The sequence below is a fragment of the Oncorhynchus mykiss genome, unplaced genomic scaffold (assembly GCF_013265735.2).
Source record: "Oncorhynchus mykiss isolate Arlee unplaced genomic scaffold, USDA_OmykA_1.1 un_scaffold_335, whole genome shotgun sequence".
Classification (NCBI taxonomy): Eukaryota; Metazoa; Chordata; class Actinopteri; order Salmoniformes; family Salmonidae; genus Oncorhynchus; species Oncorhynchus mykiss.
In genome coordinates, this window is record NW_023493783.1 from 1 (window position 1) to 72,089 (window position 72,089).

At 43.9% G+C, this 72,089-nt stretch overlaps 2 protein-coding genes, 1 long non-coding RNA gene and 1 pseudogene across 7 annotated transcripts; 2 read left to right on the top strand and 2 right to left on the bottom strand.

The window, feature by feature from the left end:
* Positions 1-5,237: 5,237 nt before the first annotated feature.
* LOC118936351 (phospholipase A2 inhibitor subunit gamma B-like) lies at positions 5,238-18,915 on the top strand. 4 transcript variants are annotated; one of them, XM_036973849.1, is made up of 6 exons: positions 5,238-5,482; positions 6,236-6,368; positions 6,570-6,623; positions 6,821-6,985; positions 12,034-12,156; positions 18,399-18,915. In XM_036973849.1, the coding sequence occupies exons 2-6, from the start codon at positions 6,320-6,322 to the stop codon at positions 18,623-18,625; spliced, it is 618 nt and encodes a 205-aa protein (XP_036829744.1). In that variant the 5' UTR covers positions 5,238-5,482; positions 6,236-6,319; the 3' UTR covers positions 18,626-18,915. The 4 variants fall into 4 exon arrangements, with proteins under 4 accessions (XP_036829744.1, XP_036829743.1, XP_036829741.1 ...); XM_036973848.1 differs by having other exon boundaries at positions 5,241-5,482; positions 6,217-6,368; XM_036973846.1 differs by having other exon boundaries at positions 5,342-5,482; positions 6,217-6,368; positions 6,513-6,623.
* A 3,831-nt stretch (positions 18,916-22,746) lies between these two features.
* LOC118951904 lies at positions 22,747-27,584 on the bottom strand (annotated as a pseudogene).
* A 3,737-nt stretch (positions 27,585-31,321) lies between these two features.
* LOC110491927 (interferon-induced protein 44) lies at positions 31,322-34,776 on the bottom strand. 2 transcript variants are annotated; one of them, XM_021565838.2, is made up of 8 exons: positions 34,648-34,776; positions 34,351-34,529; positions 33,519-33,588; positions 33,204-33,405; positions 32,862-33,014; positions 32,274-32,445; positions 32,073-32,173; positions 31,322-31,672 (listed from the first exon to the last, which is right to left on the bottom strand). In XM_021565838.2, the coding sequence occupies exons 2-8, from the start codon at positions 34,526-34,528 to the stop codon at positions 31,484-31,486; spliced, it is 1,065 nt and encodes a 354-aa protein (XP_021421513.1). In that variant the 5' UTR covers position 34,529; positions 34,648-34,776; the 3' UTR covers positions 31,322-31,483. The 2 variants fall into 2 exon arrangements, with proteins under 2 accessions (XP_021421513.1, XP_021421596.1); XM_021565921.2 differs by having other exon boundaries at positions 33,210-33,405; positions 34,648-34,775.
* Positions 34,777-38,548: 3,772 nt separating this feature from the next.
* LOC110508987 lies at positions 38,549-54,548 on the top strand. The gene is made up of 3 exons (XR_002471413.2): positions 38,549-38,881; positions 38,979-39,049; positions 54,024-54,548. It is a non-coding gene; the product is annotated as an uncharacterized LOC110508987 (long non-coding RNA).
* Positions 54,549-72,089: the final 17,541 nt, after the last annotated feature.

Consider the following 72,089-nt stretch of genomic DNA (forward strand, 5'->3'; position numbering starts at 1 on the left):
GAATTAACATGGTAAAATGATGAGACAGAGAAATGGTAGTAGTGTTTCAGTAGTAGGCATTCTCCAAGATTCATTAAAATATTGTTGTCTTTTGTAAAAAAAAAAAACATTTTTTGTTGTCAATCAATTATCCATTACAAACTCTGTTGTAGTATAAATCTTCACATTTCATATTCCAGCTCAAAAGAAAATAAAAGGTCTCAGGTTAAAAAAACTATAACCATACACCTGCTGTACACATTCACATTATATATATATATGTATACTGTATAACACAAAAGTGAGTACACCCCTCACATCTTTGTAAACATTTGGAGTATATCTTTTCATGTGACAACACTGAAGAAATGACACTTTGCTACAATGTAAAGTATTGAGTGTACAGCTTGAGTGTACGCTGTATAACAGTGTAAATTTGCTGTCCCCTCAAAATAACTCAACACACAGCCATTAATGTCTAAACAGCTGGCAACAAAAGTGAGTACACCCCTAAGTGAAAATGTCCAAATTGGGCCCAATTAGCCATTTTCCCTCCCCGGTGTCATGTGACTCGTTAGTGTTACAATAGGTCTCAGGTGTGAATGGGAAGCAGGTGTGTTAAAGTTGGTGCCATCGCTCTCACACTTCCTCATACTGACTGGTCACTGGAAGTTCAACATGGCACCTCATGGCAAAGAACTCTCTGAGGATCTGAAAAAAAGAATTGTTGCTCTACATAAAGATGGCCTGGGCTATAAGAAGATTGCCAAGACCCTGAAACTGAGCTGCAGCCCGGTGGCCAAAGACCATACAGCGGTTTAACTGGACAGGTTCCACTCAGAACAGGCCTCGCCATGGTCGACCAAAGAGCAGTTGAGTGCACGTGCTCAGCGTCATATCCAGAGGTTGTCTTTGGGGAAATAGACGTATGAGTGCTGCCAGCATTGCTGCAGAGGTTGAAGGGGTGGGGTGTGAGCCTGTCAGTGCTCAGACCATACATGCTCAGACCATCTGCATGGCTATCGTCCCAGAAGGAAGCCTCTTCTAAATATGATACACAAGAAAGCCCGGAAACAGTTGAACAGCTGAAGACAAGCAGACTAAAGACAGGGATTACTGGAACCCATTTCCTGTGGTCTGATGAGACCAAGATAAACTTATTTGATTCTGATCGTGTCAAGCGTGTGTGGCGGCAACCAGGTGAGGAGTACAAAAGACAAGTGTGTCTTGCATACAGTCAAGCATGGTGGTGGGGTGTCATGGTCTGAGGCTGCATGAGTGCTACCGGCACTGGGGAGCTACAGTTCATTGAGGGAACCATGAATGCCACATGTACTGTGACATAGTGAAGCAGAACATGATCCCCTCCTCTTCGGAGACTGGGCCACAGGGCAGTATTCCAACATGATAACAACCCCAAACACACCTCCAAGATGGACCACTGCCTTGCTAAAGAAGCTGAGGGTAAAAAGGTGATGGACTTGGCCAAGCATGTCTCCAGACCTAAACCCTATTGAGCATCTGTGGGGCATCCTCAACGGAAGGTGGAGGAGTGCAAGGTCTCTAACATCCACCAGTTCCGTGATGTCGTCATGGTGGAGTGGAAGAGGACTCCTGTGAAGCTCTGGTGAACTCCATGCCCAAGAGAGTTAAGGCAGTGCTGGAAAATGATGGGGGCCACACAAAATATTGACACTTTGGGCCCAATTTGGACATTTTCACTTAGGGGTGTACTCACTTTTGTTGCCAGCGGTTTAGACATTAATGGCTGTGTGTTGAATTATTTTGAAATTTACACTGTTATACAAGCTGTACACTCACTACTTTATATTGTAGCAAAGTGTAATTTCTTCAGTGTTGTCACATGAAAGAGATTACTCAAATATTTACAAAAATGTGAGGGGTGTAACTCACTTTTGTGATATACTGGTGCAAAAGTGCAATATGTGATTTACTGATATACTGTGTATATATATATTTCTAAAGGTATACATTTTTTTCACCTTTATTTAACCAGGTAGGCAGTTGAGAACAAGTTCTCATTTACAACTGGGACCTGGTCAAGATAAAGCAAAGCAGTGTGGCAAAAAACAACAACACAGAGTTACACGTGGGATAAACAAACGTACAGTCAATAACACAATAGAAAAATCTATATACAATGTGTGCAAATGGAGTAAGGAGGAAAGGCAATAAATAGGCCATAGTAATTACAATTCAGCAAATTAACACTGGATTGATAGATGTGCAGATGATGATGTGCAAGTAGAAATACGGGTGTGCAAAAGAGAAAAAATAAATTAAATAAAAACAATATGGGGATGAGGTAGGTAATATGATGGGCTATTTAAAGATGAGCTGTGTACAGCTGCAGCGATCGGTAAACTGCTTAGATAGCTGACACTTTAAGTTAGTGAGGGAGATATAAGTCTCCAACTTCAGCAATTTTTGCAATTCGTCCAATCATTGGCAACAGAGAACTGGAAGGAAAGGCGGCCAAAGGAGGTGTTGGCTTTGGGGATGACCTGTGGGATATACCTGCTGGAGTGCGTGCTACGGATGGGTGTTGCTATGGTGACCAGTGAGCTGAGATAAGCTGGAGATTTACCTAGCAAAGACTTATAGCTGACCTGGAGCCAGTGGGTTTGGCGACGAATATGTAGCGAGGGCCAGCAGACGAGAGCATACAGGTCGCAGTGGTGGGTGGTATATGGGGCTTTGGTGACAAAACGGATAGCACTGTGATAGACTGCATCCAGTTTGCTGAGTAGAGTGTTGGAGGCTATTTTGTAAATGACATCGCCAAAGTCGAGGATTGGTAGGATAGTCAGTTGTACGAGGGCATGTTTACTGGAGGCCTGTGCTAAACAAACATTATAAATCACTAACATTTAAGCTAACATTGACTGAAACCAACTAGCCTGGAGCTAGCCGCTTAGCCAAGCTAAATTTTGTTAGCATCAAGCTGGCTAACTGTTAAATGCTATTGTCCGTACAAACATTTTCACTTCAACACATTTTATTGTGACATCACGTTTTTTAAATATATTAACTGAACTAAACTGAACCTTTGTTTATAGACAATAAAACAAAGAGGAACTAAAAACTTTGTACAAGAAGTATAAAAAGTTCTGACACTATCTTAATCCCTTCTCTTACATGTAAACCATTAGCAAATTAGCCAACCTCCATTACTTACAATGGGGGAAATACCAACCAGTTTGTCACTCCGTTAAAACTCAAATCAATTGCCTTCAAACATCAACTCATGGACTATGTAGTTAACCATGTTACCTCAATATTTTGAGAGTCATATTGCACATTTGCACATTACATACCTGAATTAACAGGGTAAAATGATGACACAGAGAAACATTAGTAGTGTAGGAATTCTCCTAGATTGAAGAAGAAACCTCCAAGACCTGATGATCTCACTTACTCTCTCCACTGACGTCACAGCTCCGCCTAGCCGCAATAATCATATACATTACTTTAAATGTAAATACCTAGGAGGCCTAGAAAAGGATACAAGGGACTGCCCCGTAAAATAACCAACAAAATAAAACATCAAAATTATGACCATACATATTTGTGTGTGTCACAAATACATTTGCATTAACCAGCATATCCCAAACTCGGTTCTCGGACCCCAAGGGGGTGCATGTTTAGTTTTTTTGCCGTACACAACAGATTCAATTGAGCAAAGCTTGATGAATAGTTGATGACTTGAATTGGCTGTGTAGTGCTAGGGCAAATAACTAAACGTGCACCCCTTGGGGCCCCGAGGACCGAGTTTGGGAAACCCTTGCATAAACGCTCCAGGCTACAATGGGAAGTATTTGGATTTGGCACGGCTCTTGAAGCTACAAACACCAAACCAAGGTTGACATATGCAGACTGACTCAATGCATATTTCATTTCAAAAGATTGTTGATACTATCTGTTCTTCTTGAACTATAATCTTTTAAAATGCGCTGTTTGTGTTTGAAGATGGAGAGAGAAAAGGCATACAATGATAATTTGCTCAACGGAACAGAAGGAAATGTGTTACATATAGATTTTTTTCATTTATCTGAAGTTACCTCACCCTTCAGTCAAAGGTATTGCAGCCTCGGGTACAGTTCACATCTAGCCTGGGCCCAGATCTGTTTTAGGCTGTGTGGTTGACAATGACCACAGAAGTTGGGTGAGACAGCACGAACAGATCTGAGACCAGGCTAGTTCACATCAGGCTCATCACATGATTATTAATGTACCTAATTACCTATTCACTGAAATACTACTCCCCATGTTCTGTGTGTGGTTGTGAAAAGGGCATACTCTGAGAAAAGGGCTTCGTTGGAATGTGACAAAGTCTTTGGAAATAATAACTTAATTAAATTCTGCATTACAAATGGACTACCAAGGCCTCCCACAACATAATCACTCAAATTAAATTAAAATACATTTTAGTGGTTATAGATAGACCACAAAGTGCAGCTGTTAGTAGGTTTTAAGCATATGGATAAATTCTGTATCTATCTCTATGGTTACACAGTCGTTTCTGGTGTTGTGTTTGTACAAGCCAGTGGAGCACATAACAGGATGTGGTCTAAGGCTGAAAGCGGATCTGATCTCTCTTTTAACCTTCCTGTGTTCAACCACTCACTTCCTGCCTCTGGAGTCTGCATTGTCTGTCAGCTGAGTGGTTTTGCATTGGTTTAACTCTTACCACACATGAACTGTAAAATAAAGAATTGGATTTGTCAGTCTGTATAAAACAAAATGGGAACTTGTTGCTATGACCTGGTGATATAACTGATATGTTATTTTTTTCTAGCTGCTTTTCTAAGAGTTGGTGTTTATTAGCAGAATCACTAGGTCCAGTTAGGTTCATCCACTCTATGGATTAATTAAACCCCTATGCATCTATCTTTTACCTTTGAAGGTACGGTATGTTCATAGGTGGGTTGAGTGTTCCTTTACAGACTTCAATTCACCATGGTTGTACAGTACGATAGATTATTGGAGCATTTTTGTTATTGCAGAGCATTTTAACTTGTAATGCAGCCAAACCACGTGTACTGTAGCTAACCTGCACACCAGCTGTCACACCTTGAAACTGTCTTACATGAAAGTACACGCCCCTCCAACTGCAAATTACTAATGGGATCTCTCTGAGATCCGCCTTCTCCCACATGCTGAAATCTAGCATCACAGCTTTTCTGGCACCTAAATGCAACAAAACATCATTTATAAACACAATCTATTAATATGGTTTTTGAACACTATTATTTGTTTACGGGCATGATAACTGTACTTTTAGTTTATGGTAGACACAGCTTGTTCGCACATTTTCCAATTTTACCACTAGTTATGAACGCAACATGAGTTTCTACATCCCCCTCTCTTGTTAAATAAAAGTGCCACCACTGAAATACGCCTGTTACTTCCTGCCTCGTTGGGTGTTTGTCTGTCTTTTTCGAAACCATCATAGAGCATTTTCATTTAATGCAAGATATTGGTGAGTTGTATTTAATGTTTAAAATCTATTGATCATAAATCATAACATTTCCCTTCTTTAGCATTTTTTTGTGGTTCTGTTAGAATTGCTTTCCATCTTTCTGGCATTCTCTCATGTCCTCTTTCCACTATCTGCATGTCCATCCTTCAGCCAGTGGTGTAAGAATACTTGAAAGAACTAGTTACGCAGTTCTTTGGGGTATCTGTATGTACTTTACTATTTATATTGTTGACAACTTTAACTTTTACTCCACTACATTCCTAAGCAAAATATGTACGTTTTACTCCCATATGTTTTCCTTGACACCTAAAAGTAGTCAGGTGTTAGAATACAAATGCTCACTCAAGACAACAATATGGTATGATTAATGTACTGTATCAAAGTAACACGTTGCCATTCTTACTGGGTTTTTAAATTATGTCTGAGTTGGAGTGTGTCCCTGTCTGTTAAATGTTTTTTTTTTTTATATAATTCCGTCTAGTTTGCTTAAATTAAGGAATTTTATATATTTTACATTTTTATATGTTTCAGCATTTACTTTTTACTTTCAAGTATGACAATTGAATACTTTGTCCACCACTTAAGTATATTTTAAAACAGATACTTTTAGACTTTTACTCAAGTAGTATTTTACTGGGTGACTCACTTTTACTTCATTTTCTATTAAGATACTTTTACTTCACATTCCTCCCAATCTCTGTCTCCACATTTCCTCCTCCTCACTGGTTTATAAGGACCTGTTTCCCAACCCAGAGTACCACTGCACACCTGCCTGTCTACCAGCCCAGATCAGCCCACAGTACCACTGCTGTTCACCTGCTTGTCTATCTGTCCACGATGAAGCTCATCTTGACTCTCTCTCTCATCTGCATTCACTTCTGCTCAGGTAACACCACTGACCTCTCACAATTAGAGGTGTCTACCAAGATAAATGGTTTCTTAACTGCATCACTCCCAAATGCCTGTGTAAATATTCATCATAGCTAAATGGCCTTTACAGTACATTTGTTTAAATGTTCTTGTTTTTCAGTTGAGATGCTGCAGTGTTTCAACTGTACTGATGCAGCATGTACAAACTCTTCTTTAGTTACCTGTCCATCCTCAAATGAAAGATGTCTCACTGCAACCAGAACCATACAAGGTGTGTTTAGAGTTTGTTGTCCACTACATGCTAACGCTTCAAGACAAATTAAATTATGCTGTTAGCTTCCTCATGAAGGATGCTTTTGAACACTCCTGTAAGATTACAGTGTAATTGACTCATTGCTCTATGATATTATTTCTTTATATTCTAAATTGATCTATTCTTCTCTGGTTTTGGATCTGTTACTGGTGAAGGTCCCGATAATACCACCGTGGTACTCAAAATGTGTTCACCATCCTCCATCTGTGTAACTCCTCTTAACACTGAAGTCACAGTGTCAGGGAACTTGGGCATCATAAGGGCTGCCTCTAACCAGCTCTGCTGTAACACCAATGGGTGCAACAAGGAAACTCTGTCTGGTAAGAGACTTGTGTCCTTTACTTAAATTAAATGTGGTTTTCAACAATGTATTTGATGTCCTGATTTCAATTGTCATAGTTTGAAGAAATATATGATCCGAGTGTGTTTCTTACATATCTGGACAGCATCCATGCCCATCTTCAGAAAATGTCTGAAACCCTACCTCTTTAGAGCATCTTAACTAAATCCCATAGCGCCCCCCCCCCCCCCCCCCCCCTCCCTCCAAGTGATCATGCTGTTTGTATGTGGCTAATATGAAAGTGAACTGTGTTTGCGTATGATCAGGGATGTATTCATTCTGCCGATTCTGTTGAAAAAAAAATCTTCAACGGAAGCAAACTAAATTCAGATACCTGAATTTGTCCAATAGAACCTCTTGTTTACAAATGTTGGACTAATGATTTCACCCTAGATCAGCTAGATGCAGGCAAGGGTGTGCAAGGCAGTATTGAATGTGTCACTGTCTGTCACCTTGATTACTCAAATGTTTCTCTCGACCTGTGGACCTACGTTGTAAACTTTCATTTATTGGCTAGGTTGTAACAACCTCATGATGGATACAGGGAAAATGCAAGTGTCATATAGTAGCCTAAACCTATTGATGTTACATTGAGCTGGTAGAATGGAATATGAATGACCGTCATCCAAAATGCTGTAATAGAAATAAGGCCACGCTCATAAAAAGATTATTGTCCTCCCTAATCTTAAACGGACCGACCACCACTGAATGGAACCCAGATCTATATGTGACCACTTGGTTACTGCGACAACGTTCTCCCAAGGACACACAAACCAGAGTGGCCCCTGCAAAGCCCAAGAGCCTGACCCTCTCTGGAAGTTGCTGTAGCCCTGCTTGGGATATTTAGCCTACATTGACTATTGGTTGAGACACAGGTCCCAGTCTACCATGGTATGGGGGATTGAAAATGGGAATTAGGCCAAGTTGGAGGTAATAATGCATTTTGATGATATTTTATTAAGATGCCTAAATACACCACGCTAAAAGATTGATTGTATGGCTGTTTTAAAATGAATTTCCTGCTATTCTTCTTAGTAATTATTTATGTTCACTACTTGGTCAAATGATTTGATGACAAAATCTATGCAAATAAATTATATTAATTGATAGTTCACCTCTCGGTCTTCTTTTATTCTGTAATAGGGTATATTGTAACCATGTGTCCAAGCTGATCAAATCAAAGTTTATTTTTTTGTCCTTGTAGAACCTACGCCTTATAGACCTACTCATCACGTATTATTATTATTACAAATAGAAGATTACCACTTCTCACAATGGTGCTTGTTAAGTAAAGTTAGATCAAAGCTGAATCACTGTCTCGCAAGATCATATATTGATTACTCTGAACAAAAATTTATACGCAACATGTCAAGTGCTGGTCCCACGTTTCATGATTTCTCTAAAATGTTGTGAGCAAATTTGTTTACATCCCTGTTAATGAGCATTTCTTCTTTACCAAGATAATCCATTAACCTGACAGGTGTGGCATATCAAGAAGCTGATTAAACAGCATGATCATTACACAGGTGCACCTTGTGCTGGGGACATTAAAAGGCCACTCTAAAATGTTTTGTCACACAACACAATGCCACAAATGTCTTCAGTTTTGAGGGAGCGTGCAATTGGCATGCTGACTGCAGGAATTTCTGCCAGAGCTGTTGCCAAATAATTCAATGTTCATTTCCCTAACGTTTTAGAGAATTTGTCAGTACGTCCAACCGGTCTCATAACCGCAGACCATGTGTAACCAAGCCAGCCCAGGACCTCCACATCCTGTTTCTTCACCTGTGGGATTGTCTGAGACCAGCCACCCAAACAGCTGATGAAACTGTGTTTGTACAACTAAATCATTTCTGTACAAACTGTCAGAAACCGTCTCAAGAAAGCCTATCTGCATGCTCGTTGTCCTCTCCAGGGTCTTGACCTGACTGCAGTTTGGCGTCGTAAGCAACTTCAGTGGGCAAAGGCTCACCTTCGATGGCCACTGGCATGCTGGAGAAGTGTGCTGTTCACGGATGAATCGCGGTTTCAACTGTACTGAGCAGATGGCATACAGCGTGTATGGCATTGTGTGGCAAGCGGTTTGCTGATGTCAATGTTGTGGACAGAGTGCCCCACGGTGGCAGTGGGGTTATGGTATGGGCAGGCATAAGCTACGGGCAACGAACACCATTGCATTTTATCGATGGCAATTTGAATGCACAGAGATACCGTGACGAGATCCATAGACCCACTGTAGTGACATTCATCCGCCACCATCACCTCATGTTTCAGCGTGATAATGCACGGCCCAATGCAGCAAGGATCTGTACATGATTCCTGGAAACTAAAAATGTCCCAGTTCTTCCATGGCCTGCATACTCAACAAACATGTCACCATTGAGCATGTTTGGGATACTCTGGATCGACGCGTACGACAGCATGTTCCAGTTCCCGCCAATATCCAGCAACTTCACAAAGCCATTGAATAGGAGTGGGACAACATTCCACTGGCAACAATCAGCAGCCTGATCAACTCTATGCGAATGAGATGAGGCAAATGCGCTGCATGCGCTGAATGGGGCAAATGGTGGTCACACCAGATACTGAGTGGTTTTCGAATCCAATCCCCTATTATTGACAAAGCAACAGTGGTAAATAATGCATTGTTATTTTGGAGTGACTTTTTTTACAAATAATAATTGAATATGTTTCTAAACTCTTCTACATTAACTACCATGATTACAGATAATCCTGAATGAATCCCGAGTGGTGCAGCGGTCTAAGGCACTGCATCTCAGTGCTAGAGGCATCACTACAGACCCTGGTTTGGTCCCTGGCTGTATCACAACCGGCCGTGATCAGAAGTCCCTAGGGCGGCGCACAATTGACCCAGCGTCGTACGGGTTAGGGGATGGTTTGGCCGGAGTAGGCCGTCATTGTAAAATAAGAATTTGTTCTTAACTGACTTGCCTAGTGAAATAAAGGTCAAATAAATTAAAAGATCTTGCCGCCAAGACATTCTAAACTTTCCATTACCAATAACAGAGGGGTATGATATTTCACCCTCTAACTTTCTCACTCAGCATTATTCAAGGTTCATTCAGCATTAGCCGTAATCATGGTAGCATCGACATGAATGTAGAAGTGTTCAGAAACATATTCTATTCTTATTTACAATAAAAGTGACACCAAAATGACACAATACATTACAATAATCTGAAACACAAACAAAGAACTGCAAAGGCATTCAGTCACAAGCTTGATGTTGTCATTGTGTGCTAGGTATACGGGACCAAATACTACACTTTTGACTACTTTATTTACAGTGGGGCAAAAAAGTATTTAGTCAGCCACCAATTGTGCAAGTTCTCCCACTTAAAAAGATGAGAGAGACCTGTAATTTCCATCATAGGCACACTTCAACTATGACAGACAAAATGAGTAGAAGAAAATCCAGAAAATCACATTGTAGGATTTTTAATGAATTTATTTGCAAATTATGGTGGAAAATAAGTATTTGATCATCTACAAACAAGTAACATTTCTGGCTCTCACAGACCTGTAACTTCTTCTTTAAGAGGCTCCTCTGTCCTCCACTCGTTACCTGTATTAATGGCACCTGTTTGAACTTGTTATCAGTATAAAAGACACCTGTCCCAGAACCACACGGGGAGACCTAGTGAATGACCTGCAGAGAGCTGGGACCAAAGTAACAAAGTCTACCATCAGTAACACACTACACCGCCAGGGACTCAAATCCTGCAGTGCCAGACGTGTCCCCCTGCTTAAGCCAGTACATGTCCAGGCACGTCTGAAGTTTGCTAGAGAGCATTTGGATGATCCAGAAGAAGATTGGGAGAAAGTCATATGGTCAGATGAAACCAAAATATAACTTTTTGGTAAAAACTCAAATCATCATGTTTGGAGGACAAAGAATGCTGAGTTGCATCCAAAGAACACCATACCTACTGTGAAGCATGGGGGTGGAAACATCATGCTTTGGGGCTGTTTTTCTGCAAAGAGACCAGGACGACTGATCCGTGTAAAGGAAAGAATGAATGGGGCCATGTATCGTGAGATTTTGAGTGAAAACCTCCTTCCATCAGCAAGGGCATTGAAGATGAAACGTGGTTGGGTCTTTCAGCATGACAATGATCCCAAACACACCGCCCGGGCAACGAATGAGTGGCTTCGTAAGAAGCATTTCAAGGTCCTGGAGTGGCCTAGCCAGTCTCCAGATCTCAACCCCATAGAAAATCTTTGGAGGGAGTTGAAAGTCTGTGTTGCCCAGCAACAGCCCCAAAACATCACTGCTCTAGAGGAGATCTGCATGGAGGAATGGGCCAAAATACCAGCAACAGTGTGTGAAAACCTTGTGAAGACTTACAGAAAACGTTTGACCTCTATCATTGCCAACAAAGGGTATATAACAAAGTATTGAGATAAACTTTTGTTATTGACCAAATACATATTTTCCACCATACTGTGCAATTAAATTCATTAAAAATCCTACAATGTAATTTTCTGGATTTTTTTCTATTCATTTTGTCTGTCATAGTTGAAGTGTACCTATGATGAAAATTACAGGCCTCTCTCATCTTTTTAAGTGGGAGAACTTGCACAATTGGTGGCTGACTAAATACTTTTTTGCCCCACTGTATATGAATTTTTAGGGGTGTCAATTTCACCCCTACCTTTTTGAGAAAGAACCTATTACTTGTTAAACAGTCTCTTTCGCTGAGCAGTTTTATTAGTATAAAATCATATGTCCCTAGTTTTATTGCATACAAAATATTTATTTAAATGATTTATTTCATTCAGTCATTATTACTTATCTGTATCAAGGGTGTCAACAATGTCAGACCCCACTGTACTGTGTCATTGGCTCAATTCCGCTATCTGAACCAGGACAATATGCTTCCTGAATGTGTTTCCATTGCATTACCAATGAAAATAGTTATTTTTAGATCCTGGAGCTAGCTATGTCCACTGAATGTACTGTAGAATGCATATCCACTGATATACATTTCCGTTCTCTTCCTACAGCCCCGAGTTCACTGGCTAACGGAAGACAATGTACCTCTTACAGCAGCTTCCAAGGCGTTGTGCATAACAGCACTGTGGCCTGCCTGGGGGTGGAGGACCAGTGCTTGAGCTTCAGCGGCAATGGTGACTTGTTTTGTTGTTCATGATACAAAAACTCATCACATTTGTGCAACTATAGATCAGGTGTTCCCCCCCAAAAAAATGTAAAATGCTATGTGAGATAGCCTATATCAATCAAATGTACACTGCTAAAAAAAATAAAGGGAACACAAAAATAACACATCTTAGATCTGAATGAATGAAATATTCTTATTAAATACTTTTTACATAGTTGAATGTGCTGACAACAAAATCACACAAAAATTAACAATGGAAATCAAATTTATCCACCCATGGAGGTCTGGATTTGGAGTCACACTCAAAATTAAAGTGGAAAACCACACTACAGGCTGATCCAACTTTGATGTAATGTCCTTAAAACAAGTCAAAATGAGGCTCAGTAGTGTGTGTGGCCTCCACGTGCCTGTATGACCTCCCTACAACACCTGGGCATGCTCCTGATGAGGTGGCGGATGGTCTCCTGAGGGATCTCCTCCCAGACCTGGACTAAAGCATCCGCCAACTCCTGGACAGTCTGTGGTGCAACGTGGCGTTGGTGGATGGAGCGAGACATGATGTCCCAGATGTGCTCAATTGGATTCAGGTCTGGGGAACAGGCGGGCCAGTCCATAGCATCAATGCCTTCCTCTTGCAGGAACTGCTGACAAACTCCAGCCACATGAGGTCTAGCATTGTCTTGCATTAGGAGGAACCCAGGGCCAACCACACCAGCATATAGTCTCACAAGGGGTCTGAGGATCTGATCTCGGTACCTAATGGCAGTCAGGCTACCTCTGGCGAGCACATGGAGGGCTGTGCGGCCCCCCAAAGACTGACCCACCGCCAAACCGGTCATGCTGGAGGATGTTGCAGGCAGCAGAACGTTCTCCACGGCGTCTCCAGACTGTCACGTCTGTCACGTGCTCAGTGTGAACCTGCTTTCATCTGTGAAGAGCACGGGGTGCCAGTGGCGAATTTGCCAATCTTGGTGTTCTCTGGCAAATGCCAAACGTCCTGCACGGTGTTGGGCTGTAAGCACAACCCCCACCTGTGGACGTTGGGCCCTCATACCACCCTCATGGAGTCTGTTTCTGACCGTTTGAGCAGACACATGCACATTTGTGGCCTGCTGGAGGTCATTTTGCAGGGCTCTGGCAGTGCTCCTCCTGCTCCTCCTTGCACAAAGGCGGAGGTAGCGGTCCTGCTGCTGGGTTGTTGCCCTCCTACGGCCTCCTCCACATCTCCTTATGTACTGGCCTGTCTCCAGGTAGCGCCTCCATGCTCTGGAGACTACGCTGACAGACACAGCAAACCTTCTTGCCACATCTCGCATTGATGTGCCATCCTGGATGAGCTGTTCTACCTGAGCCACTTGTGTGGGTTGTAGACTCCGTCTCATGCTACCACTAGCGTGAAAGCACCGCCAGCATTCAAAAGTGACCAAAACATCAGCCAGGAAGCATAGGAACTGAGAAGTGGTCTGTGGTCCCCACCTGCAGAACCACTCCTTTATTGGGGGTGTCTTGCTAAATGCCTATAATTTCCACCTGTTGTCTATTCTATTTGCACAGCATGTGAAATGTATTGTCAATCAGTGTTGCTTTCTAATTGGACAGTTTGATTTCACAGAAGTGTGATTGACTTGGAGTTACATTGGGAATTTTAAGTGTTCCCTTTATTTTTTTGAGCAGTGTATTTATAAAGCCCTTTTTACGTCAGCCGATGTCACAACGTGCTGTACAGAAACCCAGCCTAATACCCCGAACAGCAAGCAATGCAGATGTAGAAGCATGGTGGTTAGGAAAAACTCCCTAGAAAGGCAGGAACCTAGGAAGAAACCTAGAGAGGAACAAGGCTCTGAGGGGTGGCCAGTCCTTTTCTGGCTGTGCCGGGTGGAGATTATAACAGTACATGGCCAAGATGTTCAAACATTCATAGATGACCAGCAGGGTCAAATAATAATAATCACAGTGGTTGTAGAGGGTGGAACAGGTCAGCACCTCAGTAGTAAATGTCAGTTGGCTTTTCATAGCTGATCATTCAGAGTTAGAGACAGCAGGTGTGGTAGAGAGAGAAAGTCGAAAAGAGCAGGTCCGGGACAAGGTAGCACATCCGGTGAACAGGTCAGTGTTCCATTGCCGCAGGCAGAACAGTTGAAACTGGTGCAGCAGCATGACCAGGTGGACTGTGGACAGCAAGGAGTCATCAGGCCAGGTCGTCCTGAGGCATGGTCCTCCGAGAGAAGAGAGAGTGAGAATTAGAGGTAGCATACTTAAATTCACACAGGACACCAGATAAGAAAATAGAAATACACCAGATTTAACAGACTGACCCTAGCCCCCCAACACAAACTATTGCAGCATAAATACTGGAGGTTGAGACAGGAGGCATCGGGAGACACTGTGGCCCCGTCCGACTATACCCCCGGACAGGGCCAACCAGGCAGGATATAACCCCACCCACTTTGCCAAATTACAGCCCCCACCCCACTAGAGGGATATCTTCAACCACCAACTTACCATCCTGAAACAAGGCCGAGTATACAGTAGCCCATGAAGATCTCCCCCACGGCACGAACCCGAGGGGAGCGCCAACCCGGACAGGAAGATCACGTCAGACTCAACCCTCTCAAGTGACGCACCCCTCCTAGGGACGGCATGGAAGAGCACCAGTAAGCCAGTGTAATAGGGTTAGAGGCAGAGAATCCCAGTGGAGAGAGGGGAACCGGCCAGGCAGAGACAGCAAGGGTGTTTTGACGCTCCAGTGCCTTTCCGTTCACATTCACACACCTGGGCCAGACTACACTCAATCATAGGACCTACTGGAGAGAGGAGTCTTCAATAAAGACTTAAAGGTCGAGACCGAGTCTGCGTCTCTCACATGGATAGGGAGACCATAACATAAAAATTGAGCTCTATAGGAGAAAGCCCTGCCTCCAGCTCTTTGCTTAGAAATTGTAGGGACAATAAGGAGGCCTGCGTCTTGTGACTGTAGCATACATGTAGGTATGTACGGCAGGACCAAAACGGAAAGATAGATGGGAGCAAGCCCATGTAATGCTTTGTAGGCTAGCAATAGAACCTTGAAATCAGCCTTAGCCTTAACAGGAAGCCAGTGTAGAGAGGCTAGCGCTGAAGTAATATGATCACATTTATTGGTTCTAGTCAAGATTCTAGCAGCCGTGTTTAGCACTAACTGAAGTTTATTTAGTGCTTTATCCGGGTAGCCGGATAGTAGAGCTTTGCAGTAGTCTAATTTAGAAGTGACATGGATTCATTTTTCTGAATCATCAGGGTCCAGAGTAACGCCGAGGTCCTTTACAGTTTTATTTGAGATGACTGTACAACCATCAAGATTAATTGTCAGATCCAACATAAGATCTCTTTGTTTCTTGGGACCTAGAACTAGCATCTCTGTTTTGTCTGAGTTTAAAAGTAAAACATTTGCCACCATCCACTTCTTTATGTCTGAAACACAGGCTTCCAGGGAGGGCAATTTTGGGGCTTCACCATGTATCATCGAAATGTACAGCTGTGTATCGTCCACATAGCAGAGAAATTTAAGATTATGTTTCTGAATGGCATCACCAAGAGGTAAAATATATAGGGAAAACAATAGAGGTCCTAAAACGGAACCTTGAGGAACACCAACATTTTCAGCTGATTTGTCAGAGGACAAACCATCCACAGAGACAAACTGATAACTTTCTGACATATAATATCTAAACCAGGCCAGAACTTGTCCGTGTAGACCAACTTGGGTTCCCAATCTCACCCAATCGATGGTATCAAAAGCAGCACTAAGGTCTAGGAGCACGAGGACAGATGCAGAACTTTGGCCTGATGCCATTAAAAGGTAATTTACCACCTTCAAGAGTGCAGTCTCAGTGCTATGATGGGGTCTAAAACCAGACTGAAGCGTTTCGTATACATTGTTAGTCTTCAGGAAGACAGTGAGTTGCTGGGAAACAGCTTTTTCTACAATTATAGAGGAATGGGATGTTTGATATAGGCCAATGGTTTTTAATATTTTCTGGGAGATGGGCTTTTACTGCTGCCACTTTTAGTGAGTATGGTACACATCCGGTGGATAGGGAGCCGTTTATTATGTTCAACATAGGTTGGCCAAGCACAGGAAGCAGCTCTTTCAGTAGTTTAGTCGGAATAGGGTCCAGTATGTAGCTTGAAGGTTTTGACTATTTTCATGAATGTGTCAAGAGAAATACGATTTGAAAAGCTTGAGTGTCTCCCTTGATCCTAGGTCCTGGCAGTGTTGTGCAGACTCAGGACAACTGTGCTTTGGAGAAATAAATAGATTTAAAGTGGAGTCCGTAATTTGCTTTCTAATGATCATGATGTTTTCGTCAAAGAAGTTCATGAATTTATCACCGCTGAAGTGAAAGCCATCCTCTCTTGGGGAATGCCGCTTTTTAGCTAGCTTTGCGACAGTATAAAAAATAATTGTAGGATTGTTCTTATTCTCCTCAAATAAATTGGAAAAATAGGATGATCGATCAGCAGTGAGGGCTCTTCAATTCTGCACGGTACTGTCTTTTCAAGCTAATCGGAAGACTTCCAGTTTGGTGTATTTCCGTTCCAATTTTCTGGAAGCTTGCTTCAAGGCTCGGGTATTTTCTATATACCACAGAGCTAGTTGAATAGGTCCGGAGACATGTTGGACAAAACCCACTGAGTCGACGATGGCTCCAAATGCCTTTTGGAGTGGGTCTGTGGACTTTTCCATGTGAATATTAAAGTCACCAAAGATGTGGATATTATCTGCCATGACTACAAGGTCCAATAGGAATTCAGCAAACTCAGTGAGGAACACTGTATACGGCCCAGGAGGCCTGTAAATAATAGCTATAAAAAGTGATTGAATTGGCTGCATAGATTTCATGGCTAGAAGCTCAAAAGATGAAAACGCAGTCATTTTTTTATTTTTTTTATTGAAATTTGGTATCGTAAATGTTAGCAACACCTCCACCTTTGCAGGATGCGTGGGGGATATGGTCACTAGTGTAACCAGGAGGAGAGGCCTCATTTATCACAATCAATTCATCAGGCTTAAGCCATGTTTCAGTCAGGCCAGTCACATCAAAAATATGATCAGTGATTAGTTCATTGACTATAACTTCCTTGGAAGTGAAGGATCTAACATTAAGTATCCCTATTTTGAGATGAGATATCACAATCTCTTTCTATAATGACAGGAATGGAGGAGGTCTTTATTCCATTGAGATTGCTAAGGCGAACACCACCATGTTTAGTTTTGCCCAACCTAGATCGAGGCACAGACACAGTCTCAATGGGGATAGCTGAAATGACTAAACTGACTGTACTAGTGGCAGACTCCACCCGATTAATTTAGTTTAATCTGAGGGAATTAGGAAAATGTTGTTTGTTGTTTTGAAGCTCATTCATCTTTGAGTTAGGCTTTTTAATGATAATATTATGAATAATAATACAAATTAAGTCTAGACCCGATTTCCCCAAATTGTATTATTATGTTTTATTATGAACCCTCAATTTATATTGTACATATTCTATTTGACAAAAAGTGATTAGATCAATTGATAGGAACAGAGTCAAACATTGTATAAGATTTACTTCCTAACCCAAATCCAATTTCTTTGACTCCTCAAATTTAGAAGGTCGAAGCTCAGCTTCTGAATGTCATGGCGACAAACCAAAGATATTCCCATATGCATCAGAGTCGTGTCTTCACTCATAATTATTCATGATTCATTCATGTATTAACCATATTCATGGTAGCCTCCACATTAATGTAGAAGTGTTTAGAAACATATTCTATTATTACTTCTTTTTTTTTAAGTTACTCCAAAATGACACAATACATTATTTACCATTCATTTCTATTAGGCACAAAATCATTTGAAACACAATCAAAACAAACAGTAAATGCATCCAACAAGTTTGTAGAGTAACAAGCTTGATGTAATCATTGTGTGCTAGGAATATGGGGCCAAATACTAAACTTTTGACAACTGTAATACACATATTTTCTAAAACAGTTCACCCGATATGGATGAAAATATCATCAAATTAAAGCCAACAGTTTGCGCTTTAACCTCAAGTCATTGTATAATTTCAAAGTACTGGAGTACAGAGCCAAAACAGCAAATGTGTCACTGTCCCAATACTGTTGGAGCTCATGGTATTATTGTTGATTCAAAATAATTAGATTTTAGTTGTTCTATGAGAGAAAGATGTTCGGAAAATTAAATATGTTGTTCTCTTTGACAGTACTTGGCTCAATCAATTATATGGTGAACATCCAGGGCTGTACATCTACCAACGTGTGCAACTATATTGATCAACTGCTGCCCTCAAGTTACATCAACTTTGTGCAATTCACCTGTAACACAGCCCCTTTACCTGTAACTGTAACCAAAGCCCATAACACAGCCTGGTCCATTAGACTGAGCCTAGTCCCTCTGCTGCTGGGCCTCACTATCAGCAAACTCATCTGATATAAACAGAGATGAACATATCGGGACTCATCTGACAACATAATGCATTGATTACAAAACAACAGAATGTACAATGATTTTTATGTATTGTGAAATACGTACTATAATTGAAAATCTGTTGTTTATATGGAATTTGCCAGATGATGCCCTGTGACATTATATATGCTTGCTTGAGGAAATACTTTCTTATATATTATTCTGTATATTTGATAAAGTGGGATTGCTTGTAAGTTTAAAACAAATAATCTGTCAATGCCAATAAAGTTTCTATCACTTTACCAAAATGGAAATAAAGTGTTATCTTATTGTGAACGTAAACCAATCACACAATATTTTTTATTTTATTAGGAATTAATGCTTATTTGATTTTTTAACAGATAGGGATAATAGCTAATTAACACTCTTAAATCCAAATAATAACAGAGTGTATAGGAGAACCTAATCATACAGAATGCTACCGTCCAAACAGAAAATAAACTTAGACAGTCTTTTTTATTTGACTTAGTGGATTCAGTTTCTCTCTACACTTCTTCTACAGAGGAGAGGAAAACCTGCCGGGGAACAGGATGTGTCTATAAAGGAGAGGAAGGTGTGGTCTGCCGTGAAGCGTTCCACTTGGATCATACAGAATGGCACCATGCCAGCAGTGGCAGCCGCTGCCTTATTCCCCTCCATGTTTACCTCCACAAAGGCCTTATGTGTCACGTGTATAATTGATTGATTGGAGACAGGCGCAGGAATACGTAATAGGGGGTTTAAAATCGTGCAACATTTCAACGTCCTGCTACTCATGGCAGGAATATATTATATGCATATTATTAGTATGTGTGGATAGAAAACACTCTGAAGTCTCTAAAACTGGTTAAATCATGTCTGTGGCTTTAACAGAACGTGTTTAGGAGTAAAAATCCAGAGGAAAACTGTTCACAAAAACCACAAAAAAAAAGTCATCCGCCAGTCTATGTATTGTCTACGGCGAAAATAGATAGAGACCCGTTTCCTGGATCAGACGGGCTTCATAAATCAACATTTTGGGTATACTTTGACGGATTTAATCGGGAAAAAGACCCAATTGAGATGTTTATGGGACATATAGGAGTGCCAACAAACAATACACAGCACGAGAGCCGTAAACATTACACAGCACAAGACCCGTAAACAATACACAGCACGAGACCCGTAAACAATACACAGCACGAGACCTGTAAACAATACACAGCACGAGACCCGTAAACAATACACAGCACGAGACCCGTAAACAATACACAGCACGAGACCTGTAAACAATGCACAGCACGAGACCCGTAAACAATGCACGGGACGAGACAAGTAAACAATGCACGGCACGAGACCTGTAAACAATGCACGGCACGAGACCCGTAAACAATGCACGGCACGATACCCATAAAAAATACACGGGACGAGACCTGTAAACAATGCACGGGACGAGACCTGTAAACAATGCACAGCACGAGACCTGGAAACAATGCACGGCACGAGACCTGTAAACAATGCACGGCACGAGACCCGTAAACAATGCACGGCACGAGGCCCGTAAACAATACACAGCACGAGACCCGTAAACAATACACAGCACGAGACCTGTAAACAATGCACAGCACGAGACCCGTAAACAATGCACGGGACGAGACAAGTAAACAATGCACGGCACGAGACCCGTAAACAATGCACGGCACGAGGCCTGTAAACAATGCACGGCACGAGGCCCGTAAACAATGCACGGCACGAGGCCCGTAAACAATGCACGGCACAAGGCCCGTAAACAATGCACGGCACGAGACCCGTAAACAATGCACAGCACGAGGCCTGTAAACAATACACGGCACGAGACCTGTAAACAATACACGGCACGAGACCTGTAAACAATACACGGCACGAGACCTGTAAACAATGCACGGGATGAGACCCGTAAACAATGCACGGCACGAGACCTGTAAACAATGCACGGCACGAGACCCGTAAACAATGCACGGGACGAGACCCGTAATAACAATTGCACAGTACTACACAGGATGAGACCCGTAATAACAATTGCACAGTACTTCACGGGATGAGACCCGTAAAAACAATTGCACAGTACTACACGGGATGAGACCCGTAATAACAATTGCACAGTACTACAGGGGATGAGACCCGTAATAACAATTGCACAGTACTACACGGGATGAGACCCGTAATAACGTGTACACAATACACGCAGCACGAAAGCCGAAACAACAAAGCACAGGTACTCACAAGACCAACGGACATGTGAACAATAAGTGACAAGACAATGGTGAACAGAGGGCACGTTTGAAAATTACTAATCAGGGGAATTGGAATCAGGTGTGCGTAATGAGACAGTTCAGTGACGCCTAGAGGCTGGTGATATAGAACTCCAGAACTGGTGCACGGAATAAGCAGCAGTACTGGGGGAATCTGTGGCATTATGGGCCACTGTAGACAGGAAGAGCCCACCTCCTCCTGTTCATCCAAGACAAGTTGGCCCTGCCTCTGTTGAATATGCCCCTCACCTGTGCTAAGCTAACACTTCCTTGGCCACTTTGTACCTATATCCACATGTAGCCAGTGGCCCATAACCCCATGTGAAAGTGCCCCTATTATACAAAACAGGTTAAAACATCCCTAGACAGGCAACATGTACACAGGTCAAAATGGCTCTTACACATTCATTTTACTCAAAGCAAGACTTCTGTGAATGACGATTCATTGTAACCAATCTTACCGCAGCAAAACAAGCTGAAATTCACTACTTTCATTTATCTGCTTGCTCTGCCCTTGTTTTCTTTTCAGGACAACCAGGGCCACAAGTAGAACACAAAACATATAACATAAACAGTTGCACTGAGACTCAAGAAGTTAATTAACATGTTAACAATAGTGAAAACAAGTTTTTTTTAAACATGGTAAGCACATGTAATACATATTTCTATTACACTGCATTTCACAGCCTTGTTAAAGACCTTTTATCTTGGTTTGCATTTTGACTCAGAAAGTGATCTTGACTCAAAAGGTTGGTGAGCACTGGTTTAGGCTCTGTTGCTGCATTGTTCTGGGAGTGGAGATCCACATATTGCAGGATGTGGTACACAGCACTGAGCAGAAGGATGTTTTCTCTTTTTTATGTTTATTTTTTTTGGGGGGGGGGTAGATCAGCTTTAATATTGTAGATAGATTGAAGCTTCCATCAATGTATTGTCTGCATCATTTCCAATCTCCCAAATATTGTTTTGTAAATAAATATATATGTCTGTGTTCTCATCAACATCCAGCTCAGATGAGTAGTTCTTCACAGGCACGATGTAGCAGGTGGACATGCCAAGCAGAGCCCTAGCCTTGGTCATCTACTCACACACACACACACACAAACATTTGTTTTACTATCCTTGTGGGGACCAACCAATTGATCCCCATTTCTAAGTCCTATTTTTCCAAACCCTAAACTAACCTTACCCTAACCTTAACCCCAAACTCATAACCCTAATTATAACCTTAATTCTAACCCTAACCCAAACCTAACCCCTAAGCCTAAAATATACTTTTTCATTGTGGGGACCAGCAAAATGTCCCCACTTGTCTGAATGTTCATTAGTTTACTATCCTTGTGAGGACTTCTGGTCCCTCCAGACATTATTCCCAAAATGTCTTAATGATGAAATGCCCATTATTGTTATGTTGTAAGTGTGAACATCAATTAATGCCTCCACTTCAGATTTCTCTACATTTGTTCTTGCTCTGTACCCAATGATTTATGAAAGCTTACTTGATAGGTCGATGTCCTCATTATGGTTTTACAGACGTGTTTAATATGTTTTATGTACATACTTTATTAGAATACATATATTTCGTAACACTTGCTTATTTTCCCTCGACTCCAACCTCATTCGATGCATTGAACGGATGTGGGTGGAGCAATGTCTACAATAGGGTGCAAATTACAAAAGCTCTGACGAAGGTCTTGAGGCCGATACGTGAAGCTTAATAAAGAGCAGTGTGCATATGTATTATTTTTTCCCCACCAAGATAGTAAAACCAAACACACACACACTCAAGTCAGACAATGATGCTCACAGGAGACCTACATACAGGGTGCTTACATTTCAGATGTTCCAATTGCTGACTAACACATCAATAAGGGAAATTATTGAGAGTAATGTCTGCTGAACAACCCGGCTTTTCTACACCTGGGTGATGTCACAGTCGGTTTCCTGACACACCTTGTCCAGTTGCGTCAGCAATGCCACTTGATGCACACCTACAAAACACATTTGTTTCACACACTGTCGACTGACAGAATTGACCACAGTTCCTACAACCATTACTGCCGTTGCTAAAACACTTCCTCCTATGCTCACCCATGTCACTGATGTCTCCGATCTCACAGGCTGCTCAGGACTGAACTGTAAAAGATTAATGGGAACATTAGATTGCATATTCAAACCAACCAGCTGAGAGAATATTGGAATATTCACTAAAAACAGAGACATTTATTTCAGGGGTGAGCACTATCTCACCTGATTCATAAATTTTTTATAAATTGAAGACTGTGATTAGTTCAATCAGGTGTGTTAAAGCTAAACTGGAACAAAAACCGGCAAACACTGCGGCCCCTGTTGCTCAACTCTGAGATATACGAAACTCGACTCCCAATACTTGCTCTCTGTCTTACACACACCGGTGGCACTTGTGTCCGTTCTCCCTCATGTACCTTGTGTCCCTCGGGTGCATGGCCTTTGATGATAGCCAGAGTGTCATGGAGGGTTAGTCCAGCGGTCTCCCCATCTCCCAGACCCATGACATCACACAGGACCAGCGCAGTAGGCTGCTCTGGACTCTGCCCACGGATGTTGAACAACTGGAGCTGAGATAGAGGACATAGAAAGAATTATACAGTGCCTTCGGAAAGTATTCAGACCCCTTGACCTTTTCAACATTTTGTTATGTTACCGCCTTATTCTAAAATGTATTAAATAAAAAAGCAATTTATACACGATACCCCATAATGACAAAGTGAAAACAAGTTTTTAGAAATGTTTGCAAATCTATAAAAAATAAAGCTCAGGTGCATCCTGTTTCCATTACTCATCCTTGAGATGTTTCTACAACTTGATTGGAGTCCACCTGTGGTAAATTCAATTGATTGGACATGATTTGGAAAGACACACCTGTCTATATAAGGTCCCACATTTGACACTGCATGTCAGAGCCAAAACCAAGGAATTGTCCTTAGAGCTCCGAGACAGGATTGTGTCGAGGCACAGATCTGGGGAAGTGTACCAAAACATTTCTGCAGCATTGAAGGTCCCCAAGAACACAGTGGCCTTCATCACTCTTAAATGGAATAAGTTTGGAACACCCAGGACTCTTCATAGAGCTGGCTGCCTGGCCAAACTGAGAACTCCAGAATTCCTCTGTGGAGATGGGTGAACCTTTCAGAAGTACAACCATCTCTGTATCACTCCACCAATCAGGCCTTTATGGTAGAGGGGCCAGAAGGAAGCAGCTCCTCAGTAAAAGGCACATAACAGCCAGCTTGGAGTTTGCCAAAAGTCACCAAAAGACTTTCAGGCAATGAGAAGCAATATTCTCTGGTCTGATGAAACCATGATTGAACTCTTTGGCTTGAATGCCAAGCGTCACGTCTGGATGAAACCTTGCACCATCACTATCGTGAAGCATGGGGCTGGCAGCATCATGCTGTGGGGATGTTTTTCAGTGGCAGGGACTGGGAGACGAGACAGGATCAGAGGCAAAACTGAATAGAGAAAAGTACAGAGAGATCCTTGATGAAAACCTGCTAAGGACCTCAGACTGAGGCAAAGGTTCACCTTCCAACAGGACAACGACCCTAGGCACACAGCCAAGACAATGCAGGAGTGGCTTCAGGACAAGTCTCTGAATGTCCTTGAGTGGCCTAGCCAGAGCCCCGACTTCAACCTGATCGAAAATCTCTAGAGGGGTCTGAAAAGCTGTGCAGCAACGTTCCCCATTCAACCTAATAGAGCTTATGAGGATCTGCAGAGAAGATTGGGAGAAACTCCCCAAATACAGACGTGCCAAGTTTGTAGCATTATACCCAAGAAGACTCGAGCCTGTAATTGCTGCCAAAGGTGCTTCAACAAAGTACAGAGTAAATGGTCTGAATACTTAGCTAAATGTGATATTTCAGTTTTTTTTGTTAAATAATGTGTGAGGATAGACTATGCGGTTTAAAATATGGTTAATAGTTTTTGCAACTTAACAAAATATTTTCAACCGGTCAAGCATCTTTATTTTGCATGTAAGCCCCAAAATTCCCAGTTTCTCACAAACTCAAATACTTTTTATGTTTTTTTACCTCTACCTTTTTGGTGAAGTTGGCAGGGGAAGAGCCAACCATGGCCCGTGCATGTGCATGCCGTCACCTACTGAGCAGGATGGAAACAATATGCCCAAAACAGTTAGTGAATCTTCCTGTGAAGACTGACTGAACAGAGCTGATGAAGCTGGACTTGCCGACTCCAACAGTCCCCAGCAGCAGAACCCGAGCCTCAGACAAAGCCTCACAATCAGGCTTATAGGAACTGATAGACTCCATCAGGGTCTCCCTGTGACTGGATACACATGGGTCATTTTAAATTCATTTTGATCACACCAGACGTAGTCTCGCGTAGCCGTACCTCCACATCACATTGTTATTACTAACAGTAATATTGAGAAAGGTGTCCCCCAACCAAAAACTGGTGCAGGAATCTCAGTTAGGCCTACCTTAACAGGTTGCCTGAAGCTGCCGAAAGACATGCTGTCAATGTAATAACATGTTCAATCATTTATCACAACTTTCAAGTATTTAGTGCCAATGGCTGTCATCATAAAATCAGATAGTGTTCAAAGAAGAACATAATTTACTTCGCTACTTACTTACTTAAAGTAGCCTATATAATGCAAAACAGTAGAGAGAAGATTGAGAGTTCAGTTGAACCTGTATCTGTTTCTCAGTAGATGTGTCTGTTGTGAGGAAACCAAAAGAGTTTTGATATGGGGAAGAAGACAAAAAATCATACAAACCACAAATAAAATATTACTAAATCAGGGCAATCTGTTGATGCGTTGTCAAGGAGGGTGGTCACTTGTGTTGTGAAGTAGAGGATCACAAGTTTGAGCCCAGTATGGCTACAGGGACAGTGTTTCATACCAGTAGAGCTGTGTTCAGCAGAAGCATAGCCTACTCAACATAGGCTTAGGCTATAGAATAATTATAATAAGTGTATATCCGAGTTTCAGTGTAGGATATTTGTGTAGTAATTAGAACAGTGTTTGAACTGGCAATCTTTCTCTTTTCGGGGAAATCTGTGCCATTCAGTTCCACACCTCACACGTCCATCAAAAGCATTAGAATATGAGACTAGAGGAGGATTATCCCACCATTGCTACCAGTGTATTAATTGAAGGGAAAGTGGGCAAACTGCACCAACTTGCGACAGTTCTGTTGGGCTCCCGAGTTGTGCAGCGGTCTAAGGCACTGCATCTCAGTGTAAGAGTTGTTACTACAGTCCCTGGTTTGAATCCAGGCTGTATCAAATCCTACCGTGATTAGGAGTCCCGTATGGTGGTGCACAATTGGCCCAGTGTCGTCCGGGTGTGACCGGGGTAGGCCGTCATTGTAAATAAGAATTTGTTCTTAACTGACTTGCCTAGATAAATAAAGGTTAAAAAAATACATATATATTCTGTTACAGGGAAAGCTCACTACTGCCCATGCTTCATAAGTCCAGACCTCTTGGAAGAGGTTGTACACTGACATACTGAGGATACACTTACGCCTATTGCATGAAATACTAAACTGATGCAACACATTTTCAGCAAGACACCAATTGCTGGGCCTCACCATCAGCAAAATAATCTGATGGGAACATAGATGATATCGGGACTATCTGAAAACATAGTGCATTGATTAGAACACAACAGGATGTTCAATGATTTTCATGTATTGTGAAAGACGTACTATGAGTGAAATTATGTTATTGATATGGAATTTGCCAGATGATGGCCTGTTACATTATTATAGTGTGTTTGCTTGATTGAATATGTTCATATTACTCTGTATATTCCAGCTATCAAGTGTGCTTACTTAAGCATGTAAATTTAAAACAAATAATGTTTTTCAATGTCAATATAACACTCTGTTTAGAGGGTTCGGAGAGTGGAACGTCAACTGTACGAAATTTAAGACTAGACCGGAGCTTTACAAAACATTTACTTATTCTCTTTATTCTCTTTATTCTCTACAAGCAACCACCATCTCAATCATTTCACTTGACAGACAGGAATTTATAGACACAGGCCAGGCATTACTAATGTCACGACTTCTGACAAAGTTGCAGTCTCTCCTTGTTCAGGCGGTGCTCAGCGGTCGACATCACCGATCTTCTAGCCATCATTGATCCATTTTTTTCCCATTGTTTTTGTCTTGTCTTCCTACACACCTGGTTTCAATCCCATTCATTACCTGTCTTTGTCGGAGATTGTTTTATGTTCAGTATTCGTGTTTTGTATTATGATTTTGGAGTTATGTTTTTTAAGTTATTAAACTACTCCATTCCGCCAAGTTTGGATTCTCCTGTTCCCTTCCCTTTCTCCTCAAACTAAGCCTGTACCTGGCCACGGTCCACCCAGCTCCATCGGACCGTGAGAAGAGTTTTGCCCTCGTTTCGTGCCTCACCGGGAAAGCCCTGGAGTGGCCAGCTCTGTGTGTGGAGGGGGAGATGCGGAGTTGGACGATTTTGAGGAGTTCACCTGCTGTTTCCGGACAGTATTCGACCACCCACCCGAGGGCAGAGCGGCGGGTGAGCACCTCTACCATCTGAGGCCGGAGATGAGGAGTGCCCAGGAGTTTGCACTGTAGTTTAGGACCCTGGCTGCCTGCGCTGGATGGAGCAACAAGGCCCTGATCGATCATTACCACTGTAGTCTACGTGAGGACGTCCGTCGGGAGCTGGCCTGCAGAGACACCACCCTCACCTTCGACCAGCTGGTGGACATGTCCATCGGGGTCTGGTTGTTTCATCCTCCCGCATACCCTCTCCGATACCCATGAAACTGGGAGGTGCGGTGCGCAGGGAGACCGGAGGGGGTTCCCGCTTGTGCACCATATGTGGCCACAGAGGTCACACTGCTGGTCGGTGCGGGGTTGTTTCCTCTGAGAATTGAGGTAGCAGGCAGGGCACTCTGGCGTCACCCCAGGTGAGTAGGCACCATTCTCATCCAGAGCCCTCTGTTGCACATATGTTTGTCTCTGTTACTTTTCCTGAATTTTCCCCACGTTCACAGCATAAGGCTCTAGTAGATTCAGGCGCGGCTGGGAATTTCATTAATAAAGGATTAGCTCATAGTTCAGGGATCCCCATTGTTCCTGTGGGTATGCCTTTCCCCGTTCATGCCTTAGATAGTCACCATTAGGGTCAGGGTTTATCAGGGAGGCCACCACTCCTTTGAGAATGGTAACGCAGGGGGGTTACAGTGAAAATATTAGTATTTTTCTTATTGATTATCCTGTGTATTCCATGGTGCTGGGCCTACCCTGGTTAGCTTGTCATAACCCCACTGTTTCTTGGCCACAGAGGTCTCTCACGGGGTGGTCGTGAGAGTGCTCAGGTAGGTGTTTAGGTGTTTCCGTTGGTGATACTACGGTGAAAAGTTCAGACCAGGTCTCCACTGTGCGCATTCCCCCAGAATATGCCGCATTGGCTCTCGCCTTCTGTAAAAATAAGGTGACTCAATTACCACCCCATCGACGGGGGGGATTGTGAAACAGATCTGCTGGCAGACGCTGCACTTCCCAGGAGTCACGTGTATCCCCTGTCACAAGCGGAGACGGTGGCTATGGAGACATATGTCTCCGAATCCCTGCGTCAGGGGTACATTCAGCCCTCCATTTTACCTGAAGGATGGAGGTTTGCGCTCTCGCATTGAATATCGAGGTCTCAATAAAATCCTGGTGAGGTATAGTTGCTACCTCTTATCGCTATGGCGATTGAGTCAATGCACGGGGTGCGCTTCTTCACTAAACTGGATCTCAGGAGTGAGTACAATCTGGTGCGTATTTGGAAGGGAGACGAGTGGAAGACGGCATTTAGTACCACCTCAGGGCATTATGAGTACCTCTTCATGCTGTATGGGTAGAAGACTCTATTAGTCATCCAATCATTTGTAGACAAGATTTTCAGAGACCTGCACGGGCAGGGTGTAGTGGTGTATATCGATGACATTCTGATATACTCCGCTACACGTGCCGAGCATGTGTCCCTGGTGCGCAAAGTGCTTGGTCGCCTGTTGGAGCATGACCTGTACGTCAAGGCTGAGAAATGCCTGTTCTTCCAACAGTCCGTCTCCTTCCTAGGGCATCGGATTTCCACGTCAGGAGTGGAGATGAAGAGTTACCGCATTGCAGCCGTGCGTAATTGGCCGACTCCCACCACGATAAAGGAGGTGCAGTGATTCTTAGGGTTTTCCAACTACTACCGGAGGTTTATCTGGGGTTTTGGTCAGGTTGCTGCTCCCATTACGGCTCTGTTTACCTCGGTTCCTGTGTTGGCCCATCCGGATCCCTCTTTGCCGTTCATAGTGGAGGTGGACGCATCCGAAGCTTGGATAGGAGCAGTGCTCTCTCAGCGCTCGGGTACGCCACTGAAGCTCCGCCCCTGTGTCTTCTTTTCGAAGAAACTCAGCCCGGCGGAGCAAAACTATGATGTGGGGGACCGGGAGTTGTTGGCTGTCGTCAAGGCTTTGAAGGCGTGGAGACATTGGCTTGAGGGTGCTAAACACCCTTTTCTCATCTGGACTGATCATCACAATCTGGAGTACATGCGGGAGGCGAGTAGACTGAATCCTCGTCAGGCAAGGTGGGACATGTTTTTCACCCGTTTTGTGTTTACCCTCTCTTACAGACCAGGCTCCCAGAACGTGAAGGCAGACGCACTGTCCCGGCTGTATGACACAGAGGAGCGGTCCACGGATCCCACTCCCATACTCCCAGCCTCTTGTTTGGTGGCGCCGGTAGTGTGGGAGTTGGAAGCGGACATTGAGCGGGCGTCACGTGCAGAGTCCTCTCCCCCTCAGTGTCCAGCTGGGTGTCTGTACATTCAGTCTGCTGTCCGCGACCGACTGATCTATTGGGCCCACACCTCACCCTCCTCTGTTCATCCTGGGATTGGTCGGACAGTGCGTTGTCTTGTTGGGAGGTACTGGTGGCCCACTTTAGCTAAGGACGTGAGGATTTATGTTTCCTCCTGCTCAGTGTGCGCCCAGTGCAAGGATCCTAGACACCTGCCCAGAGGTAAGTTACAACCCTTACCCGTTCCACAACGGCCATGGTCGCACCTGTAGGTGGATTTCTTAACTGATCTTCCACCTTCACAGGGTAACACCACGATCCTGGTCGTTGTGGACCGTTTTTCGAAGTTGTCTCCTCCCTTTGCCCGGGTCTCCCTACGGCCTTACAAACTGCGGAGGCCCTGTTAACACACGTCTTCCGGCACTATGGGGTGCCTGAGGATATAGTGTCTGATCGGGGTCCCCAGTTCACGTCAAGGGTCTGGAAGGCCCGTCTGGGGGTCTCGGTCAGCCTTACCTCAGGTTTTCACCCCGAGAGTGATGGGCAGGTGGAGAGAGTTAACCAGTATGTGGGTAGGTTTCTGCAGTCTTATTGCCAGGACCGGCCGGAGGAGTGGGCGAAGTTTGTGCCCTGGGCAGAGATGGCCAGAACTCGCTCCGCCACTTCTCCACTAACCTTTCTCCCTTTCAATGTGTATTAGGGTATCAGCCGGTTCGGGCCCACCTTCAGGGCGCCATACTGCGCCAGAAAGTTGGCGCAGACCGTCACCGCAGTGAGGCCCCGGTGTTCGCACCAGGGGACAGGGTATGGCTCTCGACCCGAAACCTTCCCCTCCGCCTGCCCTGCCGGAAGCTTGGTCAGCGGTTTGTGGGGCCGTTTAAAGTCCTGAGGAGAGTGAACGAGGTATGTTGTAGGTTAAAGGTACCCACTAATTACCGTATTAACCCCTCGTTCCATTTGTCTCTCCTCAGGCCGGTGGTGGCTGGCCCGCTTCAGGAGGCTGAAGTGCGGGATGTTCCTCCGCCCCCTCTGGACATTTAGGGTGTCCCGGCGTACTCCGTTCGATCCATCTTGGATTCGAGGCGTCGGGCGAGGGGCCTTCAGTACCCCGTGGACTTGGAGGAGTACGGTCCGGAGGAGAGATTCTGGGTTCTGGTGGAGACGTGTTAGATCCTTCCATGCTGCGAGAATTCCCCCGTCTCCATCCGGATTGCACTGCGCCTCGTCCTCCGGGTCGGGGGGGGGGGGGGGGTACTGTCACGACTACTTATTTTCCACCATAATTAGCAAATAAATTCATTAAAAATCCTACAATGTGATTTTCTGGATTTTTATTTCTCATTTTGTCTGTCATAGTTGAAGTGTACCTATGATGACAATTACAGGCCTCTCTCATCTTTTTAAGTGGGAGAACTTGCACAATTGGTGTCTGACTAAATACTTTTTTGCCCCACTGTACTTGCTCACCTATGCTGAGCTAACACATTGTACCTATATACATGTGGCCAGTGACCCATAATCCCTTGTGAGAGTGCCCCTATTGTACAAAACAGCTTAAAACATTCCTAGACAGACAACATGTACACCGTTCAAAATGGCTTTTACTTATTTGTCTTAGTCAAAGCAAGACTTATGTAAAGGACAAATTAAATCAAATCAAATTAAAAAGTTAACAATAGTGCAAGCAAGTCAAAAAACATTATAAACATATGTAATGCATTTTTAAATAACATTTCACAGTCTTTTTAAAGAGACAGTTTAGGGTATGTTGCTGCACAGTCCTGGAAATGCAGATCCACGTATTGCAGGATGTGGTCCACAGCACTGAGCAGAAGGATGTCTGTGTTCTCATCGACGTCCAGCTCAGATGAGTAGTTCTTCACCGGAACGATGTAGGAGGTGGACATGCCAAGCAGAGCCCCAGCGTTGGTCATCTACGCACATGCACACACACACACATTTGTTTTACTATCCTTGTGGGGACCAAACAATTGATTCCCATTCAAAATCCTATTTTCCCTAACATCTAACCCTTATCCTAACCCTAACCTTGATACTAATCCTAACCCGTAACCCTAGCCCTGAACCTACCCCTAACCCTGATTCTAACCTTAACCCAAAGTGAAACCCTACACCTAACCCCTAAGCTTAAAATAGTATTTTTTTCCTTGTTTTACTATCCTTGTGAGGATTTCTTGTCCCCACCATGACAGTAAAACCAAATACACAAGTCAGTCAAGGATGTTCATACAGGGTGGTTAAATGTCAGATGTTCCGATAGCTGATGTTCCAATAGCTAACTAAAACGTCAATAAAGGGTATTATTGAGAATACCGTCTGCTGAACGATCCGACTGTTGTACACCTGGGTGATGTCACGGGCAGTTTCCTGACACACCTGGTCCACGTGTGTCAGCAGTGCCACTTGATGCACACCTACAAAACACATTTGTTTCACACACTGTCAACTGACAGAATTGACCACAGTCCCTACAACCATTACTTCCATTGCGAAAAAGCTTCTTGTATTGCTCACCCAGGTCACTGATGTGTTCTCTGAGCTGTTGGAAGGTGGTGCCCAGACCTTTGGTGTAGCTGGACACTTTAGAAGCATCCACCACAAAGACGACACAGTGGACCTTGTCTTTAAGGGACGGCTTCTTTACATACCCCACAGTCTCTGATCTCACAGGCTGCTCAGGACTGAACTGTAGAGGATGGATGAGAACATTAGCTTGGTTGTTCAAACCAACCAGCTGAGAGAGTATTTATAATATTCTCTACTGAACAGAGAAATTTATATCAGGGGTGAGCAACTCCTATCTTGTGAGGCTGCCTGCATGAGTATGTTCCAACCCAGCACTAACTCACCTGAATCATAATAGTGGTCTAAATTGCAGACTGTGATTAGTTGAATCAGGTGTGTTAGAACTAAACTGGAACAAAAATCGGCACACACTGTGTGTTAGAGCAGACCTGGAACACACTGTGGCCGCTGTTGCTCAACTCCGAGTTATATGAATGTTACACACACTGTGCCCCTGTAATTTTAACGTCGACATCCAATACTTGCATTCTTTCTTACACACAACGGTGGCACCTGTGTCCTTTCTCCCTCACGTACCTTGTGTCCCTCGGGTGCATGGCCTTTGATGATAGCCAGAGTGTCATGGAGGGTTAGTCCAGTGGTCTCCCCATCTCCCAGACCCATGACATCACACAGGACCAGCGCAGTAGGCTGCTCTGGACTCCGCCCACGGATGTTGAACAACTGGAGCTGAGATAGAGAACACAGACAGAATTATACGTGTAAGGATATACAATGTGGTTTACAACATGGAGTGATTAACAATAATAGTTGTTGTAACTTAACTAAATCTTTATTTACGCATGTAATTGATCTATATCATCCAGCCCCAAAACTCCCAGTTTCTAACAAACTCAAATACTTTCTATGTTTTTTTACCTCTACCTTTTTGGTGAAGCTGGCAGAGGAAGAGCCAACCATGGCCCGGTTAGTGAATCTTCCTGTGAAGACTGACTGAACAGAGCTGATGAAGCTGGACTTGCCGGCTCCGACAGGACCCAGCAGCAGAACCCGAGCCTCAGACAAAGCCTCAAAACCAGGCTTATAGGAACTGATAGACTCCATCAGGGTCTCCCTGCGACTGGGCAAACATTGGTCATTAACAATTAAATATAATTACATGGTGGATTGTTTAGTAGGCCTAGTTGGTGTACATAGGTAAGTGTGAGTGTATTGTTGTGATACCCTACTCACTCCTCAGTCCATGCCACCTCCCTCCATGGGGACTCCATCTTACTTTTCCACTGTTCTGCCCCTAGCAGGCCTAGAGTTGAGAGAGTATAGTGTAAGAGCAAACTAATGAAAATCATGAATTATCAGGTAAGTGTAGTCTACTGGAAAGTGGCAATGAGTCTCACAACACACAATAGGTGATTAAAGGTCTGGTGCAGCCAGTGTAGATTTCCCTGTTAGACTATTAAAGGCCCAGTGTAGATTTCCCTGTTAGACTATTAAAGGCCCAGTGCAGATTTCCCTGTTAGACTATTAAAGGCCCAGTGTAGATTTCCCTGTTAGACTATTAAAGGCCCAGTGCAGATTTCCCTGTTAGACTATTAAAGGCCCAGTGCAGATTTCCCTGTGTTTTATATATATTTCCACACTATAAGGTTGGAATAGTACTGTGAAATTGTGAAAATTATTATAATGCCCTTTTAGTGTACGAGCTGTTTGAAAAGACCACCTGAAATTGAGTGGAGTGGAATGGAGTTTTGGCCTGCCTAGTGACATCAGGCGGTAAATTAGTTAAAATACTAATAAGAAAGAGAGTTCTAAGCCTCTCTGCCAATAACAGCTAGTTTTCAGTTTTCCCTTCCATACTCCCAGACAGTCCCAGCAAAGTTATTGCTTGAGAAATTGCTCTTTGCTAAGCTATTTTTGTTTATTTTTGACCATTTTAATTGGAAACACTCACTCTAAGGTACTTAATTGTTACACAGAAATGATTTTATATTGAGATAAAAACGGCTGCATTGGACCTTTAAGAAATGTACTCCAACATCATGATAGTCAACACCTATTTGCTTACCTGCAAACACCCCAGGTGCATTTATCACATTCCCCTTGCTGACTTTACTCGAGTCGGGTCTGCCGTCCCCTCCCAACAGGTTTGTTGCCAAAGTTATTGATGAGGGTTTCTCACCATGCAAAACTGGTGCAGAAAAATTAGGACAACTTCCAGGTACCATCCCGAAGTTGAAGGACATGCTGTCAATGTAATAACATATTCATATACCATCATGCAACATTGAATTCTTAAAGCCAATGACCGTAATAAAATGAACATGGTTCAAAGAGTAACATAAAGTAAACTAAACAAACCTACCTAGCAAGATTGCTTGGAGATTGTATCCACAACCAGCTGAGCCTATGGATCAGTTTGACCTGATAGTATTGTGTATCTGTTTCTCAGTAAACTTGTGGGCGTGTTTGTTGTGTGGAAACGAAAGTGAAATTTTGAAATCCCATTTCTACTTGTCTTTCCAGTAGAGCTGTGTTCAGCCTAGAGTAAAAACAAACCTCAGTTAACTCAACATGAACTTAGACTTTTAATAATTACAATATGTCTATCATCATTTTATAAAGGTCTGTCTTGGACTAGCAGGAAAAGAGGTGCGGCTGTTGGAAGCACAATCTATAACTGTTGTGGGTTCAGCAGGAGTGTTGCCCACATACTGAAGCTGAGGATCCAATTTCAGTATAGGTTACTCGTGTAGTGATTAGAACAGTGACATTATCTTGAGACTGCCCGAGGATTATCCCACCATTGCCACCAGTGTATTAATTAAATGGAAAGTGCTCAAACTGCACCAACTTGCGACCCTGTTGTGACAGGGAAATCTAACTACCGCCCATGCTATATAACTAAGTCCAGTCCTCTAGTACTACACTTGCGTGAAATACTGAACTGATGCAACACATTTTCAGCAAGACACCATTTTCAATGAGACAGAAAAACAGACAATGAATAGCCCATCGAAAAACTGAATCAGAAAGTTTGGGGCAATTATGCTGAATCTACATATTTTGCCTATGGACATGCTATTGTACACACACTGTAAGTCATTCACAGTCCTCTATGTACAGTGCATTCAGAAAGTATTCAGACCCCTTGACTTTTCCACATTTAGTTACATTACAGCCTTATTGTAAAATGTATCAATCCTCATCAATCTATACACAATACCCTATAATGACAAAGTGAAAACAGGTTTTTAGACATTTTACCTTATTTACATAAGTATTCAGACCCTTGCTATGAGACTGGAAATTGAGCTGAAGTGCATCCTGTTTGCATTGATCATCCTTGAGAGGTTTCTACAACTTGATTGGAGTCCACCTGTGGTAAATTCAATTGATTGGAAATGATTTGTAACGCACACCTGTCTGTATAAGGTCCCACAGTTGACAGTGCCTTTCAGAGCAAAAACCAAGCCGTAAGGTCTAGGAATTGTCTGTAGAGCTCCGAGACAGAATTGTGTCGAGGCACAGATCGGGGGAAGGGTACCAAAACATTTCGGCAGCATTGAAGGTCCCCAAGAACACAGTGGCTTCCATCATTCTTAAAATGGAAGAAGTTTGTAACCACCAAGAGCTTCAGAGTTCCTCTGTGGAGATGGGAGAACCGTCAAGAAGGACAACCATCTCTGCAGCACTCCACCAATCAGGCCTTTGTGGTAGAGTGGCCAGACGGAAGCCACTCCTCAGTAAAAGGCACATGACAGCCTGCTTGGAGTTTGCCATAAGGCACCTAAATGACTCAGACCATGAAAAACAAGATTCTCTGGTCTGATGAATCCAAGATTGAACTCTTTGTTCTGAATGTCAAGCGTCACGTCTGGAGGAAACCTGGCACCATCCCTATGGTGAAGCATGGTGGTGGCAGCATCATGCTGTGAGGATGTCTTTCAGAGGCAGGGACTGGAAGACTAGTCAGGATCGATGGAAAGATGAATGGAGCAAAGTACAGAGATATCCTTTATGAAAACTTGCTCCAGAGGGCTCAAGACCTCAGACTGGGGTGAAGTTTCACCTTCCAACAGGACAACAAACCTAAGCACACAGCCAAGACATTGCAGGAGTGGCTTCGGGACAAGTATCTAAATGTCCTTGAGTGGTTCAGCCAGAGCCCGTACTTGAACCTGATCGAACATCTCTGGAGAGACCTGAAAATAGTTGTGCAGCGACACTCCCCATCCAACCTGACAGAGCTTGAGAAGATCTGCAGAGAGGAATGGGAGAAACTCCCCAAATACAGGTGTTCCAAGCTTTTAGCATAATACTCAAGAAGACTCAAGGATGTAATCGCTGCCAAAGGTGCTTCAACAAAGTACTGAGTAAAGGACCTGAATACTTATGTAAATGTGATATTTCAGTTTTCCTGTTTTTGCTTTGTCATTATGGGGTATTGTGTGTAGATTGATGAGGGGGAAAAAACAATTGAATCCATTTTAGATTAAGGCTGTAACGTATCAACATTTGGAAAAAGTCAAGAGGTCTGAATCCTTTCCGAATGCACTATAAATTAACACATCCCAACAATAAAGTACAATAGATGAGAGCCTAAAGGTAATGCTACTTTTGCAGACTGTGATAGACGCACATCTGAAGTCAAAATGGTCTAACGAGTTTGTGTACTACATGTTGGAAGGCAGTTCCTCTGTGATACTCAGTTGGACTAACAAACAAAGCCTCCCTTCACCTCCAGAGAAACCTCAAGTAGAGTCTATACAGTAAGGCAGTCTGGGATTGAATGCTTATTTTTCATCATCTCACAGAATAGAGCACTGAACCAGGCCATGAAAGGGATAACGAGAATCATGTTACACTTGTCAGTCATTCAAAATGATAAGTCAATTTCACAATAACAATCTCAAAACATCATAGGAAACATTATTTTGAAATAACCAGATTGAGTGTTTAAACGCTTTACTGTCGGATACAGTACCCTACAATCATTCAGTAATTGTGACATTATGTCTCTGTGGAAGTAGGCATATTAAGACATTATGAAATGTAATGCATTTTTTTAAACAGAATTGATTCGAGAACTATGGGTTGTTTCTAGACCAGGCCACTGTCTTTAGGCCTGTATGACTTTCCTTCTTTGACATTCTGTTATGACTTCTACAGGTCTACATTTGGGAGAATCCCTGGGTGTATCACTGAAGAGCTTATCATTGAAACTGGGGGAGGATGCCATTCTGGACTGCCTTCTGTCCACTAACTGTAGGTTGGCCACTGTAAGCTGGTACAGGCAGAGTACAGGAGAGAGGATTGAGATAGTACTGAGCTACCCCCTGACCAACACCTCCCATCTGCTCTACGGTCAAGGCTTCCATCCCAACATGTTCACTGTCCAGACCAACGATAGCAGCCCATTTCACCAGCAGCAGTTAGTGATCCATGGATCTAAAGAGAATGACATGGCAGTTTATTACTGTGGACCTACAGAAGGACTTGAGAGAAACAACAACTGATTTGTAGAGATTAATGTAAGGTATACCATGTAATAACATTGTACTGTATCTACAGATGTAGGATCTTAATTTGATAACTCTTTTGTTGCTGAGTATTTTCCTGCACAGCAGGAAATGCAAACGTGTTGTTTATTCAATGTTGAAAAAGGCTTCTAAGGCTTGTAATTTCCACTTTAACATTTCTGACTGATTTGCCGTAAAAAAAGAATTGTCAACCCCTACTGAAAATATCCTTTAATTACAATCCACATAATAATTCATATTTCCAGTTGCTGCAGGATTATTTTCCTGTTGTAGCAAACTGGCTCAAATTAAAATTCTGCATCTGTATAAGGTTCTCTGTAATGGCCTTCCAAAGCAACTCCTAATAAACTCTCAGGTTGATGTTGTTGTTTTGTTATTGCCATGTTCTGAGAGTGAATATTTCTTGTGGGTTGACTAACAGTATGATGGCAAAGGGAGAAGTAAAGTTTGTGTAACCCGCTTGTGGTTCACAGACAATCCTCATTGTCAGAATCCCCCAAATACTCCAGAGTGGGCAGAACTGGAGAAGTCGTACATGAGTCTACATTTGTTTTAGACACAACCACTCGTGCCAGTTCTTCTTGTTTTTCTATACTCCTTCAAACTGAATAACTGATCTACTTGTTTTGAGCCTGCAATAGAGGGGCACAACACGTGGCTTGGGAAAAAAAACTCATGTTCCACCCAGATAGTTTTTCACAACATTTCCTCTTTGCACCGGTGTCCCGCCTCTAGACCAACTTAGTTGTGAGAAAGTCTGTATCTTTAGAGGAGGTAGCCATATGACTGTATCATTTATTGATATTCTCCTAATTAGTGATTAACTGACGGTTCTTAGCAGGATTGGGCTAAATGCTGAAATAAAAACCTGAGGTGAAGAACTATCTTTCCCTGCAGTAGAAGTCCATGTGAGAGGAGAGAGCTGTATGATACTAGAAGGACAAGACACCAATAAGGGGCTCACAGCAGGTGGGCTTTTCTCCTATCCAGAGCACCAACTGAAACAGACAGAATGAACAGAGCACGAGGACTGTGTTTCACTTTACTACTACTGGGGTAACTTTCAGCTCAACTTTCAATCCAGATTGCATTGCAGTCACTATGTGGACTTTTGCAGTGTTCTGGTGATAATTATGGTCATGTTTTTCCTTAGGTGTGTACATGGGAGCAAGTCTCCTCAAAGAGAAGTGGTATTCAGTAGAGGGATCCAACTCTTTGTTGAAGGTAGGCTAGAATTAAATCCCTTTTGCATTAATAAAATATAAATGTATAGGTGAATTGTTTTTGTACACATTCTCCCACAACGCAGACCACAATTGGGTCGTTCCACCAATTCGGAGCTTTTTGAGAAGTGTTCCAAAAAATGTTTGATTTCAAGTCATTTTAACGTTCTGTCATAAAGAGCCATTCAAATCAATTGTCACATGGTTTGCAAACAACAGGTGTAGACTAACAGGGAAATGCTTACTTATGGGTCCATGTCCAACAATGCAGAGTTAAAGCTAAGGTAAAACATGTAAAAATAATTGAAAAACCGACACAAGGAATAAATATACAGTGATTAACAAATAACAATGAGTAAAACATAACATGGCTAAATACAGGAAGTAGAAAATAATATGGCTATGTATAGGGAACAGAAAATAACATGGCTACATACAGGGAACAGAAAATAACATGGCTATTGACAGGGAGTAAAAAATAACATGGCTATATACAGGGAACAGAAAATAACATGGCTATATGCAGGGAACAGAAAATAACATGGCTATATACAGGGAACAGAAAATAACATGGCTATATGCAGGGAACAGAAAATAACATGGTTATCTATATACAGGGAGTAGAAAATAACATGGCTGTATACAGGAAGTAGAAAATAACATGGCTATATACAGGGAGTAGAAAATAACATGGCTGTATACAGGAAGTAGAAAATAACATGGCTATCTATATACAGGGAGTAGAAAATAACATGGCTATATACAGGGAGTAGAAAATAACATGGCTATATACAGGGAGTAGAAAATAACATGGCTATATACAGGGAGTAGAAAATAACATGGCTATATACAGGGAGTAGAAAATAACATGGCTATATACAGGGAGTAGAAAATAACATGGTTATTGATAGGGAGTAAAAAATAACATGGCTATTGATAGAGAGTAAAAAATAACATGGCTATTGATAGAGAGTAAAAAATAACATGGCTATTGATAGGGAGTAAAAAATAACATGGCTATATACAAGGAACAGAAAATAACATGGCTATTGATAGGGAGTAAAAAATAACATGGCTATACACAGGGAGTAGAAAATAACATGGCTGTATACAGGAAGTAGAAAATAACATGGCTATCTATATACAGGGAGTAGAAAATAACATGGCTGTACACAGGAAGTAGAAAATAACATGGCTATCTATATACAGGGAGTAGAAAATAACATGGCTGTATACAGGAAGTAGAAAATAACATGGCTATCTATATACAGGGAGTAGAAAATAACATGGCTGTATATATACAGGGAGTAGAAAATAACATGGCTATCTATGTACAGGGAGTAGAAAATAACATGGCTGTATACAGGGAGTAAAAAATACCATGGCTATCTATATACAGGGAGTAGAAAATACCATGGCTATCTATATACAGGGAGTAAAAAATAACATGGCTATCTATATACAGGGAGTAGAAAATAACATGGCTATCTATATACAGGGAGTAGAAAATAACATTGCTATTGATAGGGAGTACAAAAATAACATTGCTATATACAGGAAACAGAAAATAACATGGCTATATATATACAGGGAGTAGAAAATAACATGACTGTATACAGGAAGTAGAAAATAACATGGCTATCTATATACAGGGAGTAGAAAATAACATGGCTGTATACAGGAAGTAGAAAATAACATGGCTATCTATATACAGGGAGTAGAAAATAACATGGTTGTATACAGGAAGTAGAAAATAACATGGTTATCTATATACAGGGAGTTGAAAATAACATGGCTGTATACAGGAAGTAGAAAATAACATGGCTATCTATATACAGGGAGTAGAAAATACCATGGCTATATATATACAGGGAGTAAAAAATAACATGCCTATATACAGGGAGTAGAAAATACCATGGCAATCTATATACAAGGAGTAGAAAATAACATGGCTGTACACAGGGAGTGGAAAATAACATGGCTATCTATATACAGGGAGTAGAAAATAACATGGCTATCTATATACAGGGAGTAGAAAATAACATTGCTATTGATAGGGAGTAAAAAATAACATGGCTATATTCATGGAACAGAAAATAACATGGCTATATACAGGGAGTAGAAAATAACATGACTATCTATATACAGGGAGTAGAAAATAACATGGCTGTATACAGGAAGTAGAAAATAACATGGCTATCTATATACAGGGAGTAGAAAATAACATGGTTGTATACAGGAAGTAGAAAATAACATGGTTATCTATATACAGGGAGTAGAAAATAACATGGCTGTATACAGGAAGTAGAAAATAACATGGCTATCTATATACAGGGAGTAGAAAATAACATGGCTATGTATATACAGGGAGTAGAAAATAACATGGCTGTATACAGGAAGTAGAAAATAACATGGCTATCTATATACAGGGAGTAGAAAATAACATGGCTGTATACAGGAAGTAGAAAATAACATGGTTATCTATATACAGGGAGTAGAAAATAACATGGCTATGTATATACAGGGAGTAGAAAATAACATGGCTGTATACAGGAAGTAGAAAATAACATGGCTATCTATATACAGGGAGTAGAAAATAACATGGCTGTATACAGGAAGTAGAAAATAACATGGTTATCTATATACAGGGAGTAGAAAATAACATGAGATGTTTGATATGGGTCTGGAAGGAGAGTTTACAGTCTAACCAGACACCTAAGTATTTGTAGTTGTCCACGTATTCTAAGTCAGAGTTACAAGTTTTACTTGTATTTAAGAGCAATTGGAGGCCACGGAAGGAGAGTTGTATGGCATTGAAGCTTTCCTGGAGGGTTGTTAACCTGTCTAAGATATTGGTTCCCAATTGGGAATCAACCCTCCCACGTTCAGCTGAAACGGTGGCGCATGGAACGCAAAAATATTCTTAAAAATATTTAACCTCCACACATTAACAAGTCCAATAGCTCAAATGAAAGATAAACACCTTGTTCATCTAGCCAGCAAATCAGATTTCTAAAATGTTTTACGGCGAAAACATAGCACATATATATGTCAAACCACCACCAGACACAGCTCATTTGAATAGCCAAAACATGCAATCAACAAACGCAGGATAAAAAAATTAATCGTTCACTAACCTTTTGAAAATCTTCATCAGATGACAGTAGTAGGACATGTTACACAGTACATTTTTTTTTCAATAATATGCCATTTATATCCATAAATGTCCATTGACAGTGAGTTCACGTTCAGAAATTACTCAAAAATGTCCGCAGGAAATCTAGGTAGCGCGGCAAGATAACGTAAATAGACATCATAAACTTTGACTAAATATACATGTTCTACATATAGTTAGAAAGATACACTGCTTCTTTATGCAACCGCTTTGTTAGATTTATTTTTAACGTTACAGAAATCGCACACTATTCTATATGCTGAGACGGCGCTCAGATACAAGCTACATTTCTACGTAATGTTGGAGTCAACAGAAACACAGATTTCAGCATAAATATTCCCTTACCTTCGATGGTCTTCGTTCAGAATGTTCTGGAAGGCTTCATACTTACCCAATACATTGTTTGGTTTCAAGTCTTGCGTCTTTGTATTAGCTACTGCTAATAACATCAGCTGAAATGCACCCAAAACGTCCTCTGGTCCGGAAAAGTTGCGCATCAAAACTTCAAAATTACATATTATATGTCGACTAAACAGGTCAAATCAAGTGCAGAAGCAAGCTTTATGATGTTTTAGACACACAAAACAAACTTCAATTCAATCGGCCATCGTCTGCCCTTCTCTTGAGTGCTGGAACAAAGGAATGGCTGGGACCAATTCGCGCCACAACGCACAACCTATTTTCTCGTGGCACGCACTAATTTCACTCCCATAGGGTCAATTCTCGCGGAATTTGAACGATTCAAAGCTCTACTGAAAGAGGACATCTAGAGATAGAAAGTCTCCCCAGAATCATAACTGGTTGGGAAGGGTGGGGGCGATGACGTCAAAGTTGCTCCAACTTTCATGACCACAAAAACTAGTTTGGAAGAATGCCTGCCCTGTGAGTTCTGCTATACTTACAGACATAATTCCAATGGTTTTAGAAGCTTTAGAGTGTTTTCTATCCAATAATAATTATTAACACAGTGTCCAAAGAAGGGCCAGAAGTATACAGAATGGTGTCGTCTGCGTAGAGGTGGATCAGAGACTCACCAGCAGCAAGAGCGACCTCATTGATGTATACAGAGAAGAGAGTCGGTCCAAGAATTGAACCCTGTGGCACCCCCATAGAGACTGCCAGAGGTCCGGACAGCAGACCCTCCGATTTGACACACTGAACTCTATCAGAGAAGTAGTTGGTGAACCAGGCGAGGCAATCATTTGAGAAACCAAGGCTGTCGAGTCTGCCGATGAGGATGTGGTGATTGACAGAGTCGAAAGCCTTGGCCAGATCAATGAATACGGCTGCACAGTAATGTTTCTTATCGATGGCGGTTAAGATATCGTTTAGGACCTTGAGCGTGGCTGAGGTGCACCCATGACCAGCTCTGAAACCAGATTGCATAGCAGAGAAGGTATTGTCATGTATTGTCATGTTGTGTCTTGTTTCTGTCCTTTCCTTTCACCCTGTCTCCCTCTGCTGGTCGTACTAGGTTACCGTTTCTGTCCCTCTTTCCCCCAGCTGTTCCTTGTCTTCTCTGACTACCTCATTCACCCCTTTTCCCACCTGTTCCCTTTTTCCCTCTGATTAGGTCCCTATATCTCTCTCTGTTTCTGCTCCTGTCTTTGTCGGATTCTTGTTTGTGTGTCTCATGCCTGAACCAGACTATCATCGTGTTTGCTGCAACCTTGTCCTGTCCTGTCGGAATCTACCTGTCCATCTGAGCCCACGTGTGTTCATCATTAAAGAAACTCTGTTTGTTAATTCGCTTTTGGGTCCTCATTCACGCACCTGACAGAAGAATCCGACCAAGAATGGACCCAGCGACTTCGGATCCTCTCCACTCAGCCGTCGAGATCCAGGGAGCGATGCTAGGCAGACACGAGCAGGAATTGTCTGCTGCTCGACATGCCGTTGAGACCCTGGCCACCCAAGTCTCCAACCTCACAGAACAGGTTCACCATCTCCGCCTCGATCCACCGGCCACTTCCAGGGCTTTCGAATCTCCGGAGCCCAGAATCAATAACCCGCCGTGTTACTCTGGGGAGCCCACTGAATGCCGCTCGTTCCTCACCCAGTGTGATATTGTGTTTTCTCTCCAGCCCAACACTTACTCCAGGAGCACTGCTCGTGTCGCCTACGTCATATCTCTCCTTACTGGACGGGCTCGTGAGTGGGGCACGGCAATCTGGGAGGCAAGGGCTGAGTGTACTAACCAGTATCAGGACTTTAAGGAGGAGATGATACGGGTTTTTGATCGATCTGTTTTTGGGGAGGAGGCTTCCAGGGCCCTGTCTTCCCTATGTCAAGGTAATCGATCCATAACAGACTACTCTATTGAGTTTCGCACTCTTGCTGCCTCCAGTGGCTGGAACGAGTCGGCTTTGCTCGCTCGTTTTCTGGAGGGTCTCCGCGCAGAGGTAAAGGATGAGATTATCTCCCGGGAGGTTCCTTCCAGCGTGGATTCCTTGATTGAACTCGCTATTCGCATTGAGCGACGGGTTGATCTTCGTCACCGAGCTCGTGGAAAGGAGCTCGCGTTCTCCGTTGCCCCCCTCTCCGCTTCACTACCATCTTCCTCTGCCGGCTCGGGTGCTGAGCCTATGCAGCTGGGAGGTATCCGCATCTCGACTAAGGAGCGGGAACGGAGAATCACCAACCGCCTCTGTCTCTATTGCGGTTCTGCTGGTCATTTTGTCACTTCATGTCCAGTAAAAGCCAGAGCTCATCAGTAAGCGGAGGGCTACTGGTGAGCGCTACTACTCCTGTCTCTCCTTCAAGATCCTGCACTACCTTGTCGGTCCATCTACGCTGGACCGGTTCGTCAGCTTCCTGCAGTGCCTTAATAGACTCTGGGGCGGAGGGCTGTTTTATGGACGAGACCTGGGCTCGGGAACATGACATTCCTCTCAGACAGTTAAGGGAGCCCACGGCCTTGTTCGCCCTGGATGGTAGTCCTCTCCCCAGGATTCAGCGTGAGACGCTACCTTTAACCCTCACTGTTTCTGGTAATCATAGCGAAACCATTTCTTTTTTAATTTTTCGTTCACCTTTTACACCTGTTGTTTTGGGCCATCCCTGGCTAGTTTGTCATAATCCTTCCATTAATTGGTCTAGTAATTCTATCCTCTCCTGGAACGTCTCTTGTCATGTGAAATGTTTAATGTCTGCTATCCCTCCTGTTTCCTCTGTCTCTTCTTCACAGGAGGAGCCTGGTGATTTGACAGGGGTGCCGGAGGAATATCACGATCTGCGCACAGTGTTCAGTCGGTCCAGGGCCACCTCTCTTCCTCCACACCGGTCGTATGATTGTAGTATTGATCTCCTTCCGGGAACCACTCCCCCCCGGGGTAGACTATACTCTCTGTCGGCTCCCGAACGTAAGGCTCTCGAAGATTATTTGTCTGTAGCTCTTGACGCCGGTACCATAGTCCCCTCCTCCTCTCCCGCCGGAGCGGGGGTTTTTTTTGTCAAGAAGAAGGACGGGTCTCTGCGCCCCTGCATAGATTATCGAGGGCTGAATGACATAACAGTGAAGAATCGTTATCCGCTTCCTCTTATGTCTTCAGCCTTCGAGATCCTGCAGGGAACCAGGTTTTTCACTAAGTTGGACCTTCGTAACGCTTACCACCTCGTGCGCATCAGGGAGGGGGACGAGTGGAAGACGGCGTTTAACACTCTGTTAGGGCACTTTGAATACCGGGTTCTTCCTTTCGGCCTCGCTAACGCTCCAGCTGTCTTTCAGGCATTAGTCAATGATGTCCTGAGAGACATGCTGAACATCTTTGTTTTCGTTTACCTTGACGATATCCTGATTTTTTCACCGTCACTCCAGATTCATGTTCAGCACGTTCGACGTGTCCTCCAGCGCCTTTTAGAGAATTGTCTTTTTGTGAAGGCTGAGAAGTGCACTTTTCATGCCTCCTCCGTCACATTTCTCGGTTCTGTTATTTCCGCTGAAGGCATTAAGATGGATCCCGCTAAGGTCCAAGCTGTCATTGATTGGCCCGTCCCTAAGTCACGCGTCGAGCTGCAGCGCTTTCTCGGCTTCGCGAACTTCTATCGTCGTTTCATCCGTAATTTCGGTCAGGTGGCAGCTCCTCTCACAGCCCTTACTTCTGTCAAGACGTGCTTTAAGTGGTCCGTTTCCGCCCAGGGAGCTTTTGATCTCCTCAAGAATCGTTTTACATCCGCTCCTATCCTTGTTACACCTGACGTCTCTAGACAGTTCGTTGTCGAGGTTGACGCGTCAGAGGTGGGCGTGGGAGCCATTCTTTCTCAGCGCTCCCTCTCTGACGACAAGGTCCACCCATGCGCGTATTTTTCTCATCGCCTGTCGCCGTCGGAACGTAACTATGATGTGGGAAACCGCGAACTGCTCGCCATCCGGTTAGCCCTAGGCGAATGGCGACAGTGGTTGGAGGGGGCGACCGTTCCTTTTGTCGTTTGGACTGACCATAGGAACCTTGAGTACATCCGTTCTGCCAAACGACTTAATGCGCGTCAGGCGCGTTGGGCGCTGTTTTTCGCTCGTTTCGAGTTCGTGATTTCTTATCGTCCGGGCTCTAAGAACACCAAGCCTGATGCTTTATCTCGTCTCTTCAGTTCTTCAGCAGCCTCCACTGACCCCGAGGGGATTCTCCCTGAGGGGCGTGTTGTCGGGTTGACTGTCTGGGGAATTGAGAGGCAGGTAAAGCAAGCGCTCACTCACACTCCGTCGCCGCGCGCTTGTCCTAGGAACCTTCTTTTCGTTCCCGTTCCTACTCGTCTGGCCGTTCTTCAGTGGGCTCACTCTGCCAAGTTAGCCGGCCACCCTGGCGTTCGGGGTACGCTTGCTTCCATTCGCCAGCGTTTTTGGTGGCCCACCCGGGAGCATGACACGCGTCGTTTCGTGGCTGCTTGTTCGGTCTGCGCGCAGACTAAGTCCGGTAACTCCCCTCCTGCCAGCCGTCTCAGGCCGCTTCCCATTCCCTCTCGACCGTGGTCTCACATCGCCTTAGATTTTGTCACCGGACTGCCTTCGTCAGCGGGGAAGACTGTTATTCTTACGGTTGTCGATAGGTTCTCTAAGGCGGCTCATTTCATTCCCCTTGCTAAGCTTCCTTCTGCTAAAGAGACGGCACAAATCATCATCGAGAATGTTTTCAGAATTCATGGCCTTCCGTCAGACGTCGTTTCGGACAGAGGTCCGCAATTCACGTCTCAATTTTGGAGGGAGTTTTGCCGTTTGATTGGGGCTTCCGTCAGTCTCTCTTCCGGCTTTCACCCCCAGTCTAACGGTCAAGCAGAACGGGCCAATCAGACTATTGGTCGCATCTTACGCAGTCTTTCTTTTCGCAACCCTGCGTCTTGGTCAGAACAGCTCCCCTGGGCAGAATACGCCCACAACTCGCTTCCTTCGTCTGCGACCGGGCTATCTCCTTTTCAGAGTAGCCTCGGGTACCAGCCTCCGCTGTTCTCATCTCAGTTCGCCGAGTCCAGCGTCCCCTCCGCTCAGGCTTTTGTCCAACGTTGCGAGCGCACCTGGAAGAGGGTCAGGTCTGCACTTTGCCGTTATAGGACGCAGACTGTGAGGGCTGCTAATAAGCGTAGAACTAAGAGTCCTAGATATTGTCGCGGTCAGAGAGTTTGGCTCTCCACTCAGAACCTTCCCCTTAAGACGGCTTCTCGCAAGTTGACCCCGCGGTTCATTGGTCCGTTCCGTATTTCTCGGGTCATTAATCCTGTCGCAGTTCGACTTCTTCTTCCGCGATACCTTCGTCGCGTCCACCCGGTCTTCCATGTCTCCTGTATCAAGCCCGTTCTTCGCGCCCCCGCTCGTCTTCCCCCCCCCCCCCCATCCTTGTCGAGGGCGCACCCATCTACAGGGTCCGTAGGATTTTGGACATGCGTCCTCGGGGCCGTGGTCACCAGTACCTCGTAGATTGGGAGGGGTACGGTCCTGAGGAGAGGAGTTGGGTTCCCTCTCGGGACGTGCTGGACCGTGCGCTGATCGAGGATTTCCTCCGTTGCCGCCAGGTTTCCTCCTCGAGTGCGCCAGGAGGCGCTCGGTGAGTGGGGGGGTACTGTCATGTATTGTCATGTTGTGTCTTGTTTCTGTCCTTTCCTTTCACCCTGTCTCCCTCTGCTGGTCGTACTAGGTTACCGTTTCTGTCCCTCTTTCCCCCAGCTGTTCCTTGTCTTCTCTGACTACCTCATTCACCCCTTTTCCCACCTGTTCCCTTTTTCCCTCTGATTAGGTCCCTATATCTCTCTCTGTTTCTGCTCCTGTCTTTGTCGGATTCTTGTTTGTGTGTCTCATGCCTGAACCAGACTATCATCGTGTTTGCTGCAACCTTGTCCTGTCCTGTCGGAATCTACCTGTCCATCTGAGCCCACGTGTGTTCATCATTAAAGAAACTCTGTTTGTTAATTCGCTTTTGGGTCCTCATTCACGCACCTGACAGGTATGGTGAGATTCGAAATGGTCGGTAATCTGTTTGTTGACTTGGCTTTCGAATACCTTAGAAAGGCATGGTAGGATAGATATAGGTCTGTAGCAGTTTGGGTCAAGAGTGTCCCCCCCTTTGAAGAGGGGGATGACCGCAGCTGCTTTCCAATCTTTGGGAATCTCAGACGACACGAAAGAGAGGTTGAACAGGCTAGTAATAGGGGTGGCAACAATTTCGGCAGATAATTTTAGAAAGAAAGGGTCCAGATTGTCTAGCCCGGCTGATGTGTAGGGGTCCAGATTTTGCAGCTCATTCAGAACATCAGCTGAACGGATTTGGGAGAAGGAGAAATGGGGAAGGCTTGGGCGAGTTGCTGTGGGGGGTGCAGTGCTGTTGACTGGGGTAGGAGTAGCCAGGTGGAAAGCATGGCCAGCCGCAGAAAAATGTTTATTGAAATTCTCAATTATGGTGGATTTATCAGTGGTGACAGTGTTTCCTATCTTCAGTGCAGTGGGCAGCTGGGAGGAGGTGTTCTTATTCTCCATGGACTTTACAGTGTCCCAGAACCTTTTTGAGTTAGTGTTGCAGGAAGCAAATTTCTGCTTGAAAAAGCTAGCCTTGGCTTTTCTAACTGCCTGTGTATAATGGTTTCTAGCTTCCCTGAACAGCTGCATATCACGGGGGCTGTTCGATGCTAATGCAGAACGCCATAGGATGTTTTTGTGTTGGTTAAGGGCAGTCAGGTCTGGGGAGAACCAAGGGCTATATCTGTTCCTGGTTCTAAATTTCTTGAATGGGACATGTTTATTTAAGATGGTTAGGAAGGCATTTAAAAAAAATATCCAGGCATCCTCTACTGACGGGATGAGACCAATATCCTTCCAGGATACCCCGGCCAGGTCGATTAGAAAGGCCTGCTTGCTGAAGTGTTTCAGGGAGCGTTTTACAGTGATGAGTGGAGGTCGTTTGACCGCTGACCCATTACGGATGCAGGCAATGAGGCAGTGATTGCTGAGATCTTGGTTGAAGACAGCAGAGGTGTATTTAGAGGGCAAGTTGGTTAGGATGATATATATGAGGGTGCCCGTGTTTATGGCTTTGGGGAGGTACCTGGTAGGTTCATTGATAATTTGTGTGAGATTGAGGGCATCAAGTTTAGATTGTAGGTTGGCTGGGTTGTTAAGCATGTTCCAGTTTAGGTCGCCTAGCAGCACGAGCTCTGAAGATAGATGGGGGGCAATCAGTTCACATATGGTGTCCAGAGCAAAGCTGGGGGCAGAGGGTGGTCTATAGCAGGCGGCAACGGTGAGAGACTTGTTTTTAGAGAGGTGGATTTTTAAAAGTAGAAGTTCAAATTGTTTTGGTACAGACCTGGATAGTAGGACAGAACTCTGCAGGCTATCTTTGCAGTAGATTGCAACACCGCCCACTTTGGCAGTTCTATCTTGTCTGAAAATGTTGTAGTTTGGAATTAAAATTTCAGAATTTTTGGTGGTCTTCCTAAGCCAGGATTCAGACAGCTAGAACATCCGGGTTGGCAGAGTGTGCTAAAGCAGTGAATAGAACAAACTTAGGGAGGAGGCTTCTAATGTTAACATGCATGAAACCAAGGCTATTACGGTTACAGAAGTCGTCAAAAGAGAGCGCCTGGGGAATAGGAGTGGAGCTAGGCACTGCAGGGCCTGGATTCACCTCTACATCGCCAGAGGAACAGAGGAGGAGTAGAATAAGGGTGCGGCTAAAAGCAATAAGAATTGGTCGTCTAGAACGTCTGGAACAGAGAGTAAAAGGAGGTTTCTGGGGGCGATAAAATAGCATCAAGGTATAATGTACAGACGGATAATGTATGTTAGGATGTGAATACAGTGGAGATAAACCTAGGTATTGAGTGATGAAGAGAGAGATATTGTCTCTGGAAACATCATTGAAACCAGGAGATGTAATTGCATGTGTGGGTGGTTATTTTCTACTTCCTGTATACAACCATGTTATTTTCTACTCCCTGTATATATATAGCCATGTTATTTTCTACTTCCTGTATACAGCCATGTTATTTTCTACTCCCTGTATATAGATAACATGGCTATCTATATACAGGGAGTAGAAAATAACATGGTTATCTATATACAGGGAGTAGAAAATAACATGGCTATCTATATACAGGGAGTAAAAAATAACATGGTTATCTATATACAGAGAACAGAAAATAACATGGCTATCTATATACAGGGAGTAGAAAATAACATGGCTATCTATATACAGGGAGTAAAAAATAACATGGCTATCTATATACAGGGAGTAGAAAATAGCATGGCTATCTATATACAGAGAACAGAAAATAACATGGCTATATACAGGGAACAGAAAATAACATGGCTATATACAGGGAACAGAAAATAACATGGCTATATACAGAGAACATAAAATAACATGGCTATATACAGGGAGTAGAAGATAACATGGCTGTATACAGGGAGTAGAAAATAACATGGCTATATATAGAGAGGTGAAAATGACATGGCTATATACAGGGAACAGAAAATAACATGGCTACATGCAGGGAGTAGAAAATAACATGGCTATATACAGGGAGTAGAAAATAACATGGCTATATATAGAGAGGTGAAAATGACATGGCTATCTATACAGGGAGTAGCAAATAACATGGCTACATGCAGGGAGTAGAAAATAACATGGCTATCTATACAGGGAGTAGAAAATAACATGGCTATCTATAGGAGTAGAAAATATAATGGCTATCTATATACAGGGAGTAGAAAATAGCATGGCTATTTACAGGAAGTAAAAAATAGCATGGCTATGTACAGGAAGTAGAAAATAACATGGCTATCAATACAGGGAGTATAAAATAACATGGTTACATACAGGGAGTAGAAAATAACATGGCTACATACAGGGAGTAGAAAATAACATGGCTATATACAGGGAGTAGAAAATAACATGGCTACATACAGGGAGTAGAAAATAACATGGTTATCTATATACAGGGAGTAGAAAATAACATGGCTACATACAGGGAGTAGAAAATAACATGGCTACATACAGGGAGTAGAAAAGAACATGGCTACATACAGGGAGTAGAAAATAACATGGTTACATACAGGGAGTAGAAAATAACATGGCTATATACAGGGAGTAGAAAATAACATGGCTACATACAGGGAGTAGAAAATAACATGGCTATATACAGGGAGTAGAAAATAACATGGCTATATACAGGGAGTACCAGTACCGAGTCGATGTGCAGGGGTACGAGGTAATTGAGGTAGCTATGTACTGTACATATAGGTAGAGGTAAAGTGACTAGGCAACAGCACTTGTTCATTTTCATAAATGACTATAGTAAGTGGCAATAAAACTCGACAGCTTGAAGTCCTAGACTCTGGACATGATTTACCTCTGGTTAGTTCAGTCATTCCTATGGGGGCAATTCATAGGGAAAGTGCCTACAAAAATACGCCATTACTTTTGCTTTCTATTAAGTGCCAAATAAAGTAACAGCATTAACTGTAACACGGTTGAGGATTTCATCTGAAATCAGCCATAAATCCCCTTGTGACAGGTGGGATTGAAAGCTTGTTGTGTGAAACAGGGAGTGGCATTTGCATGCAAGCTTTACCATCAAAAATGTTTTTGTTAAAAAATTTCTAGCCTGTCTGTCTATGGGTAACAGGGTTGATGTGTTATTCTCGACCCGCTCAGTCTTCCCCCACAACACCAGACAATTGCCAAAAAAGAGCAGAACCAGCTCAGCTGCTTTTACACTATGATTGTACAATTATATGTTCAATGTTTCTTGTGAAAAAGGAATAGTTAAAGGAATAGTTTCACCATATTAAAACAAAAGCTCAGTTCACGTAACAGGGATGACCTTAAAATGAGGGATGGATGTAAATGAATCATAACAATAAATAAATAATAATCTTCAGATATGGCTTTGTCAAAGCAATATAATAACTAGGAAACCTGGAGAATGATTGGGTGAAGTGGGTTAAAATATTCCAAGGTTACACAGGGTTGATGCTGAGTTTTGAAACTTTGGCAAATATTTATTCATATTGAAAATCCGATTTATTTACTTCATTTACTATCATTTTAAGGACAGATGTAGGAGAAGAGAAGCAAGAACAGGTAGGCAATATTTAATAAAAACACGGACATGAAACAGAACACAGACAGCGTCTGGACAGGGGAAACATAAACGACAATAATGCTGACACGGGGAACCAACTGAGGAACAGACAGATATAGAGGGGCAATCCACACATTTTAAGGAGTCCAGGTGAGTCCAATGAGCACTGATGCTGGTGACAGGTGTGCATAATGAAGGGAAGCCTGGCACCCTTGAGCACCAGAGAGGGGGAGAGGGAGCAGGTGTGACAGTACAGCGTGGAAGCCGACGGGCAGGGTGAGGCGTGAAAGCCTGACGAAACGGCTGAGGCGTGAAAGCCTGACGAAATGGCTGAGGCGTGAGAGCCCGACCAGCTAGCTGAGGCGTGGGAGCCCGACCAGCTAGCTGAGGCTTGGGAGCCCGACCAGCTAGCTGAGGCGTGGGAGCCTGACCAGCTCGCTGAGGCGTGGGAGCCCAACAAGCTAGCTGAGGCGTGGGAGCCCGACCAGCTAGCTGAGGCGTGGGAGCCCGACCAGCTAGCTGAGGCGTGGAAGCCGACGGGCCGGATGAGGCGTGAAAGCCTGACGAAGCGGCTGAGGCGTGAGAGCCCGACGAGCTCGCTGAGGCGTGGGAGCCCGACAAGCTAGCTGAGGCGTGGGAGCCCGACGAGCTAGCTGAGGCGTGGGAGGCCGACGAGCCGGTTGAGGCACCCCCGGATCCATCGGCGACGGCATATGGACCCAACGTTACCAACAAAAACAAAAAACATAGACTCCCTGAAGCTTCCAATAGTGGTGTCAGACACGGACAGCGTCTGGACACGGGAAAAGTAAACTACAATAATGCTGACAGGGGGAACACAACTTAGGAACAGACAGATATAGAGGGGCAATCAACAAAATGATGGAGTCCATGTGAGTCCAATGAGCGCTGATGCGTGTAATGATGGTGACAGGTGTGCATAATGAAGGGCAGCCTGGCGCCCTCGAGCGCCAGAGAGGGGGAGTGGGAGCGGGAGCAAGCATGATAATAATATAACAGGCTTTAAAATTCTATATTGGGGCACAATTTCTACTTAAAATATCAAAAGGACACAAAAGGCTCTCATTTCGTGGAACGACCCAATTGTCTGTATTCAATAACATTTATTCAAGATATACTGTAGTACAGAGTTCCAAATGTTTCTAAACATGTTTGGTTCCAACACCTTTCACCCCGAGAGCTTCATGCATGTTGATATTCTTTCTCTCCTCAGGTTTGAACCCTTCTAATCCCTCTGTAGTAATCCTCTCCTCATTTGGGCACAACCCTGGTGCTTCAGCTACACTGGTGTGTATACTCAGTGGTTTAAAAACACACCATTTGTTGGACATCATTTGGTGGATCAACAACACAGTGGTAACCCCTGAGAACAATGCCATTTGGAGTTCCAGGGGAAGTGATGGCACGTACACAACTACCGGACTGTGGACTATGTCTGGAAAGGACTGGAATCCCTATAGTAACTATGAGTGTGGAACCAGACATGAAGGAAAGCATTATAGAAATGGTACACAGCCCTCACTTTGCATGGATTTTACTTGATTACAAATATTTGTTAACCTATCAAAAATTATCCTTAGCATTTCATGTACAATCTTTACTATTATTAAAGTATTCATGATGTTTCTTGAGTATTTTATTGAAAGATCAGGTAGCCTAGTGGTTAGAGCTTTGGAATAGTAACTGAAAGGTTGCAAGTTCAAATCCCTGAGTTGACAAGGTACAAATCTGTTGTTCTTCCCCTTAAGACCCACTGTTCCTAGGTTGTCACTGAAAATAAGAATTTGTTCTTATTATCTGATTTGCCTAGTTAAAGAAAAAAATACAAATAAATAAATACAGATTATCATTCTAGTTGCCATTACCATATGTTGACACTAGATGGTGCTCACTGCCTGCAGTTGTAGTGTTTGTGTTGAGTGATGGTAAATTCATATGCATGGCATCTCTGTTTCACAAACTCACTGATTTCAACTGAGACAATGCTGCTCTTGTTCCTGGATGTATCTCTCAACAACAAGCTGTTATACAAATGGTCATATGCACAAAGCTGAATACTCTTTAGTTTATGTTCCAAACAACAATTGTGTTTCTGTCAGCCCTTTAAAAATATTTTTGCATAATTTATAAGTTCATAATATCATCAATAAAATATACAAATAATGAACTAATCTGCATTGCACTTTCACATACAAACTCACAACCACTTCTTTATTTTGTCCTGGTCATGCATGCGTATGCTTATGTTCTTGGGGCCACTGGTTGCTGTCTGATTCCTGTGAAGAATTAACCATAACAACCCAATTGCCATTATCAGCCAATGAAATTGCTTTTGGAGCTCAGCTAACTGCTTGCTGTGTGAGTCAATTCAGCAGATTTGGGACACTTGTTGAAGAAACCTTGGAGATATGAGGAATTTCTGAATGGGAGATGGGATGGGAAAACGTTTACGTTGTGAGTGTGTGTCTGTGAGCTGTTTCCAATTTGAAAGGCAACGTATTTTGTCAGTACACCCAGAAAAAAAGTTATATCTAGAACCTCGGGTTCTTCGGCTGTCCCCATAGGATAACCCTTTGAAGAACCCTTTTTGGTTCCAGGTAGAAGAACCCTTTTGGGTTCCATAAAGAACAATTTTTACAGAGGGTTCTACATGGAACCCAAAATGGTTCTACCTGGATCCAAAAAAGGTTAATCTATAGGGACAATGAAGAACCCTTTTGGAACCCTTTTTTCTAAGAGTGTATGTACCCCGTCTGATTCATCTCACTGCCAAGTGTAACCTGCTGTCTTCACAATAACTTGAACGTGACCACTGCTTGGGGTACTATCATGGAAAATGAACTCCATACTCACTGGGCACAGATGTCAACTCAACGTCTATTCCATGTTGGTTCAACCTTATTTAATTGAAATTACGTGGCGACAACATTAATGCAACCAGTGTGTGCCCAGTGGGTATCTGACTCCAAGTTAGTAAATTCTAATTGCAAATCTATGACACGCATTTCAAGATATAGCATGACGAGCATGGAGAGACAAGTCATTGAGTGATCGACAGTACCAGTCAAAAGTTTGGACACACCTACTCATTCAAGGGTTTTTCTTAATGTTTTACTAGTTTTTACTTTGTAGAATAATAGTAAAGACATCAAAACTATGAAATAACACATATGGAATCATCAACATTTATTTGAGATTCTTCAAAGTAGCCATCCTTTGCCTTGATGACAGCTTTGCACACTATTGACATTCTCTCAACCAGCTACACCTCGGCTGCTTTTCCAACAGTCTTGAAGGAGTTCCCACATATGTTGAGCACTTGTTGGCTGCTTTTCCTTCACTCTGCGGTCCAACTCATCCCAAATCATCTCAATTGGGTTGAGACCAGGTCCTCTAATGCAGCACTCCATCACTCTCATTTTTGGTCAAATAGCCCTTACACAGCCTGGAGGTGTGATGGCTCATTGTCCTGTTGAAAAACAAATCATAGTCCCACTAAGTGCAGACAAGATGGGATGACGTATCTTTGCAGAATGCTGTGGTAGCCATGCTGGTTAAGTGTGCCTTGAATTTTAAATAAATCACCAGCAAAGCCCCCCCACGCAATCACACCTCCTTCTCCATGCTTCACGGTGGGAACCACATATCAGAGATCATCTGTTCTTCCACTCTGCATCTCACATAAACACGGCGCTTGGAAACAAAAATCTCAAATTTGGACTCATCAGACCAAAGGAGAGATTTCCACCGGTCTAATGTCCATTGCTCGTGTTTCTTGGCCCAAGCAAGTCTCTTCTTCTTATTGGTGTCCTGTAGTAGTGGTTTCTTAGCAGCAATTCGACCATGAAGGCCTGATTCACTCAGTCTCCTCTGAACATTTGATGTTGAGATGTGTCTGTTACTTGAACTCTGTGAAGCATTTATTTGGGCTGCAATTTCTGAGGCTTGTAACTCTAATTAATTTGTCTTCTGCAGAAGAGCTATCTCTGGGTCTTCCTTTCCTGTGGCGTTCCTCATGAGAGACAGTTTCATCATAGCGCTTGATGGTTTTTGTGACTGCAATTGAAGAAACTTTAAAAGTTCTTGGCATTTTCCGGATTCACTGTCCTTTGTGTCTTAAAGTAGTGATGGACTGTCATTTCTCTTTGTGTATTTGATCTGTTACGGCCATAATATGGACTTGGTATTTTACCAAATAGGGTTTTCTTCTGTATAAAACCCCTACCTTCTCACAACACTACTGATTGACTCAAACGCATTAAGGAGGATGTTACGCGGAGTGGAACAGGGGAACCCAAGAGCAGACTCAGACGAGGAAACTGGGATGAAGTAAACAAGGTATTAATTGAAACACAGGGGGAAGATGGAGTGCATGCCAGGGCAAGCTTGGGTGGACTGCAGGAAACCAGGTGCGGAGGCTGAGGCTGGAGCGAGAGGGGTTGGGGCATCCGCCCACACAATCACACACAGAGAGAGAGAGGGAGAGGGAGAGAGTACTGGGGGAGTGGCGTCAGGTCAAGGAGACACAGGATGAGCAGTAGAGGGCGTGACAGGAGTAGATGTAACAAAGGAAAGAAATTCCACTATTTAACTTTTAACAAGGCACACTTGTTAATTGAAATGCATTCCAGGTGACTAACTCATGAAGCTGGTTGAGAGAATGCCAAGAGTATGCAAAGCTGCTGTCAAGGCAAAGGGTGGCTACTTTGAAGAATCTCAAATATAACATATATTTTGATTTGTTTAACAGTAATAGTAAAAATAAAATAAAAAACTAGAATGAGTAGGTGTATCTAATCTTTTGAATGGTACTGTACTTGTGAAACATGTTGTTACCCCCATGGACTGATCTCAGATTTGTATTTTACCTCCTAATGGTCATGGTAAGGATACAGTGGGGTAATTTGATCCTAGATCTGCACATGGGGCCAACCTGCATCTCTATAAGGACACCAGCGAATAAACAGTGTGTGCCACTGCATTTGGGCTGTTCTATGGAAGAGGTCAGGAAGCTCACCCATTCATTTTGGTTTCTCTGACTAAGCAGGAAGTACCTTTGTGCTCAGCCCTCACTGATTGGCTGTGGTGATGAGAGACATGTACTGCATTACTATTGGAGTTGTAGATAGAGAGGGGGGGGGGGATAGGGGGAGGGATGGAGGAAGGGAACAGAGAGCTATGCCGACTATTTATCCATGTGACATTGCAGTCTTTCACAATTGCCTCCTCACCGTACTCACACACACACATACACGCTCAGCAGTCACACACACAAATACACACACACACAGGCTCTCTCCCTATCCCAAGACTTGCCAGCCCTATTGGAGGCAATGGTATTTTCACTACGGATGGAGTGGGTTGGCCAGTGGCCTCGTTAACCTGAAGTGCTGAGAGGATGGAAACCAGGAGATGATCTGGATGAAGCCGGCTGCTGGTGGTTGCTTGGGGAGAAAATAGAAACAAAGGCCTCATTAAAGGATTTCAAATGTTAAAGAATTAGTTGGGTGGTGGTTTGACTACTGTAGATGTTTGTTGTCAGCTGTGACATTAATGTCCTGAAATTTCAAGCAAAACTTTGAGAGGATGAATATGCTTTTTCTGATGAAAGTTCCAGACAAAGTACAGTAGTTAAATAGCCCCTAAACCCCGAGCAACCTTACAACCCCCACTGACGATAGGGACATATTCCCTTTCATAGCTTTAGATTATACGGTACAAACTCAGTCGTGTGTACATGAATAATGAGTAGAATGAATGAGTAGTGAGACATGCTCAGGGGTGGGTTCTTAGTCCCCTCCTGTACTCCCTATTCACCCACGACTGGATGGCCACGCACGACTCCAATACCATCACCACCGGAGGGTAAAGTCTTGGACCAAAAGGCTCCTGAACAGCTTCTACCCCTAAGCCCTTACACTGCTGAACAGTTAATAAAATGGGTACCTGACTATTTATATTGACCCCGTTCTTTTGCACTGATTCTCTTGCATTGGCTTTATGCACACTCACCGGATACTACTCAAACATACTACACTGACACTCCAACACACACACACACACACACACACACACACACACACACACACACTCCATATGCTCACACACATAAAACCCACACTTATATGCATATTGATGCCACACACTCACACAGACACACTTTCACACTATTTCACACTCTTCACATACACCGATGCTACTCTGTTTATTGTCTATCCTGATTTGCCTAGTCACTTTTACCCCTTCCTACATGTGCATATTACCTCAATTACCTCAATTGCCTCGTACCCCTACACATTGACTCGGTACGGGTACTTATTGTATATAGCCTCGTTGTTGTTATTTAATTGTGTTACTATTTCCTTTTTTTGTGCAAATTTTTCATACTTTTTTAACTCTGCAATGTTGGGAAAAGGCTCACAAGAAAGCATTTTACGGTAAAGTCTACACCTGTTGTATTTGGCACATGTGACAAATACATTTGATTTGATTTGCTGCAACTAAACATGTCAATATGTGACTGCTGACACTGGTTATTATCAGTACCCCTCAATAACAACAGTTGTCTGACGCAACTGGCCTGGCTGCCTGCAGGTCTGCTCTACCGGTTGGGCCCTTAGTGTTCGACAGCTGAACCCTGTCTGTCTGAAGCTGCAGACATGTTGTTCAGCTGCAGAAATAGTCCTACCAGATAAGAGGAATGTAGTAAACAGATACCAGTCATGTTTTAATCCTTAAAGTCTGTATAATTGGAATGAGTTTGCACTACAAAGTCTGTCAGCAAAGGAGAGAGGGGAGATGTTAGTTAGGACTATATAAACCCCATTTTGAAGCCAGTTTATGCTTCTTGGCCTCAATTCAGTGAATCACACTTTTGTTTTTTGGGACCAATTTTTCTTTTTCTTTTGACCCTTTAGGAGGTTAGAAGCTGACAATTGTCCAGTCTGTTCAATCTCCCCCAACTCCACACTCCCCACTCCCCATCTCCACCACCCAACCCCAAGTATTTTTACAGCAGACAAGCAGGAAAGGGATTCTTTGTACAAAAACATGCAATAAATACATTTTCCATGCAAAACGGAGGAACTTGGCTGAATTGTGTAACATTGTGTAACCCAGCTGAGGCCACTTCACTGGCAATGGTCCCTCTAGTCTAAACTGCCGCGCAGAAGAACTATCACGCCACGCAGAGAGGCGTGATTAAACTTCACTGAGTTCACCCAATTTAATTTGCACTATATAGATCACTGTTTTTTCTGTGATCGAATCAACATTATGTCAGCCCCTTTTCAATGCTAAAAACCAAAACAAATCTATATTTGCAAGATTTAGTCTATGATTTTGTTGTTGGGAGAGCCAGAGCGCAGCAGAGTATAATTATATTGGCGGGGGTAGCCCATGAGCGGTCTTTCAGTCACCTGCGAGCGAATGCGCTTTTCAGATCAGTTCATATCAGAGTGCCGCGCGTGTGCACATTGGTTGATATTCTTTGCTCGTTAGCGAGCTATTAGCCCAGTTATAGCTAAATATAGGTCGGCAATGGGGAGTTTCTGATTCCTACAAGAGTACAAAACATGTATTCAGGTAAAAAGCTTATGTCTTAATTAAAATCAAATGTTATTTTACACATGTGCCGAATACAACCTTACAGTGAAATGCTTACTTACAAGCCCTTAACCAACAATGCAGTTTCAAGAAAAATACAAAAAAAAAAAAGAAATATTAGTAACAAATTATTAAAGAGCAGCAGTAAAATGACAATAATATACATGGGTTACTGGTATAGAGTCAATGTGCAGCACCGGTTAGTCAAGGTAGTTGAGGTAATATGTACATGTAGGTAGAGTTATTATAGTGACTATGCATAGATAATAAACAGAGAGTAGCAGCAGCGTAAAAGAGTTTGGGTAGCCATTTGATTAGATGTACAGGAATCTTGTGATTTGGGGGTAGAAGCTGTTTAGAAGCTTCTTGGACCTAGACTTGGCGCTCCGGTACCACTTGCCAAGCAGTAACAGGGAGAACAGTCTATGACTAGGGTGGCTGGAGTCTTTGACAATTTTTAGGGCCTTCCTCTGACACCGCCTGGTATAGAGGTCATGGATGGCAGGAAGCTTGGCCCCAGTGATGTACTGGGCTGTACGCATTACACTTTGTAGTGCCTTGCGGTCCGAGGCCGAGCAGTTGCCATACCAGGCAGTGATGCAAACAGTCAGGATGCTCTCGATGGTGCAGCTGTAGAATATTTTGAGGATTTGAGGACCCATGCCAAATATTTTCAGTCTCTTGAGGGGGAATAGGTTTTGTCGTGCCCTCTTCACGACTGTCTTGGTGTGTTTGGACCATGTTAGTTTGTTGGTGATGTGGACAACAAGGAACTTGAAACTTTCAACCTGTTCCACTACAGCCCTGTTGATGAGAATGCGGGTGTGCTCGATCCTCCTTTTCCTGTAGTTCACAATCATCTCCTTTGTCTTGATCGCATTGAGGGAGAAGTTGTTGTTGTTGTTGTCCTGGCACCACAGGTCTCTGTGGACCTCCTCCATATAGGCTGCCTTGTGGTTGTCGGGGACCAGGCTTACCACTGTTGTGTCATTGGCAAACTAAATGGGTAGTGTTGTATTTTGAGACAGGCTTGAATATGCAAATAAGCTAATGGGCAGAGGGGTAGCCTACATTGTCTAATTCTCTTTAAGGTAATAATAGTAGATTTTATTTTGTAAAGTGGTTTCTTGCATCGGAATTTAAAACAAAAATCCAGAAAATCACAGAGTATGATTTTTAAGTAATTCATTTGCTTTTTATTGCATGACATAAGTATTTGATACATCAGAAAAGTATAACTTAATATTTGGTAGAGAATCCTTTGTTTGCAATTACAGAGATCATACGCATCCTGTTGTTCCTGACCAGGTTTGCAAACGCTGCAGCAGGGATTTTGGCCCACTCCTCCATACAGACCTTCTCCAGATCCTTCAGGTTTCGGGGCTGTCGCTGGGCAATATGGACTTTCAGCTCCCTCCAAAGATGTTCTATTGGGTTCAGGTCTGGAGACTGGCTAGGCCACTCCAGGACCTTGAGATGCTTCTTACGGAGCCACTCCTTAGTTGCCCTGGCTGTGTGTTTCGTGTCGTTGTCATGCTAGAAGATCCAGCCACGACCCCTCTTCAATGCTCTTACTGAGGGAAGGAGGTAGTTGGCCAAGATCTCGCGATACATGGCCCCATCCATTCTCCCCGCAATACGGTGCAGTCGTCCTGTCCCCTTTGCAGAAAAGCATCCCCAAAGAATGATGTTTCCACCTCCATGCTTCACGGTTAGGATTGTGTTCTTGGGGTTGTACTCATCCTTCTTCTTCCTCCAAACACGGCGAGTGGAGTTTAGACCAAAAAGCTCTATTTTTGTCTCATCAGACCACATGACCTTCTCCCATTCCTCCTCTGGATCACCCAGATGGTCATTGGCAAACTTCAGACGGGCCTAGACATGCGCTGGCTTGAACAGGGGGACCTTGCGTTTGCTGCAGGATTTTAATCCATGACGGCGTAGTGTGTTACTAATGGTTTTCTTTGAGACTGTGGTCCTAGCTCTCTTCAGGTCATTGACCAGGTCCTGCCATGTAGTTATGGGCTGATCCCTCACCTTCCTCAAGATCATTGATGCCCAACGAGGTGAGATCTTGCATGGAGCCCCAGACCGAGGGTGATTGACCATCATCTTGAACTTCTTCCATTTTCTAATAATTGCGCCAACAGTTGTTGCCTTCTCACCAAGCTGCTTGCCTATTGTCCAGTAGCCCATCCCAGCCTTGTGCAGGTCTACAATTTTATCCCTGATGTCCTTACACAGCTCTCTGGTCTTGGCCATTGTGGAGAGGTTTTGGTCTGTTTGATTGAGTGTGTGGACAGGTGTCTTTTATACAGGTAACGAGTTCAGACAGGTGCAGTTAATACAGGTAATGAGTGGAGAACAGGAGGGCTTCTTAAAGAAAATCTAACAGGTCTGTGAGAGCCGGAATTCTTACTGGTTGGTAGGTGATCAAATACTTATGACATGCAATAAAATGCAAATTAATTACTTAAAAATCATACACTGTGATTTTCTGGATTTTTTAAATTCCGTCTCTCACAGTTGGAGTGTACCTATGATAAAAATGACAGACCTCTACATGCTTTGTAAGTAGGAAAACCTGCAAAATCGGTAGTGTATCAAATACTTGTTCTCCCCACTGTATGTGCATCACACAGGTCATTGAAGCTACTTTGGATTTTTGTTGTTGTTGTTGTTGTTGTTGTTGTTGTTGTTGTTGTTGTTGCTCAAGACATGTATAATCACCACGAGACCCTATCTATAAGACCCCAAATGCCGCATGAAACATGAAGAGGGGGCGATATCAATATTTACATTCTAGGAGAGTTCTACTCCTCCTTTTTTTCACATTCCTTTTATTGGTCATGTCACGTTAATTTCACAACAGTGCAAAGTCCTTTATTTGTTTCGGACAATAAGGGATACTAATCAAACTGGCTATAATTGCTCTAAAGTAATAGTTTTTCCGAGGCGTCGGTCTGAAAAGCCCTCAATCCCTCCCAGACTAGGGAGGATGTGCAGCTTCAGGGTTTTCATATAGAACTCCTGTCCTCTCTGCAAACAACCCCAGAAGCCCTGTGTGTGTGAAGCCTTATCGCTGCTTTCGGTGTCCAACCACCGACAAGAGAGTAGTCTAGAGAGCTGTGAGCCAGAGTGGGTGTTGGCTTGCTCTCTCTCTCTTGCTCTCTCTCTCTTTCGCTCTCTTTCTCTATCCCTCTCTGTCTCCCTCTCTCTTCATGTGAGCCTCTCTTCACTTAATTTGCGTCTCTCTACTTCTCTCTCTCTCTCTCTCTCTCTCTCTCTCTCTCTCTCTCTCTCTCTCTCTCTCACTCTCTCTCTCTCTCTCACAAGACAGAATGGTGACTAATGCTGGCGGCAAGCCAGGCCGGTATTTACATGTCAGTGAAGGGAAAGGGGAAAACAGGAACCGGTCTGAACCAGCGCGCGCCGACTCTCAGGGGAAGTCCAACCCACTCCCTCCTTTCTCTCGCTCTCTCTCTCTCTCTCTCTCTCTCTCTCTCGCTCTCTCTCTCCCTATCTCTCTTTCTGACTCAGACGAGGACTGGCTGAACTTTTCCTCAAGCACCCCGTTACATTCTGTCTCCTGTAAAAGGACCCGGGTATACATTCCTGAGAAGTGGAAGAGGACCCATCCTCCATCTTCTCCCAAGGCAGTTCAATGATGATGAAAATGCATGCATGGGGATCGGAGCACCACAGGGCGTCCATGACAGGTGTTTTCACCACAGTTACATAAGGCGGTCAGGAGGTGTCATGGGCATGTCATATGTATTGATTATCATAAGGCATGCATACTTGACATGAGTACATATCTACACATACCTACGCTGAGAAGAACCATATGTACTGGATGGGGTGTAGTGGATACACCTCATATGGGTCAGGGCACTGGCGTATCCGCCCTCCCCCTCCCTGCAGCCGCAAGATGGGGCCCACAGTCTCTGGGGGGGAATGTGTAGAATAGCAGAAAATTAGCTTTAACATGCTAAATTCTCTTAGCCTCATTGGAAAATGTGTAGAATAGCATGATATTAGTTATAAAACTGCACATTTTTCTCTGCCCAATGGCAATATGTGTAGAATTGCAGGATATTAGCAACATTTTCTCAGCCTCATTTCAAAATGTGTAGACAAGCAGGACGTTAGCTATGAAACTGCAAATGTTTCTCTTTGTCCCTTGGCAATATCAGTAGAATTGTAGGTAATTCGCTTTAAAACAGCAACATTTCTCTCAGCCTCATGGCAAAAGGTGTAGGCAAGCATGAGATTAGCTATAAAACTGCACATTTTTCTCTTTGTCCATGGCAAAATGTGTAGAATTGTTTCCCCATAGAAAAAATAAAAAAATAAAACCAATATATATATATATATATATATATATATAAACTCAGCAAACTAAGAAATGTCCTCTCACTGTCAACTGTGTTTATTTTCAGCAAACTTAACATGTGTAAATATTTGTATGAACATGACAAGATTCAACAAATGAGACATAAACTGAACAGGTTCCACAGACATGTGACTAAAATAAACAGAATAATGTGTCCCTGAACAAAGGGGGGGTCAAAATCAAAAGTAACAATCAGTATCTGGTGTGGCCACCAGCTGCATTACATACAGCAGTGCATCTCGTCCTTATGGACTGCACCAGATTTGCCAGTTCTTGCTGTGAGATGTTACCCCACTCTTCCACCAAGGCACCTGCAAGTTCCCAGACATTTCTGGGGGGAATGGCCCCAGCCCTCACCCTCCAATCCAACAGGTCCCAGACGTGTTCAATGGGAATGAGTTCCGGGCTCTTCGCTGGCTATGACAGAACACTGACATTCCTGTCTTGCAGGAAATCACGCACAGAATGAGCAGTATGGCTGGTGGCATTGTCATGCTGGAGGGTCATGTCAGGATGAGCCTGCAGGAAGGGTACCACATGAGGGAGGAGAATGTCTTCCCTGTAACGCACAGCATTGAGATTGCCTGCAATGAGAACAAGCTCAGTCCGATGATGCTGTGACACACCGCCCCAGACCATGACGGACCCTCCACTTCCAAATCGATCCCACTCCAGAGTACAGGCCTCGGTGTAACACTCATTCCTTCGACGATAAACGCGGACCATCACCTCTGGTGAGACAAAACCGTGACTCGTCAGTGAAGAGCTCTTTTTGCAAGTTCTGTCTTGTCCAGCGACGGTGGGTTTGTACCCATAGGCGACTTTGTTGCCGGTGATGTCTGGTGAGGACCTGCCTTACAAGAGGCCTACAAGCCCTCAGTCCAGCCTTTCTCAGCCTATTGGGGACAGTCTGAGCACTGATGGAGGGATTGTGCGTTCCTGGTGTAACTTGGGCAGCTTGTTGTTGTCATCCTGTACCTGTCCGGCAGGTGTGATGTTACACGTGGTCTGCCAATGCGAGGACGATCAGCTGTCCATCTTGTCTCCCTGTAGCACTGTCTTAGGCGTCTCACAGTACGGACATTGCAATTTATTGCCCTGGCCACATCTGTAGCCCTCATGCCTCTCTGCAGCATGCCTAAGGCACGTTCACGCAGATGAGCAGGGACCCTGGGCATCTTTCTTTTGGTGTTTTTCAGAGTCAGCAGAAAGGCCTCTTTAGTGTCCTAAGTTTTCATAACTGTGGCCTTAATTGCCTACCGTCTGTAAGCTGTTAGCGTCTTAACGACCTTTCCACAGGTGTTCATTAATTGTTTATGGTTCATTGAACAAGCATGGGAAACAGTGTTTAAACCCTTTACAATGAAGATCTGTGAAGTTATTTGGATTTTTATGAATTATCTTTGAAAGACAGGTTCCTGAAAAAGGGACATTTATTTTTTTGCTGAGTTTATGTACTGAACAAAAATATAAATGTAGGGCCTCCTGGGTGGCGCAGTGGTTACGGGCTGTGCCACCAGAGACTCTGGGTTCGCGCCCAGGCTCTGTCGCAACCGGCCGTGACCGGGAGGTCCGTGGGGCAATGCACAATTGGCCTAGCGTCGTCCGGGTTAGGGTGGGTTTGGCAGGTAGGGATATCCTTGTCTCATCGCGCACCAGCGACTCCTGTGGCGGGCCGGGCGCAGTGCACGCTAACCAAGGTTGCCAGGTGCACGGTGTTTCCTCCGACATATTGGTGCGGCTGGCTTCCGGGTTGGATGCGCACTGTGTTAAAAAGCAGTGCAGCTTGGTTGGGTTGTGTATCGGAGGACGCATGACTTTCTACCTTCGTCTCTCCCGAGCCCGTACGGGAGTTGGAGCGATGAGACAAGATAGTAGCTACTAACAATTGGATACCACAAAATTGGGGAGAAAAAGGGGTAAAATTGCAAACAAAAAAACACAAAATATATATATATATATATATATATATATATATATATATATATATACAAATGTAACATGTAACAATTTCAAAGATTTTACTGTTACAGTTCATAGAAGGAAATCAGTCAATTGAATTAAATTCATTAGGCCCTAATCTATGGATTTCACATGAATGGGAAGGGGCGCAGCCATCCACTGGGGAGCCAGGCCCAGCCAATTGGAATGAGTTTTTCACCACAAAAGGACTTTATTACAGACAGAAATATTCCTCAGCACTTTATGTGTTCAGTGTATAAATATATATACAGTATATACAATTTGGAGAGGAGGGGTTTGCTCAGACCTTGCGGGGGGGGGGGGGGGGGGGGGGGGGGGCAGTGAAACTGCGGAACACGACTGGGGTGAGGGGGTGTCATGGCTCTCGTCGTAATGAGGATCAGACCAAAGCGCAGCGTGGTAAGTGTTCATGATTTTATTTGATCACAAAACACTCTAACAAAATAAACAAGAGGGAAAACCAAAACAGTTCTGTACGGTGCATAAACTATACGGAAAACAACTACCCACAAAATACAGGTGTGGAAAAGGCTGCCTAAGTATGATTCCCAATCAGAGACAACGATAGACAGCTGTCCCTGATTGAGAACCATACCCGGCCAAAACATAGAAATAAAGAAACTAGAATGCCCACCCTTGTCACACCCTGGCCTAACCAAAATAGAGAATAAAAGCCTCTCTATGGCCAGGGCGTGACAGGGGGTTTAAACATCCGCCCATGACTGCCCATGCTGTGGCTTCATTTGGTTTGGGAGTCATCTGCCGGCTATTTAGGGCACATTTACGCTTAAGATCTATATCAGGACATCATGATCATCAGCACAGAGATCACACTTGTCCAGTCCGGCAAATTGATTTCTCATCCTGACCATCTATGCATGTGTGGAGAGACTTCTCTTTTGGCCAGCTAGGATATGACACTAAATTATTTCTTTCTGTCATACTGTATTTTGAAGGAAATAGGAGAAAAGGAAAAATTTTATAAGAATTAGAACATAGAGAAGTTATAGAGAAGAGAAGTTATTTGACATAGCATCAGAATAAATTACACTCAAATCAAATGTTTACAGCCCATTACTGCCTAACACGCAATGACAGCCAGGTTGGCGTTATGAAACCAATTGTCAGACTGAATAGAATCAGATTAAATATCTGCAAGTAAGGGGACAGGGTCAGGCTGGTGCAAGCTGCTTCAAACTACAGACAGTCAGGCTACAGACACCCACTACAGACAGTCATGCTACAGACACCCACTACAGACAGTCACACTACAGACACACACCTCGGACAGTCATGATACAGACACCCACTACAGACATTCAAGCTAAAGACACCCACTACAGACAGTCAGGCTACAGACACCCACTACAGACAGTCACACTACAGACACCCACTACAGACAGTCAAGCTACAGACACCCACTACAGACAGTCAAGCTACAGACACCCACTACAGACAGTCACGGTACAGACACCCAATACAGAGAGTCACACTACAGACACCCACTACAGACACCCACTACAGACAGTCACGCTACAGACACCCACTACAGACAGCCAAGCTACAGACACCCACTACAGACAGTCAAGCTACAGACACCCACTACAGACAGTCACGCTACAGACACCCAATACAGAGAGTCACACTACAGACACCCACTACAGACAGTCACGTTACAGACACCCACTGCAGACAGTCAAGCTACAGACACCCACTACAGACAGTCAAGCTACAGACACCCACTACAGACAGTCAAGCTACAGACACCCACTACAGACAGTCACACTACAGACACCCACCTAAACCAGTCACGCTATAGACACCTACTACAGACAGTCAAGCTACAGACACCCACCTAAACCAGTCACACTACAGACACCCACTACAGACAGTCACGCTACAGACACCCACTACAGACAGTCAAACTACAGACACCCACTACAGACAGTCAGGCTACAGACACCCACTACAGACAGTCATGCTACAGACACCCACTACAGACAGTCAGGCTACAGACACCCACTACAGACAGTCATGCTACAGACACCCACTACAGACAGTCAAGCTACAGACACCCACTACAGACATTCAGGCTACAGACACCCACTACAGACAGTCACGCTACAGACACCCACTACAGACAGTCAAGCTACAGACACCCACTATAGACAGTCAAGCTACAGACATCCACTACAGACAGTCAGGCTACAGACACCCACTACAGACAGTCATGCTACAGACACCCACTACAGACAGTCAGGCTACAGACACCCACTACACACAGTCATGGTACAGACACCCACTACAGACAGTCGAGCTACAGACACCCACTACAGACAGTCAGGCTACAGACACGCACTACAGACAGTCAAGCTACAGACACCCACTACAGACAGTCACGCTACAGACACCCACTACAGACAGTCAAGCTACAGACACCCACTACAGACAGTCACGCTACAGACACCCACTACAGAGGTCCACACTACAGACACCCACTAGAGACAGTCAAGTTACAGACACCCACTACAGACAGTCAAGCTACAGACACCCACTACAGACAGTCAAGCTACAGACACCCACTACAGACAGTCAAGCTACAGACACACACTACAGACAGTCACACTGCAGACACCCACCTAAACCAGTCACGCTATAGACACCTACTACAGACAGTCAAGCTACAGACACCCACCTAAACCAGTCACACTACAGACACCCACTACAGACAGTCAAGCTACAGACACCCACTACAGACAGTCAAGCTACAGACACCCACTACAGACAGTCACACTACAGACAACCACCTAAACCGGTCACTCTACAGACACCCACTACAGACAGTCAAGCTACAGAAACCCACTACAGACAGTCATGCTACAGACACCCACTACAGACAGTCAAGCTACAGACACCCACTACAGACAGTCATGCTACAGACACCCACTACAGACAGTCAAGCTACAGACACCCACTACAGACAGTCAAGCTACAGACACCCACTACAGACAGTCATGCTACAGACACCCACTACAGACAGTCAAGCTACAGACACCCACTACAGACAGTCAGGCTACAGACACCCACTACAGACAGTCACGCTACAGACACCCACTACAGACAGTCAAGCTACAGACATCCACTACAGACAGTCAAGCTACAGACACCCACCTAAACCAGTCACACTACAGACACCCACTACAGACAGTCAAGCTACAGACACCCACTACAGACAGTCACACTACAGGCACCCACTACAGACAGTCACGCTACAGACACCCACTACAGACAGTCACGCTACAGACACCCACTACAGACAGTCAAGCTACAGACACCCACTACAGACAGTCACGCTACAGACACCCACTACAGAGAGTCACACTACAGACACCCACTACAGACAGTCAAGCTACAGACACCCACTACAGACAGTCACAATACAGACACCCACTAGAGACAGTCAAGCTACAGACACCCACTACAGACAGTCATGCTACAGACACCCACTACAGACAGTCAAGCTACAGACACCCACTACAGACAGTCACGCTACAGACACCCACTACAGACAGTCACGCTACAGACAGTCAAGCTACAGACACCCACTACAGACAGTCAAGCTACAGACACCCACTACAGACAGTCACGCTACAGACACCCACTACAGAGAGTCACACTACAGACACCCACTACAGACAGTCACGTTACAGACACCGACTACAGACAGTCAAGCTACAGACACCCACTACAGACAGTCACACTACAGACACCCACCTAAACCACTCACGCTATAGACACCTACTACAGACAGTCAAGCTACAGACACCCACCTAAACCAGTCACACTACAGACAACCACTACAGACAGTCAAGCTACAGACACCCACTACAGACAGTCACGCTACAGACACCCACTACAGACAGTCACACTACAGACACCCACTACAGACAATCACGCTACAGAAACCCACTACAGACAGTCAAGCTACAGACACCCACTACGGACAGTCAAGCTACAGACACCCACTACAGACAGTCAAGCTACAGACACCCACTACAGACAGTCATGCTACAGACACCCACTACAGACAGTCAAGCTACAGACACCCACTACAGACAGTCACGCTACAGACACCCACTACAGACAGTCACGCTACAGACACCCACTACAGACAGTCAAGCTACAGACATCCACTACAGACAGTCAAGCTACAGACACCCACTACAGACAGTCAAGCTACAGACACCCACTACAGACACCCACTACAGACAGTCAAGCTACAGACAGTCAAGCTACAGACAGTCAAGCTACAGACACCCACTACAGACAGTCACACTACAGACACACACCTAAACCGGTCACTCTACAGACACCCACTACAGACAGTCACGCTACAGACACCCACTACAGACAGTCAAGCTACAGACACCCACTACAGACAGTCATGCTACAGACACCCACTACAGACAGTCACGCTACAGACACCCACTACAGACAGTCATGCTACAGACACCCACTACAGACAGTCAAGCTACAGACACCAACTACAGACAGTCACACTACAGACACCCACCTAAACCGGTCACTCTACAGACACCCACTAGAGACAGTCAAGCTACAGACACCCACTACAGACAGTCATGCTACAGACACCCACTACAGACAGACAAGCTACAGACACCCACTACAGACAGTCACGCTACAGACACCCACTACAGACAGTCACGCTACAGACAGTCAAGCTACAGACACCCACTACAGACAGTCAAGCTACAGACACCCACTACAGACAGTCACGCTACAGACACCCACTACAGAGAGTCACACTGCAGACACCCACTACAGACAGTCACGTTACAGACACCCACTACAGACAGTCAAGCTACAGACACCCACTACAGACAGTCACACTACAGACACCCACCTAAACCAGTCACGCTATAGACACCTACTACAGACAGTCAAGCTACAGACACCCACCTAAACCAGTCACACTACAGACAACCACTACAGACAGTCACACTACAGACACCCACTACAGACAGTCACGCTACAGACACCCACTACAGACAGTCACACTACAGACACCCACTACAGACAGTCACGCTACAGACACCCACTACAGACTATCAAGCTACAGACACCCACTACGGACAGTCAAGCTACAGACACCCACTACGGACAGTCAAACTGCAGACACCCACCTAAACCAGTCACGCTATAGACACCTACTACAGACAGTCAAGCTACAGACACCCACCTAAACCAGTCACACTACAGACACCCACTACAGAC

Coding starts and splice junctions, on each gene's coding strand:
- LOC118936351 (XM_036973846.1), top strand. CDS start 6,320: ATGAAGCTCATCTTGACTCTCTCTCTCATCTGCATTCACTTCTGCTCA. Junction 6,986..12,033: donor CAACAAGGAAACTCTGTCTG/GTAAGAGACTTG, acceptor CTCTTCCTACAG/CCCCGAGTTCACTGGCTAAC. Junction 12,157..18,398: donor CTTGAGCTTCAGCGGCAATG/GTGACTTGTTTT, acceptor TCTCTTTGACAG/TACTTGGCTCAATCAATTAT.
- LOC110491927 (XM_021565838.2), bottom strand. CDS start 34,528: ATGTCCTTCAACTTCGGGATGGTACCTGGAAGTTGTCCTAATTTTTCT. Junction 33,406..33,518: donor GAGGTGGCATGGACTGAGGA/GTGAGTAGGGTA, acceptor ATGTTTGCCCAG/TCGCAGGGAGACCCTGATGG. Junction 32,174..32,273: donor AGAACACATCAGTGACCTGG/GTGAGCAATACA, acceptor TGTGTTTTGTAG/GTGTGCATCAAGTGGCACTG.